The sequence below is a fragment of the Impatiens glandulifera genome, chromosome 1 (genome assembly GCF_907164915.1).
Source record: "Impatiens glandulifera chromosome 1, dImpGla2.1, whole genome shotgun sequence".
Lineage (NCBI taxonomy): Eukaryota > Viridiplantae > Streptophyta > Magnoliopsida > Ericales > Balsaminaceae > Impatiens > Impatiens glandulifera.
In genome coordinates this window covers 18,335,979-18,408,067 of record NC_061862.1, presented here as the reverse complement: position 1 = coordinate 18,408,067, position 72,089 = coordinate 18,335,979, and the positions used below count along the sequence as shown (strand labels likewise).

The 72,089-nt window shown below is 30.7% G+C and overlaps 6 protein-coding genes and 1 non-coding gene across 8 annotated transcripts in view; 5 read left to right on the top strand and 2 right to left on the bottom strand.

Annotated features, from left to right (window-relative positions):
- Nucleotides 1-25,005: 25,005 nt before the first annotated feature.
- On the top strand, nt 25,006-26,400 carry LOC124919670 (uncharacterized mitochondrial protein AtMg00810-like). Its single transcript, XM_047459979.1, has 2 exons — nt 25,006-25,227; nt 25,306-26,400. The coding sequence occupies exons 1-2, from the start codon at nt 25,006-25,008 to the stop codon at nt 26,398-26,400; spliced, it is 1,317 nt and encodes a 438-aa protein (XP_047315935.1).
- Nucleotides 26,401-32,146: 5,746 nt separating this feature from the next.
- LOC124920612 (probable glutathione S-transferase DHAR2, chloroplastic) lies at nt 32,147-33,763 on the top strand. Its single transcript, XM_047461133.1, has 6 exons — nt 32,147-32,459; nt 32,654-32,744; nt 32,808-32,951; nt 33,024-33,141; nt 33,206-33,346; nt 33,419-33,763. Exons 1-6 carry the CDS (start codon nt 32,222-32,224, stop codon nt 33,503-33,505), a joined length of 819 nt encoding a protein of 272 aa, XP_047317089.1. The 5' UTR covers nt 32,147-32,221; the 3' UTR covers nt 33,506-33,763.
- A 2,598-nt stretch (nt 33,764-36,361) lies between these two features.
- LOC124920570 (probable transcription factor At5g28040) lies at nt 36,362-37,564 on the top strand. The gene is made up of 2 exons (XM_047461077.1): nt 36,362-36,986; nt 37,072-37,564. Exons 1-2 carry the CDS (start codon nt 36,428-36,430, stop codon nt 37,443-37,445), a joined length of 933 nt encoding a protein of 310 aa, XP_047317033.1. The 5' UTR covers nt 36,362-36,427; the 3' UTR covers nt 37,446-37,564.
- A 7-nt stretch (nt 37,565-37,571) lies between these two features.
- On the bottom strand, nt 37,572-39,688 carry LOC124920569. The gene is made up of 4 exons (XM_047461076.1): nt 38,689-39,688; nt 38,550-38,608; nt 38,362-38,490; nt 37,572-38,286 (listed from the first exon to the last, which is right to left on the bottom strand). Exons 1-4 carry the CDS (start codon nt 39,385-39,387, stop codon nt 37,791-37,793), a joined length of 1,383 nt encoding a protein of 460 aa, XP_047317032.1. The 5' UTR covers nt 39,388-39,688; the 3' UTR covers nt 37,572-37,790.
- A 1,621-nt stretch (nt 39,689-41,309) lies between these two features.
- LOC124919660 (GDSL esterase/lipase At5g37690) lies at nt 41,310-42,819 on the top strand. Its single transcript, XM_047459968.1, has 6 exons — nt 41,310-41,556; nt 41,648-41,775; nt 41,851-41,977; nt 42,062-42,174; nt 42,265-42,514; nt 42,608-42,819. The coding sequence occupies exons 1-6, from the start codon at nt 41,310-41,312 to the stop codon at nt 42,817-42,819; spliced, it is 1,077 nt and encodes a 358-aa protein (XP_047315924.1).
- Nucleotides 42,820-47,617: 4,798 nt separating this feature from the next.
- TRNAH-GUG lies at nt 47,618-47,689 on the bottom strand. The gene has a single exon. It is a non-coding gene; the product is annotated as a tRNA-His (tRNA).
- Nucleotides 47,690-70,743: 23,054 nt separating this feature from the next.
- The window catches only part of LOC124921454, a 5,815-nt gene continuing 4,469 nt past the window's right edge, over nt 70,744-72,089 (top strand). The window contains exons 1-3 of one of the 2 annotated variants that reach the window (XM_047462120.1): nt 70,744-70,933; nt 71,020-71,053; nt 71,820-72,089. The exon at nt 71,820-72,089 is cut by the window's right edge and continues 63 nt beyond it. In XM_047462120.1, the coding sequence (XP_047318076.1) occupies nt 70,821-70,933; nt 71,020-71,053; nt 71,820-72,089 (417 nt within the window). In that variant the 5' untranslated portion in view covers nt 70,744-70,820. Of the gene's footprint in view, nt 70,934-71,019; nt 71,054-71,768 lie in introns of both variants that reach the window. The other variant, XM_047462118.1, reaches the window with a different exon arrangement.

Sequence of the window (72,089 nt, the reverse complement as noted above, 5' to 3'; positions counted from 1 at the left end):
AGAAGAAGAAATAACCTGGATAACCATGCCAGAAACCGGATCTCCAACAGTGTTGACAGAAATACATACTGCAAGATTAGAGACTGCAAAACCGCAAAGGAGACATGGGACACAGTTATTCAGATCTTTGAGGGAAATGAAAGAACCAAGGAAAACAAGGTAATGGTGGCTACTCAGAAGTTTGAGAGCATCAAGATGAAACCGGGAGAAACAATGAAAGAGTACAGTGACCGGTTCACTGGTGTTAGATGAGCTAGCAACTCTTGGCAAGAGGTATGACAACAAGGAAGTCATCATGAAAGCTTTAAGATCTCTTCCAAGTGCATGTGACATAAAGACAATGGTGATGAGGGAATCAAACTGCCTAAGCATGATGAAGCTGCATGATGTATTCGAAGATCTTAAGGCATATGAGTTCGAAATGAGATCTAGAACTGAAGAAAAAGTCTCGGCCTCAACCTCAACCAGAGCACTGATCACATCCACAGAACCGGTTGCTCCTGCACCTGCACCGATCAGAACCGCCGAACAGTTCACCGAGGATGCCATGACAATGCTTGCACAGAAGTTTGGGAGGTTCATGAAAAGAAGCCAACCGACAAACTACAACTATGGCGATAAATCCAATGTAAGGTGTTATAACTGTAACTGTTTGGGACATTTTAAGTGGGAATGTAGAAAACCGAGGAGAGATGACCGGAAACCGGATTACCAAAATAACCGAAACAACTATCAACAAACCGGTGAAGGAAGTGAGATTCAGAAAGCACTGATAGCCGATGATGGAGGAAGTCTATGGGCTCATAGTGACAGTGATGATGAACTCACATGCCTCATGGCAAATGAGGAACAGGTATTTGACTCTCCTTGTGAAGAATTTACTAAAGATGAGTTATACAATGCATTGAATGATATGGTAGAAGAGTATAAGAGCCTACTAGCTATGTTACCTAAGCAACTCAACCTTAGAACCGATCCAATAGTACCCATTCCGACAGAACCAGAGGTACCCATTATAACCAAACCAGAGGTCATAGAACCTGATGAAATCCCTACCTTAGAAACCGAGTTAGAACCTGAACCACCACTTAAGACCGAACAGTCTAGTGAACCAGCTAGAAAACTGACCGAAGAGGAAAATGCCCGACTCCAGTATAAGATGGCCGCATATAAGAGATCTAGTGATATGGTAAAGAAAATGTGTAGTCATTACAGACATACTTTTTGCATGTTCGGCTTAGGATACAAAAAGGATAGATCTAAAGACCAAAAACCCGTAGAGAAAGTAAGGTTTACAAGGAGTAACCTTCCTCTTATAAGATTCATTAAAAGCTCCTTAACCGCTGAAGAAGAGTTGACCGCATACTATACGGAAGAAAAACTAAACTACAATTATGTTGGTCCAACCGACTCTGAGAAGTGGCTTGACCCCGAGAAAAGGAAAGCTGACCTGCTCAAAAATAGGAAAGCCAATCCTCAACCGCATAGGTCAAACCACAAAGCACCCTCATTTAAGACTTTCGTAGAAAAACCGAGATATCAAAAACCGAGTGCCAAAAGGACGGTTAAGACCTTAGCAAAGAAAGCCGTCCAGTTTGTCAAAGTTTGGATGCCCAAAGGACTAACCGCATGTGGACCCAAGTGAATGTGGGTACCAAACAGTTGTAAATAAGAGATTAAACCATCTGAACATGAAAACCTTAAACTACATTCGCGGTAAAAAGCTAGTAGAAGGTATTCCTGACATAGTATTTAACAAAGATAAGGTTTGTTCAGCATGTCAAATGGGTAAACAGACTAAGTCAACTTTTAAGAGTAAAGGAAATATCCAATCTAGCCGATGCTTATATTTCCTTCACATGGACTTATTTGGACCGATTCAGGTCATTAGCCTAGGAGGTATGCTTTACACCATGGTAGTCATTGATGATTATTCTAGGTTTACATGGGTAATATTTCTACCATCTAAACGTGAAACCGCATCAAACTTGATCACACTTCTTAAACGTTTGCAAAATGAAAAATCAACTCGCATTAATAGCATTAGAAGTGATCGAGGTACCGAATTTACCAATAGCACTTTAACCGCATTTCTTGATGAATCCGGCATTAGACACGAGTTGTCCAGTGCTAGGACTCCTCAACAAAATGGCCTGGCCGAGAGAAAAAACCGGACTCTCAAGGAAGCCGCACGGTCCATGATAGCCGATTCAGGTATTGCTCAGAAATTCTGGGCTGAGGCTATTAACACTGCATGTTATACACAAAACTGGTCTTTGATTAACAAGTTTCATAACAAAACACCGTATGAGGTTTATTTTAACAGGGTTCCCAACCTTAAGTACCTTAAGATTTTCGGTTGTAAATGCTATATACATATAAATGGTAAAACCCCTCTCTACTTTTGATGCAAAAACCGATACTGGGATCATGTTAGGTTACTCAGCAGTGAGTAAGGCATATAGAGTGTACAACAATAGAACCTTAACCATGGAGGAAACACTTCACGTTGTTTTCGATGAATCGGTTGAAAGTAACACTGCATCATGCTTTGATCTACACAACAGATTGGAAAACCACAATATCCATTCTGATAGTGAGGATGAGACACCGGTCTTCAGGCGGTTTGTCCATGACCAAATGGGTAATATTGAAACCCAGCCGGATCAAGCTGTCCCACGACAGGAAGCTGACACCCCGGTTCAAATCGAGGAAGTCGGTCGGTCTGACAATCTGGTTCAGCCTACCGATATGTCTAGCCTTGATCAAGCAAACGGTAATTTGGTAAACATCCCTGAACCGAATTTCAAAAAGAACACTAAACATCCTCCTGAGAAAATTATAGGTGACCCTTCAGAACCTGTTCGAACTAGGCGTCAAATTCTGGAGGAATACTTTAATTCCGCTTTCATATCCCAGATTGAGCCGAAAAGAATAGATGAAGCATTGTCAGATCCGAATTGGATCTTGGGAATGCAAGAAGAGCTAAACCAGTTTGAGAGTAATAAAGTCTAGTACCTAGTCCCTAGACCTAAAGATCAACCGGTCATAGGAACAAGATGGGTATTTAGAAACAAACTCAATGAAGACGGTTTGGTCACGAGGAACAAAGCTAGATTAGTGGCATAAGGTTACAAACAGGAAGAAGGCATTGATTTTGAAGAATCTTTCGCCCTTGTAGCTAGGATTGAGGCTATTAGGATTTTTCTAGCCTTTGCTGCATTCAAAAACTTTAAGGTTTTTCAAATGGATGTTAAAAGTGCATTTTTGAATGGTGACCTACGTGAAGAGGTGTATGTTGAACAACCACCCGGTTTTAAAAGTGCTGAATTTCCAAACCATGTATACTGGCTAAATAAAGCTTTATACGGTCTAAAGCAAGCACCTAGAGCCTGGTATGACACACTAACCGCATTTCTGTTAAAACATGATTTCACCATCGGGTCGGTGGACAAAACGTTGTTTAAATTTGAAAAGAAGGAACATATCCTACTTGTTCAAATATATGTAGATGATATCATCTTCGGTTTAACCGATCCTAAGCTGTGTGATAAATTTTCAACCCTGATGACTAACAAGTTTGAAATGAGTATGATGGGAGAATTAAGTTTCTTCCTAGGTCTTCAGGTTAAACAACTCAAAGAAGGAACTTTCATTAGTCAACCCAAGTACACCAAGGAGCTTCTAAAGAAGTTTGGGATGGACACATGCTCCTCAGCGGCTACTCCAATGAGCTCATCGGTTAAATTGGACAAAGATGATGAGGGTCAATCGGTAGACCAGATCGCTTACCGGGGCATCATCGGTTCACTACTATACTTGACAGCGAGTAGACCGGACATTCTATTTGCAGTCGGTGTGTGTGGAAGATTCCAAGCAAATCCAAAACAATAACACTACACAGCCGCAAAAAGGATCTTGAAATACCTAAAGGGAACACCCGATGTCGGCCTGTGGTATCCAAAGGATTCGTCCTATAACCTAACGAGTTATTCAGATGCAGACTATGCAGGTTGTAAGATTGATAGAAAAAGTACCAGTGGAACATGTCAGTTCCTAGGTGACCGGCTTGTTTCATGGCATAGCAAGAAACAGACATCGGTGGCCACGTCAACCGCAGAGGCTGAATATCTGGCGGCCGGAAGTTGTTGTTCACAACTTCTTTGGATTCAACAACAACTGACGGACTTCGGTGTCATAGCCGAAGAGTCTCCAATCTTCTGTGACAATACAAGTGCCATAGCAATCACCTACAATCCGGTTCTCCACTCCAGAACCAAGCACATTGACATAAGGCACCACTTCATCCGGGAACATGTCATGCTGAAGCATATCCGGCTGGAATACGTACCAACTGATCAACAAGTAGCCGATATCTTCACTAAGCCTCTACAGGAAGTTAAGTTCTCTCAATTCAGGCTTACTCTCGGTTTAACCGATATTAGTCAGATCCTTCCTAAGGATGCTTAAAGGGAAACCGGTTCGGACAGACAAAACCGGTAGTTCCTCCTAAACTGTTGGACTTCAAAATTTCTTGGTATCTGTGGAAGAACCGCCTGGTTTATCAGACAGAGTAAACCGACCGGTTACTTGGTGAATGCACCAAATAACCGCATCGGGACGAACAACTGATAACCGACCGGTTCGGAAATAGGTTATCTTAGATTATTTGAAATTCAAACAAAAGTGGAATAACTATCAGTGTTTACAGATATCTGTTCTGAAACATTGCCTTTTCAAAGTAAAATGGTCGCACCTAAAAAGACGTGAAGATCTGATATCTTTCATGGTCCAGGTCAATGACCAACACCCTAGGCTGCAAAAATGCATATTTCATGCAATACTCTTTATCCTGCAGTTAATGGATATCATCACATATAATACCTAGATAATAGGATACTCCCCCAACTAGTATTTAAGTGAAGCAAATATTAACCAAAACACTCACAAGACAAAAGCTCATTCTCACACTAAGACAAAATGTCTCAGTTTCCTAACATCTTTCAAGTCGACTTCCAATCTGCCTTAAGCACTGAACACTATGATGTGTACAAAGTGATCAAATCTCTTGAAGACACTGGTCTTCGGTACTTCCTAGATGACAAGCAGACAACTGTTTAACCAACAGTTACCACATTGAGTAAAAGACAAACCTAGCAGGTTTGTCTTACACACCGGAAGAACAGACTGTCAAGTCTGCAAAGTTGACTACCAGGTCTGATAAGATGACCGCCAGGTCTGAATCACTAAACCTCTGCTCAGCCAATCAGATTCAAGGAAGTGAAATATGACCGTTGGCATATTTCACCTATAAAAGGAGCAGTTGAAGAAGAGTAAATACGGGACACAACACGAGACAAGTGAGATAAAGTGAGACACAAGTGAGCATTTAATTTGCAAGTGATAAGATTGTGTTCTATCTTTAGAGAAAGCCTAAGTGCTAAAGTTGAAGTGTGTATTTTACAATTTCGGTGTAAATTGTAAGAGTGTTATCGAGCAAGAAATAAGTCTCGATCGGATTGTACTTGTATTCCTTAGTGAATATCCTTCTCGCGGTTTTGAGAGGAAGGGATGACGTAGGAGTTTTATCTCCGAACATCCATAAAATCTGTCTTGTTATTTACTTTCTGCCGGCTCTATTTTCTAACCGACCTGTACTAACTTACCTACACCGCTCTAACCTACTTAACTCTATCCAAACCGAATCACCAGGTTACAAAAACCGACCCATCAATTTTCAAACCTTCATCATCCGAAACCGGTTCTGCCCATCACACAAGTGTGCTGCTTCAACCTGAAACAAACCTCTTCTGCGCTTGAACCTAGTTCAAGAGTTTGTGACAGTTTGTGTAGTATTGAAACCCCGATGTTAATCTCTAACCGGATTAATCACCACCCTTTGAGTGAAACGCGCTAACCGGCCCAACCCCGGTCCTCCAGCCGCGACCTAGATCCTAACAAGTAACATATAGCATATAATAATAAATTATTAGTCCAAGCTCAATAAGTCAGACACCAAACAATATTATAACATCTACTATTTTAAAAAATATTTTAAAAAACACAATTATATTATATTAAAAAATATATTTAACATTACACTAAGAGTTAATCAACAATTGAGACTAAGAATGTTTATATATTCTATCATTATTTTTAATTCAAATGTATGTTATGACCTATAATTATAATACAAAACTTATAGTTGTTAGTTTAAAATTGTTGGACAAAAGCAAAATTGTAAAGAATTCGATTTTTTGTTGATATTTGGTTTGATTTAAACATTTTAGTTGGATTTACTTACCCACTTAATTAAAATAATATTGATAATAAGTATGCAAATATATATATTTTATTAGTTTAGACTAAGATACATAAATGTCTAAGATCTTATTCAATTGAAATCAAAAAATAAATTATAAAATAACACTTATCATATGAATATTAACTCATTTTTTAAATATGTTAAATAAACTATGAAATATATGTATTAATTATGTAATAAATATTAAATATTTTAAATTGATAAAGAAACTAAGAATTTTGAGTTGAGGCAGCAACTTATATGTATATAAATAAAATTTATATGTTTTTATTATTATTATCAAGATGTTAGACCTCGATTAATTATTATTCTTATTTATCTACTATGACCAGACCTAAATATTTAAGACAGACCCCATAAAAGAAAACATAGGTATCAAAGCCTGTTTAAATTTTATTACCATATATTTTTTTAATTTTTGTTTTCTATTCAACTTAAATAATTATCCACAAAATTATGTCCCAACTCACAAACTCCAAATGTAACCGGGCCAAGTCTTGAGCTGGTGTATTTGGGCTTTGCATAACTTAGAGTCCCTCTCTCTAGGTTAGTGATTAACAAATCAGTCAAAATCGCGAGTTAACTCGTAAACTCGAACTCGAGTCGACTTAGCAAAAACGAGTCAAAAGTCTAAGAAACTCGTTTAGAAACAAAATCATAGTGAAGTCGCGATTTAACTCGTTGAAATCGATAAACTCGACAAAATCACTGCAATCAGACGATTTTACCCTACGTACGCACAATGAGGTTATTATGTCGTTCATATTTAGGAAACCCTACTCCGAATATGTTACGATCAATGAAATCGTTCGTATTTAGGAAACCCTACTTAGGTTTTGTATACTATTTCCACGAAAGCCTAGTATGATGTAGGAAAAAGTTATTTTTGTAAATAACAAAACATCTATTTTGAATATGCAGGCAACAAACAACGAAATTGCCCAAATCACTGTAGTTAAAGAATAGATTTTGTGCCCCCAATCAATTATCTAATGAAGATAATGTACTATTTTTTATACTGACCATGTCTATATTGTCTATATTATGTAAGTTTTGAATGTAATGACCACGTTCTTCTAAGAAATAATACTATTGTTTTGACACAGTTGTTGATGGTGAAATTTGCTCGCACTTGTGGTGCAAGGGTGTCTATGAGGTGGAGATATGATGTTACTCATGTTATAGCTTACACTGATGTTAATGGTGCATACAGCCTAACTCTCAAAGTGTTCAAAACAATATTGAACGGGAGATGGGTCCTTATAATTGATTGTGAGTCTCTCTTAACACGATTGCTTTATTTTATTTTCACATATAGAAAACTAAATAAAATTTGTTTTTGTATAGGGATAAAATCATCAATGAAAGAAAAAAATTATGTTGATGAGGAACCGTATGAGGTTAGGCAAAATAATCATGGAGCCCAAGGTGGTCCTAGAGCTGACAGACTTCAGTATTTGAACAATGTAAGTTTGATCTGATTCATTCTCTGTGTACCTTCATTATATGAGTTGAAAATTGAAATTGCTGTGTTTTTCTTTTCAGTTGACGAAACTATTCAAGAGTTACACTTTTATTTTGTAGGGGAATCCATCCCAACTTACAAACGGGATCTTATATGGTTGGTAGTTGTTGGAGGAAGTAACACTTTTATTTACACCGTGAATAAAATGTGAAACAATCTTCACTATCATGCGCTATACATGTTTTAAACTGATAATAAAATGTGAAGCAATCTTCACTATGAAGCGCTACATAGTCAAATTAGAGTGTTAATATTTGTGAAGCAGTCTTCACTATCAAGCTCTATAAATGTTTTTAAACTGTTAATATTTGTGAAGCAATCTTCCATATCAAGCTCTTTACTTGTATATATACTATGAAGCAATCTTCACTGTGAAACACTTTACATTAATATTAATTTTTAATTATGTTATTAATTTAATTATAATAAAAAATAATTTCCGTTAAGTCACTTCACCACTCACCTCACCTTAGTTATCTTCATCATTTCACTTCCATGCCTATGCTAGTTGCTGCTTTTGTACGATTTTATTTCTATCTCTCTATATTTAACATAAATAAGTTCCGGTGAAGCAGAATTTGACTTATCTTTGCCGGAAAAATCATATTTCACGATAACCAGTTGCAGTAAATAGTAATCCATTATTTTCTTCAAGATTCGGGGTGACAATGGTACGTTCTTCAAATTTTATGTTTTATTTTCTTCAAGTTCTGTTATTTTTTGTTTATTTTTTGACTACTTGACTAAAATTGTTGATAATATGTTAATAGTCAAGAAGGAATGAACATCAAAGATAATGATGATTTGAGGTATACTTTGTGTTTGTCTCTTTAATACTATAAGTTGTTTCTATTTATAGTGTAGTGAAGCGTTCTTCACTTCTATTGATTTGCGTTGTCAATACTAGTGAAATATTAATCAATAATAACATGACTTGTATCCTTCATTTCCTTCATTTTATAAGCATCTTTATCTTTTTTTAATTATGTGTAGATAAATAATTTTTTTTAATGATCTATAATTGACCAGTGAATTTGCGAGTTGTCAGCGTCAATTAAATTTCGATCAAAACAGTCAACCGTTGAGGACATTTCAGCATAATTTATTCAACATCTAGGTAGGGAATTTGAGTATGAAGAAGATGCCTATGAATTTTATTTAGCATACGCTAAAATAATATGATTTGGTATAAGGCGTAGTTCAAAACATTATGATAAATCTGGTTTATTACTCAATATAGTTTTTTTTTAGTGCACAAGGTCAAAGGGGAAAAGACAAACGGAATGTTTATATCAAACACAGCCGTTCTGGAACAAGGTTCGATTGTGATGCAAAATTGAAGATGAAAATGGCAGCAAATGGAAAGCTTCAAGTGGTAACTTTTCTGAGTGAACATTCTCATCCTTTAGCAAGTCCAAAGAAAAGTCACTTCTATAGAAGTCAAATGAATATTTTTGCATCTGCAAATTTACAAATTGAGATGACATCTCATGTGAGAATCGCTCCAAAGGCATCACATGCTCTTATGGCGAAACAATTCAGTGGTAAGGACAATTTATGTTTTCTTCCTGATGATTACAAAAATTATTTGCGATCGAAAAGAACCCGAGACTGTAAATTTGGGGATACAGGGAGTGTATTAGAGTATTTGCAGAGAAAACAATCTGATGATCCAGGTTTTTATAATGTTTTTCAATTTGACGTGGACGATTTAATAACGAATATTTTTTTTTGTGTGATTCCAATATGCGATCCGATTTTTCATATTTCGGAGACGTCATTAATTTCGACACGACCTACAAGAAGAATAAAGAAGTTCGTCCGGTTATGCTTTTTTTATGTGATTCCAATACTAATCCAAAGTAGATTACAGTGTTGTGATCGAGGCATCGGTTCTGTTTATTAAAAATCTGTTTACAGTCTTTCATGAATTTGTTATCTGTCTTATAGAACTTTGTATACTGGTTAAAACTTGGCTAGCTACTTCGATTAGGATTAGATTAGGCTAGGATGAAATTAGGATCCTCTTCATCATCAAATTACAGTTTCGCTTATCCTTGATAAAAATGACAAACGAGATCCTTTCTTGATTTGGTTGCTGGCTGGATGTGTATTTGATAGGCTTTGGTTTAGGTTTGTTTAGGATTGGATTAGCATAGGGTTTCATTTCATTCTTGAATCAAAGAAGTATGTTTGGCTGAAATCCTAAAACCTGCATTCGCCGAAAGAACAGAAGTGTTGGCTGCACTTTTCATTTGTTCTGCAGTAGGTTCTTCCGCTGTAGAAGATTAGACGCGACTCCAAGGTGCAGGTGAGCTCCGGGTGTTTAGGTAGAATATCGCGGCAGGCTATATTGCAATCTGGAAGAAGGAGCAGATCCAGCAGCAGGTCGAATCATCTTACAGTTCAACGAAGGGGTCCCGATCCCCTTTCTCTTGATGGTGAGATTCTTCCTAACTGAAGTCGCGAGTTGCAGCAGGAGGAAGGCGGAGCATCTACAAGCCGAACAGATCAGCGGAAGGTCATCATCGAACGATCATAGATCTCAGACGCGAAAACCGTCGGAAATCGCCCTGGCCGGAGGAGTCGCTGGAGACGGCGGAGAGCCGGCCGGACTCTTTTATATTTTGTTATGTTTCATTTCCTCCAACTTCTTCAAATTCTTTAAAGAGGCCCTCGGACCTTTTTCAATTTTTAAATAATTATTTTATATTTTAATTTTGAATTAAATATTTAATTCGAAATTTAAATAGACCTTAAACTTTTCTTTTCTTTTAATTGAGTCACCTCTCTTTTCCAAATTTTCTCAAAGTTTCCCCAAAATTTAAAATTATTATTTTTCTTCAAAATTAAAATTTTTTAAAACCCGTTTGATAAATAACTTGAATTTTATAAGTTCAAAAATCATGAAACTAAAAAAAATAACTTCTTAAAAATATTTTCAAAACCCATACAAATTTTATAATTTTTAGGATCAGTTTGGAAAAATGTCTATTTTTGCAATGTTATATTCGGAGTTCTATAACTCTAAAAATTCCAAACTCGATTATTTTAATCTTCTAAAAATATTTTTTATCATGTAAAATTTCGGGATTTTAGGAATCATTTTTGAAAATGACTCATTTTAATGTCTTGTACTTGAAGTTTTCTCAACTCCAAGAATTTCAAAAAGGAAACACTTAAGACTTTGAATTAGTTCATTCTATTCTCATCTTCTTTCAAATAAATAAACTTATAATCCTTAAATCGAATCTTTATCCTCGTCATTTACCCTTGTTTGTTCTCCCTCGGGAATCGTGATTCTTCTCTTCATTGGGAATGGTGCCCTATGTTTCATTGCTTTATCCTAGTCAAGTACTTTGTGAATAGGATTAGCCCATTTTGTAAAATGATTAAAAATTTCTCACAAAAATAAGAGAGTTCTAAACTCATAACGAAAACGTAATAATCTTTTAAACATCATATGGCCAATTACTTAAGAGTATAGATCGTTTGTAAAGATAGACGTATGGAACATAATGTTGTGAGTCATTTCTCAATACGTAACCAAACACTGAACCCATAAAACCAAACTCTAATTTTCTTTCCTTTAGTTTCTTTGAGAAAAAAATTAAAGTAACGACTTTAAAGTCAATTAAATTGATACATCTACTCGATTTAAAACATGATTTATAAATTGTTATTTTACCATTATATTTATATAAATTATTATTTTAATCTTTATTTTATAAGTAATTTGTATTATTAATTATATTGAAATTAATAAATATATATATATATATATAAAATTATAATATAAATGTAGTTTTAAAATAAATAATAATATTATATGATTTTCATTTTTTTATATATAATTTTTTATATTTTAACTTATATAAATAATTATTTTATATATATTAACTAAAATTTATGTATTATTATAAATATTGTATCTTAGAAAATATTATTTGTATAAAATAAAATATTAATAATAATTATTTTAATAAAATTATATTTGAAATTAGAATATTATAATTATGAATTAGTTTTTTTATAAATTTTTATTAAAGAAAATATTAATTTATTATAAATATTTATATATTAAAAATATTTTAGATAACCTCCTTTATAATTTGTTATAAAGGAGATGTATCTGACCTACGTTATACATTTTTGTCCAAAACAAAACCTTAATAAATATATATATTAATTTTTTATTAATATAAATCAATGTAAATCATAATTATAATAAATTATATAAGTATACATAACATACATATATTATAATAATATATATTTTACATTTTAATAATTATTATTATAAATTATAATTATTATTAATTAATCATTTAATATACTTATTAATTATATTATTACATATTTTATTAACTAAATATTTCTTTTATTATTATTTTAATTAATTATTTTTAAAAGTAATTAATATTTATAAAGAGATATTCTAACGTTATATTCTTTTTGAGATCTATATATATCTAATAACGCTTAATTTAAAATATTTGAGGTGTATTACACGCTCTTTCCAAAATCATTCACAAATCAGGTAATTTCTCTTTCCTAATTTATTTATTTTAATTAGTTTCTCTCTCGTAATATATATATATATATATAAATTTCTTTCCTAATATGTATATATATTTCAATATTTTTTTTCTCTCTTTACCATATAGATATTTATATTATTTTTTTTCACACTAATAATATAAAATATTTTTTTATTATATTAATAAACATTTATTTATATTTATATATAATAACGTTTAATATGATTTATTAAATTAACAATAAAAATTCACTATAATTCTCTTTCTCTATTTTTCTTAATTAAATTATATTAATATTAATTCAAAATTTTCATTAAATATCAATTATAAAAACCTCCAAAAAAACGTATAATAAAATATTAATTATAAAAACTTGCAATTTAACCAATTAAATCAGACTTTTCATTTTCTTCTCCACCCAAATATTTTTCTACTTATAAATAATTTTACATCAACAAAGTTCAACTTCAACAAGAATATTCAACTCAGAGTCCCCATGGATTGTTGAGCACGATTGAATCCTTCGATTCTGGCCAATTACATTGGAAAATGCGTAAAATTTCAGATAACAACGATAAAGGTTGCATCTTTGAAAGGGGAGAAGGTTTGGTGATGGCGTCAATTCTAGAGGCGATCCTAAATAAATTTTGTATAAGAAACTTTTTTTCGGTTTATTATTTTGATTCTTTGTTTAGTGAAAATATATATATATATATATATATTAATTAGATTGTACTTTTTAAATTTTTTAATTCAAATAAATTGTTTTTTTATTATCTATTTTTAATGTACTCTCATCATAAAATTACAAATTATTTTACCATATAAAATTACAATTTTCTTTCATAAATATTAATCATATATATAATAATAATATATATATATCTTTTCTCACCTAATCTATATATATCTAATAACGCTTAATTTAAAATGTTGGAGGTGTAACACACGCTCTCTCCACCATCATTAACAAATAAGGTAATTTCTCTTTCCTAATAATTATTTATCTTAATTATTTTCTCTTTCCAAATAATTATATATATATATATATATATAAATTTCTTTCCTAATATATATATATATATATATATATATTTCCCTTAATTTATTTATTGAGTATTTTTTACTCTCTCTTACCATATAAATATTTATATTTTTTTCGCATTAATAATATAAAATATTTTTTTATCAATAATTTTATATTAAAATATATAATATTACATAACATATTTATTTTTATATTTAATAATAACAATATATATATAATAATGTTTAAAGTCAACATGCACCACATTAATCCATCGTCATTAGATATATAATCCACATTATCAAATATTTTATCTCTCTTCTCTCCTTCTCTTTATTTCATAATTTCTCTCTTTGCTAATAATTATTTATCTTAATTATTTTCTCTCTCTTAATATATATATATATATATATATATATAAAAGTTTCTTTTTTAATATATATATATTTTTCTCCCTTAATTTAATTATTAAATATTTTTTACTCTCTCTTATTAAATAAATATTTATATTTTTTTCACTAATAATATAAAATATTTTTTTTATCAATAATGTTATATTAAAATATATAATATTATATAACATATTTATTTTTATATTTAATAATAACAATCTATATATATATATATATATAATAATCTATAAAGTCAAGCACCACATTAATCCATATATAATCTATATCATTAAATATTTTCTCTCTCCTCTCTCCTTCCTCTTCATTTCTTAATTAAATTTTGTTTTTCTATTATTATATATATTATATATAATATATATTTCATTATCATATATTATCTAAAACATTATCTATATTAATATTAATTCAAAATATAAAAAAAAAATGGTTATAAATGAATCTTAACTTCATAATTTTTATATTTATTTTATTTATATATAAATATAAACAACTTTTTTTATATTTTTATAAATGCACCTACCTTCATAATTTTATATTTATTGGTTACCTTTTATATATATATATATATATATATATATATATATATATATATATATATATATATATATATATATTATATTAGTTTTCATCATTAATTTTATATAAATACATTTTATTTTTTATCATACATTTTTTCACTCATCATATATATAATAATATAAATAATTTTTATGTTAATATAAAAATTAACTAATTGGTAATAAATATTAAATACAAAATATATATGCATACACAAAATAATAAAATTATTTCAACAATCATAAGTGGTCTAGCGGTTTAAGTGTTCATATTTCATGCGAAAGATCAGGGTTCGAATCCCAGAACATGCAAAATTTTAAATGTTTAAGGTCACGAGATGGAGGTTGGGTGGTCAGTGGTTTGTCGAGTATGATATCATAATTAGTGGTTGGTATGACGAGCATTTAAAATTGTGAGGTCACGAAATGGAGGTCGGGTGGTGGGTGGTTTTTCGAGTGTGAGGTCGGAATTAGTGGTTGGTTTGGCAAGCATTTGAAAGTGTAAGGTCACGAGATGGAGGTCGGGTGGTGAGTGGTTTGTCGAGTGTGAGGTTGGAATTAATGGTTGGTTTGAAGAGAATTTGAAAGTGTGAGGTCACGAGATAGAAGTCGGGTGGTGGGTGGTTTTTCGAGTGTGATGTCGGAATTAGTGGTTGGGTTGGCGAGCATTTGAAAGTGTGAGGTCACAAGATGAAGGTCGGGTGGTGGGTGGTTTGTCGAGTGTGAAGTCGGAATTATTTGGTGGTGGGTGGTTTGTCGAGTGTGATGTCGGAATTAGTGGTTGGGTTGGCGAGCATTTGAAAGTGTGAGGTCACAAGATGAATGTCGGGTGGTGGATGGTTTGTCGAGTGTGAAGTCGGAATTATTGGGTGGTGGGTGGTTTTTTGAGTGTGATGTCGGAATTAGTGGTTGGGTGACGAGCATTTGAAAGTGTGAGGTCACAAGATGAAGGTCGGGTGGTGGGTGGTTTGTCGAGTGTGAAACAGAATTATTGGGTGGTGGGTGGTTTGTCGAGTGTGAAGTCGGAATTATTTGGTGGTGGGTGGTTTGTCAAGTGTGATGTCGGAATTAGTGGTTGGGTTGGCGAGCATTTGAAAGTGTGAGGTCATAAGATGAAGGTCGGGTGGTGGATGGTTTGTCGAGTGTGAAGTCGGAATTATTGGGTGGTGGGTGGTTTGTCGAGTGTGAAGTCGAAATTATTGGGTGGTGGGTGGTTTGTCGAGTATGATGTCGGAATTAGTGGTTGGGTTGACGAGTATTTGAAAGTGTGAGGTCACAAGATGAAGGTCGGGTGGTGGGTGGTTTGTCGAGTGTGAAGTCATAATTATTGGTTGGTTTGACGAGCATTTAAAAGTGTGAGATCACGAGATGGAGGTCGGGTGGTGGTTAACTAATTGTTAATAAATATTAAATACAAAATATATATGCATACACAAAATAATAAAATTATTTCAACAATCTTAAGTAATCTAGCGGTTTAAGTATTCACATTTCATGTGGAAGACCAACTTTCGAATCCCAAAATATGCAAATTTATATTTTCAACGATGTATTCTTGACTATAATATATGGTGGCGCAACTTTTAAACAAATGATAAACATCTGAAAGTGTGAGGTCAGAATTAGTGGTTGGTTTGGGCATCTGAAAGTGTGAGGTCGGAATTAGTGGTTGGTTTGGTGAGCATTTGAAAGTTTGAGGTCACGAGATGGAGGTCGGGTGGTGGGTTGTTTGTCGAATGTGAGGTAGGAATTAAAGGTTGGTGTGATGAGCATTTGAATGTGTGAGGTCACGAGATGGAGGTCGGGTGGTGGGTAGTTTGTCGAGTGTGAGGTTGAAATTAATGGTTGATTTGACGAGTATTAGAAAGTGTGAGGTCACAAGATGATGGTCAATTGAGGGGTTAAGTGAGTGTCGAACGGATAAATATAAGTTAATCTTAAGTTTAAAATGAAACTTAATTTTATCTAAAATATTTATAAATAAATAACATTTTATATATATTCTCATCCGTGCAAATGCACGGGATTCATGCTAGTTTATATATAAAACAATAAAGGATTAAGAATTTTTAAAATAAAAACGAATGGGCCATGAAAATTAAGCCCAAAAAGTTATTTAAATTGGGTTGTTGGATGTGGGTAGATGATGAGGTCTTTTAGGTTTATGTTTAGTAATAAAAAGGATGACTCTCCTAGGTTTGTAAACTCGTAAATTAAAATTAAATTGTAAAATTGTAAAATTTTAATCTAAAAATATATTAATTATTAAATTATTTATATAAAAAAATTAATTTTAAAAAATTAATAAGAAAATAAGAACATATAATAATATTATATGTTTATATTAATACAATATAAAATTCACTAATTAACTTATTCTCAAATATATATGAAGTAGATCTATGGTGTGAAATATTTGAATGGTTCTTTGAAGTAGATCTATGTAGGGAGAAGATCAAAGTATACTTTGGTAGCTTTATTTTTAGGGGTTTCCTTTATTCTTCATTTCAAGTTTGTTTAAAGGATTATTTCTCATCCCATTTCGACTGACTGAGAGCACTCTTGTTAATTTTTTTTATATTTCACATCATTTTATTAAATTTAAGTTTGATGAAATATTTTATAAACTTGCAGATTTAATTTTATATAATTAATTTTTTAGTATTTTTTTAATATTAGGATTAACATTACTATTTATTAAAAAAAAATGTTTGTTGAACATTTTGTTTTTATTTCTATTAGATTAAGAGGCGTACTAGAAGGGAATTAAGGGTATTAGCAAGTAAATAAAAGTCTAGGGTTTAAAAAACCCAATTTTATTATATTTCATATCCATTTTATTAATGAAATATTTTATAAACTTGCAGATTTAATTTATATATTATTTTTTTCCGTATTTTTTTATACTTCGAATAGTGATTCTATTTATTAAAAAAAATGTTTGTGGAACATTTTGTTTTTGTTTCTATTAGATTAAGAGGCAGAATAGAAGAGAATTAAGGGTCTTAGCAGCTAGATAAAGAATTTTAGCTTTATCTTTGGGCCTTACAAGCCCAATTCATGAACAATTATAAGGTTTGAAAAGCCCAATTTTCTTTTAGGTAATGAATATACTAGAATTGCAAAATTTACTTTTCGATCAACTTGATCAAATGAAGAATCCACACCTCAGGAAATGAAGTCTTTGAATAAAAAGCTAGATCCACGTTTAGGAAATGAAAGAATCCACGCATTAGGAAATGGAGGATCCTTCTCTAGGACGTCTTCAATGGAAGTGATATAAGTTTTACAAAAATCTACTAAAACAAACTGTCATCGCCATATACATTAACATGGTCTCCTTCCTTTTTAGGACGCACCTTAGTCTAGCACTGTTTCTATCTTGAACCATTTCCAAAATATTACTAAGTCATTGATAAAATGATCGGCATCGCACCTAAACCACCATTTTGTCAGTCGTACTGTTTGTCTTAGTATAAGGGCGTGTTCTCTTTGAAACCAGGTATTTCCTAATCAAACGATATTTTAGTATCGAAACAAATTAAAATACAAATTTATGACACCACGAATTTTACACTAATCTTGAAATCAATGTGGATTATGTTGGTCTAAGAAAAGTTTGTGTGCTTCATAGTATTACAAGTTTCTTAATATGTTAAATGTCCGGCTTCAAACGAAAAATGTATGTAGTAGATCCAAACACAATAGGCAAACTAAAATATATAATTTCTTTTTAGATGTCTTTAATATATATATATCATTTTTTCTTAGATGTCATTAATATGATTTTAGCGTCGTTTTCGTCTTGCCTCTAGTGTTTGGATCTACTACGTACATTTTTCGCTTGAGGTCGAATATTTTTTTGAGTGACAGATTAAGAGGCTTGTGATGATAATGAAGTACACAAGTTTTTTTTACCAACATAATCCTTGATTTCAAGATTAGTATAAGAGGTGTCATACGTTTGTATTTTAATTTGAATTTTGATACTAAAATTTTGTTTGATTAGGAGATACCTGGTTTCACGGAAGATCATGCCGTTATATTGAGACAGTACGGCTGACAAGATTGTGGTCTAGGTGCAATGTTGGAATACGATTATCAGCTCCAATCATTTTATCAATGACTTAGTAATATTCAGAAAATGGTTCAAGATGAGAACATCGTCCTAAAAAATGAAGTAAACTATGCTGTCCTAAAAAGGAAGTAAACTATGCTGACCTAAAAAGGAAGTAAACTATGCTGATAAATATTTTTAGGACAAGTAAACTATGTTGATAAATATTTTTAGGACAAAGTAAACTATGCTGATAAATATTTTTAGGACGACTGTCTTTTTAGTAGATTTTTGATTGACTGAGCTTGTGTATGCTCTTCTTTTACATGTTACTTTGATTTGGGTGTATGCTCTTCTTTTACATATTATTACAAGGATCTTATTGTACTCTAAAGATTTTTTTAATAAAAAATATATTTGATAATTATATTAGATTTGTTATATTTTTTTAACAAATCCAACTAATAAAAAATATATGTAATTTGATTGATAACTAAAATTTTCTTTTTTAATAATTATATTTGATTTATTAACTTTAATTTATTTAAATTTTATTTAGTTTTTAGAAAAATCTAAATATAATTATAAATTCCATATAATAAATATATCTTCAAACTAACTATTTAAATTTTTCTCAACTAACAATTTAGTTTTATATTTGGGTGTATAAACTAAAAGACTTACACATAAAATTTATTTATATTATTAAGGCAAAAATTAATTAAAATTTATAAAGATTAATTAAATATATTTAATTAAAGAGTTAACAATAAGATATCAACGATATTAATTAAAATATTTAAAAATTAATAATAATTTTAACAAAAATAAATTGTTATTCATAATATATTGTTTCCATCTTATTATTGACAAACATCAATTGTTAATTTGGACATTTCTCTCTAATTAATTCGTCATTATTGATCACATTATATACTCTTTTATGCATTTTATTTAAATTGAATCACCATTCTCTTAATTCCTCAAATTTGTATTCATTTCATCTAAAATATAACAATACGCATCAACTAAGACACAAAACATAATCTATTATCATACTTTTTGAACATTTATTGTTTAGTCAACATTTTTATATTTAGAAAAACTCAGTGATGATGTGTTATTATAATTTTTTTTAATTATAAACAAATTTTTAGTTTAATTAAATATAAATCTTTTATTTTTTTTCTCTAACAATTTTTTACTTCCCTTAGAAACACTATTAAAATTTCTGTCTTATCTTTACTTTATTTATTTAAAATTAAATAACTAATTGATTATATTAAAATATACAATATTATTGATATAGAGTATATTATGGAGGTATGTTTTGTTCAAATATTTAAATATATAATAATATATGTGTATGCATCCCATTTTTATACCTTAGATATTTAATAAAAAAATCCAGTCTAATACAATATTATTATTTGTTTATTTGACCGGGAAAACAAAAAAAATATAATTTTCTTTGAAAAACCGGCTTAGAAAAGCTTAAAAATGATGATTCAAAGGACTAATTTTAAAAAACTCAAATTCTAAGTCCCCTTATACCTTTAGATTAATCGGCACGAGAAATCGTGAATTTTGAGTGTAATATTGCCGTTGGAGAAAACGTACCGAATGGTCATTTCAAATCCCGGTTATGAGTCAAACTGTTGTCTTTTATAACGACTAGATTTTCGTAACCCGTGACACGTTCATGTTGTGCGTTTTGAAAACCTCGAATTTTGAATATAATATTGTTGTTTGAAAATATGTGCATAAGGTGCTCAAAAGAGGAGAAATCAAAGGAACGAGACAAACTGACAAGTCAACTCGCCAACTGGTGAGTCAACCCGAGTCAAAGAAGGGTCAAATACAAGTCAAATGGATCTGGGAAGTGTTTGATCCGCATTTTGAAGGTTTTAAAGTTGAAAAATGGAATTGGATTAGGGATTATTTGAAAAGTGTTTATTTGAAAAAGAAGAATTTGCACATTTGGAGCCCTTTCAAGCTACCAATGAACTCAAAACTTCATAAATTCATTCTGGCTTCAATGCCCTTGTGGAATTCAATGATCTTGGATGTTTTGAAAATTGAAATGAGTCCTCTTGATGATTGTTCAGCCTGATTTCCCAATGAAGCCTCAAGTTAGGAGAAATGTCGATATGAATGAAGAATGTTCTTATGGAGATCAACCTGGACACCCATTCACTTAAAAATTCATAACTTGAGTTGTAATGGATGGTTTTGGGTGATTCAACTTGGGTTGGAAAGCTTATTCACATACCGTTCGAATGGAACCATCCCCGAACCTTGGCTCAACGATTAAGGCACTCGTCCGATCGACACAAGAGGGTCAACACCCCAAGTCTGAATCCCAGAAGCTAAATGGAGGTATGTTGCACTTCTAAAAATCATATCATTTGAACCGTCTGACCATTTTGAGTGTATGATCTTCCATTGGAAAGCTATTTGAGTTAGTTTTCCAATGATACCAAATAGGCCTCCCAGTTCGTCATACAACTCATCCCAGGTTGCTCGTAGTGAAACTGGTGCGTATAACGACATGTTCCTGTGCAGCCGTTCTCCTGATCAGGACAAACCTTGTTATAAATTTCTTAAACCACAAAAATTGTGTGCAGGACTCACACATTTCCAATGCCTACTACCTCATAATGAGAGGTGTCATGAGTTCAAAGATACGAACAAATGAAGTGAATTTAGGGAATTTAATGTTATTTAGTATCCCCTCCCTTTTGTCGTTAAGGCATTTTAACCAGACGAGTGGAACTTGACAGACTCAAACATAGGGCCTTAGAGAGGTTAGGAATCTAGAGGTATTCACCCTTTTGCCGCTAGGAATTATAAGGAATTTAAAATTGACTCCTCTTAATATGGACCCATAAATCAAATGAATTAATTTAAAAAAATTTAAATTTATTTCGAATAAAGAGTAATCTTTGCATTTCAACAAGAGGACAAGTTGAACAATGAATTGTTTTATTTGAAAATATAAGTTTTAGAACATCATCTCCATGATCTTATAATTGTTTATACCTAAACATGAATCAACAACAGAATTAGATGAATACGTAGTAACATAATCGTCAGTACTACTATTTATAACTGGGTTGTCTTCAATTAAGTACAAATTCTCATTTATTTATTTTTCAAGTGCACCTTGAAACTATTTTTAAGGTCCTGCAATTGAGAATGAGAAATAACAATTTATTTTGTTTTCTTTAGCCAATTTAGAAACTGCAACAAAACAATATTTAAAAGAATGCGTATATAACACATCTTTAATTTTAAAATCATTAAAAATTTCTACGTTTCTATTTCAGTTATGTTCCTACTTCCATCAACAATATACATAATCTTAGGTTTAATGGTTTCATGTAGGAAAAAAAATTGTTATTACTTATTACAAATATGACAAGATGCTTCAGAATTTACAAGTCGTTTATCTGTTAAGTTAATATGATCATTCATGCTAAGGATATAGTCAAATGAATTTAGTACAAAAAATTCAAAAGACTTACTTGTAAAAGAAATTGATGCACTTCCTTTGTTCTTGACTTCTCTCATGTTCTTGAGGAATTGTTTGTACATTTTATACCATGGACATTTCTTGGAAGTCGTCACGATCTGCAGTAGCATGAGTGTTGAAATTAATGTTTTTAATTAAAATAAATATTTTTAATTAATTATGGTATTAATTAGGATAATATTGGGAGGTTATAAGTTACAATATTTAATTCTAAGATAACGAAAAGATTTTTATTTTTATTATATATTTACCTTGTAATGGGATGATTGGTAAATCACAACAAAATAATAATATTTTCATTTCCTTGTATAACCTTCGTTCCTTATTTTTCTCTTCAACCCAACAAAGTGGTATCAGAGCTTCAAGATCGATCCATGGCGATGCTAGGAGATTCTTGGCCGATACGAGGAGCGCAACTCATTTTCGACGGAGAAGATTATGATTATTGGAGTGTTATGATGAAGACACTCCTAGTCTCACAAGATCTGTGGGATTTGGTGGAGAACGGACACATTGAAGATCAAGATGCCGCAGGATCATCAGATCGTTCATCCGATAAAAAGTTGAAGGAGAACAAAAAGAAAGATGCGAAGGCCTTATTTATTATTCAACAAAGTATTTCTCGTAAGCTTTTTTCGAGAATAATAGGGGTTAATACATCGAAGGAAGCGTGGGATATATTGCAAAAGGAATTTGAAGGGAGCGATAAAATGAAGACAGTGAAGCTCCTGACTCTCAAACGAGAGTTTCAAAATTTAAGGATGAAGGAGAAAGAAACTCTACAAGAGTACTTCTCAAGGGTGATCGAAGTTGTAAATCAAATCAAGTGTCTTGGCGATGACTTGACCAACAAAACGGTTTGTGAGAAGATCTTGATAAGTCTTTCTTCAAAGTATGACAATATGGTGGCCATTATTGAAGAAATGAAAGACCTCTCGTCACTCAGTATTCACGATTTGATGGGTTCTCTTGAGATGCATGAACAACGGATGAAGCGACATACCGAAGCTTCCATCGAAAGTGCCTTTCAATCAAAAGTGAGTGTAAAAGAAGATTCTACTGAAAGCTCGAGTAAACGTCAATATTCTCGTGGCGGTGGAAGTTATGGAAGAGGTCGAGGGCGTGGCCGAGGGGGAGGTAGAAACTTCCATGATAACAAATTTTGTCATCATTGTAAAAGATCGGGTCACGTTGAAGAAGACTGTTATCATAAAGGTAAACCTCAATGTTTTAATTGCAAGAGATTTGGTCATATGCAAAAGGATTGTCGAGATCAAAGAAGAGAGCAGGCCAATTATACCGAGGAGAAAAGGAATTGTGAAAGTGATGGAAGCACATTTTTTGCATGTCAAACGGCTATTGGAAAAAATGATAACGAGTGGTATGTTGATAGTGGGTGCAGCAATCACATGACCAGAGATGAGTCAATTTTTTGCAAAATTGACAAGAGTGACACAACTCGGATCACAATGGGTAATGGTGCTGTGGTGAAATCAAATGGAAGAGGTACGATCGCAGTAGATTCAAAGAAAGGTAAATTGCTAATCCATGATGTGTTGTTTGTTCCGGATTTAGCTCAAAATTTGCTGAGTGTTGGGCAGCTTATGCAAAATAATCATGCATTGTACTTCGATGATGATTATTGTAAAATTTTTGACAAGAAAAATAATAGAGAGTTGATTGCAGTTGTTAAGATGGAGAGGAATCGAAATTTTCCTCTTAATCTTAAACCTGCAAGTTGTGCATCGATGAAGACCGATGTTGAAGATATGTCATGGTTGTGGCATAAACGGCTTGGGCATGTGAACTTTGAGAGCTTGAAATTGCTAAGCAGAAAAACTATGGTGTATGGGTTGCCAAATATTGATGACAAGCATGATGTTTGCGAGGCATGTGCTCTTGGTAAAATCCATCGAGAGACGTTTCCGAAAGAAAAAGCCTGGAGAGCAAAATCATTGTTGGAGCTCGTTCACACTGATATCTGTGGTCCGATGTCCAAAAACTCTCACGGAGGTAACAAATATTTTATCACTTTTATCGACGATTTTACAAGAATGTGTTGGGTCTATTTTTTGAGGCAAAAATCAGAAGCACTTTCTGTTTTCAAGAAGTTTCAAAGAATGGCTGAGAGACAAAGTGGTAAGGTGATTAAAAGATTAAGAAGTGATAGAGGAGGAGAATACAACTCGAAGGAGTTCAAGAAATATTGTGAAGATATTGGTCTTGAAAGACAATTGACGACGAGTTATACGCCAGAGCAAAATGGCGTTGCTGAGAGGAAGAATCGAACAATTGTCGAGATGGCGAGAACCATGATGAATGCAAAGGGGTTACCATTGACTTTTTGGGCCGAAGCAACCTATACAGCAGTTTATTTGTTGAATCGTTGTCCGACAAAGGCGGTTGAAAACAAGACACCATTCGAGGCATGGTCCGGGGGTAGAAAGTCGTCAGTCAATCACTTGAAAGTGTTCGGATCCATTTGCTATGCTCATATCCCGATGCAAATGAGAAATAAACTTGAAGATAAAGGTGAAAAATGTATATTCGTTGGCTATAGCACCAAGTCGAAGGGATATCGACTTTTTAGCTTGAAGAAAAATAAGGTGATTGAAAGTCGGGATGTGATCTTTAATGAAAAAGAACAATGGGATTGGAAAGAGAAAGGTGTTGAGGATGTACAGATGCCGGTTTTTGAAGAAGATCGGAGGGAGTCATCTAGACAAGTCAATGAAAGTGGTTATGAAGAAAGTGAGCATCAACAATCTCCGACAACACAACCCGGGGCGAGTTCATCCATTCCGATCCTTACTCCGGTAAAAATGAGAAATTTGAACGACATATATGCTCGATGTAATTTCTGTGTTGTAGAACCTGAAAGTTTTGAACAAGCTATTCAAGAGGAGATTTGGGTGAAAGCAATGGAAGAAGAAATCAACATGATCGAAAAAATGAAACTTGGGAGTTAGTAGAGAAGCCGAAAGAAAAAGATGTGATTGGGTTGAAGTGGATTTACAAGACGAAAATGAGTCCTGATGGTTCGGTTAAAAAATGCAAGGCAAGATTGGTGGCAAAAGGGTATTCTCAACAACCTGGAGTCGACTATCATGAGACATTTGCACCGGTTGCGAGACACGAAACGATAAGGATGTTGATTGCATTAGCCGCTCACAAAGGATGGAAGCTTTACCAACTTGATGTGAAATCTGCATTCTTGAATGGAGTATTGAAAGAAGAGGTGTATGTGGTATAACCACAAGGCTTCAATGTTGAAGGAGAAGAAGAAAAAGTATACAAGTTGAAGAAAGCTTTGTACGGATTGAAGCAAGCACCTCGTGCTTGGTATGGAAATATCGATGAGTATTTCTCTAAAGGAGGATTTTTTAGGAGTCCTAGCGAGCCGACACTCTACATCAAGCATGGTGAATCCGGTATGCTCATAGTCTCTCTTTATGTTGATGACTTGATTTTTACTGGAAATGATGAAAACATGATTAATGAATTCAAAACTGATATGATGAAGAAATATGAGATGAATGATTTAGGTTTGTTACATTATTTCTTGGGTATTGAGATTGATCAAAATGATGGAGGTGTATTTATTTGTCAAAATAAGTATGCCCAAAGCATTCATTCAAAATTTAAAATGGAGAATTGTAATCCCGTGATGACTCCATTGATAGTAAATGAGAAGTTGGTGAAAGATGATGGTAGTGGTGATGCTGATGCGGTACAATATAGAAGTCTGGTTGGGAGTTTGTTGTACCTTACGATTACAAGACCCGATATCATGTATGCTACGGGTTTATTATCTCGGTTTATGCACCGACCAAGCAAAATTCATCTTGGAGTTGCAAAGAGAGTGTTGCGATACATTAAAGGGACTATGGAGTATGGTCTCATGTTTGAAAAAAATGATAGTGAAGATATTGAGTTGTTTGGGTTCTGTGATAGCGATTGGGCTGGAAGCATGGATGACATGAAGAGTACATCCGGGTATTGTTATTCACTAGGTTCAGGTATTTTTTCATGGGCCTCGAAAAAGCAAGAGAGAGTTGCACATTCCTCCGCCGAAGCGGAATACGTATCGGCAAACGAAGCAACCAAACAAGTGGTTTGGCTAAGGAAGATTTTAGAAGACATGGGGGAGAAACAAGATATGGCTACAGTTCTCTTTTGCGATAGCAAATCGGCAATTGCTATGTCGAAAAATGCGGTATTTCATAGTCGAACAAAACACATCAACCTTAAACATCACTACATTCGTGAAGCAGTGGATGATGAAGAAGTAATGATCAAGCACGTAAAGACTGAAGATCAACTTGCAGATATCTTCACTAAAGCACTTCCTTTAAACAAATTCGTCTACTTACGAGATTTGTTAGGCATGACCAACAAAAACATTAAGGGGGAGTGTTGAAATTAATGTTTTTAATTAAAATAAATATTTTTAATTAATTATGGTATTAATTAGGATAATATTGGGAGGTTATAAGTTATAATATTTAATTCTAAGATAACGAAAAGATTTTAATTTTTATTATATATTTACCTTGTAATGGGATGATTGGTGAATCACAACAAAATAATAATATTTTCATTTCCTTTTGTAACCTTCGTTCCATATTTTTCTCTTCAACCCAACAATGAGCAGCAACATAGTTCTTATTCTTTTTAACATTTTCTTTTGGTTGTTTTTACCACTCATGATAGAGTACAATCTTGAAGCATCCTTGCTTCATATGGCCTTTTTCTCCACAGTATGTGAATGCCCATGTTTTACCTTTAAAATCTTTTGTATATTTTTCAGTTTTTTCCTTGAGAACCATTGCAGATTCTTGAAATGGTCTTTTCTGTCTAGACTTCTTTTTCACATTCCGAAGCATTGTGAATAACTTTTCCTCATCAAGTCAATGATCTTTCATAAGAATTTGGTCCTTAATGTACTCCGACCTCTCATTGAGATCCATTAAAAACTGCAATAACTTCAACTCTTCATTCTTGAAACATTTCAGCTTCAAGAAAACATTCATCACAGTCATACTTAAGTTCTTAAGTCCCATCATTTCATCCCACAACAATCTGACCTTAAATTAATATTTCTCTAAATCCAGATCATCTTGTTGGTCGAAACTAATATCCTTCTAAAGGTTGTATCTCCTCGGTCGTATTTCCTTCACAACGATACTTATTCTCAAGCCACAAGTATGTTGGTTTTCTTTGACTGGAATCTCCTTCCAATCATTGCTTCAATGGTGTAGCATCTACAATCGTCCACTATTCATCATCATCAATATTATTTGCTTAAATAGTTAGAATATTGTTTTTAAAAAAATTAATTATATATTTTTTATTATTACTATTTAAATTAAATTTATAAAAATAATAATTTAAATAGTAATATTAAATTATTGCAATATTTTAACTTATTTTAATATTATCTATTTAACTTAATTTCTTCTTTGGTGCTTGCTGTCTTTTAAGTTAATTTGTTTTGTAGGTTGGTAGGTAATATATGAAAATAATCTGACACATTTTAGATGGCAATATATAATGTATTTTATTTGGTTAAGTATAATATAATATAATATATGAAAAAAATAATTATAGTTGTCAGTACAGCTAAACCGGAACCCAAGGAATGTCATCCGACGAAAACTATATATTGTAAGACGAACCATTATCTACCCACAGTCGACAAAGAGTCTCGGATTCCTGATTGATCGAGCAACCATATAGCCGATTTCAGCAGACCATGGTGAACATAACCTCCGTCGAACATCTGCATACCAAGGCGATTGTCTAATAGAAGCTTATAATCGCTCTCTTTAATCAAATTGAGGCCGCGAATGTCTATTACGATCTCTTCGTGCTTGTGGTCAGCGTAGATGATATATGGCGGCGCTTTTCCTTCAGTTTGCTCGTATGTAACACACTTGACTATATATATAAACTCTTATTGACAAAAACAAATAGATGTATAAAAAATTTAAAAATAGTAATAAAATAGGGAGTAAAATAATGAATTAAAAGTAAGTATTAAATATATATATATATATATATATATATATATATATATATATATATATATATATATTTAAATGAATTGGTAATAGTATTTAGGTAACCTAATGTACTTGTGACGCGAGAATAAAAAAAAAAAACATTTACAAAGTTAAAATAAACGATACTCATTTCTTCGTGGTCGTCATCATCTTCATCGTTTTTATTATTCTGTTCGTCGTCAACATCTATGGTCTAAACATGAGAATGCTTCAATGGTTAGAACAACTTAGTGATTGTCTTCATCCTCTCATTCATCGTTGTTTTCATTATTCATAAAAAAAAATGATAACAAATTAGAAGACATTCATTTAACATTTTTCATCAACACCGACCTCTTACTCTATTTTTTTAGTTAACCAAATATATATACATTCTTAACTAATAGACTTCTCATATTATTAATTTTGTTACCTCACTTCTGCACTTAATCATCTCAACAGTACCAACATACTTCACCATTACTTTTGACAAATCAACCATTTAATCATATTATCAACATTTTTACCCTCATTTCTTCGGTAAACCAACAAATTCATTCATATGTTTAACAACCAATATTTTTTGTTCTCCAATGAACATCTCAGTACTAATCTCGTGACCTCATTTCGAGTATTTTGTACCTCAACCATCTCATATCATTATTGTGATCCTCTTTACACTCACTTCAGCAAACCAAACACCAATCCAATAAACATTTCATCTTATGACATCACTTTCACACTTCGGTCAACTAACTATTTTAGTCACACATTTAACCACCAATATTCTTTTTCACAATAGAAAACTCTCATTACTAATATTATGACCTCACACACTTTCATACGTATCTTATCCCTCGCCAAACCAACCACCAAAATCCAAATTGACCTTTCAATCTCGTGACCTCACACTTTAGACGCTTCTTATCCCTCGACAAAGCAACCATCAATCTCAATCGATCTCTAATATTGTGACCTTACACTTCTGTCAATCAACATCTCATTCACATATATTTTTAACCACCAATCACATTTGATCTTTAATCTCGTGATCTTATGATCCTTTGTTACCGATCTTTTATCTGTTAGCAAATCAACCACCAATCTCAATCTTACTAGCTTCTTATCCTTTGACAAATCAGTCACTAATTCATCGACCTCTCATCTCATGACCTCATACTTTTACATGCTTCTAATCCCTCTACAAACCAACTACCAACTACCAATCACAATTGAGTTTTAATCTCGTGACCTTACAATCCTTTGTTATCGACATTTTATCCATCGACAAATAACCACCAATTCCAATGGACCTCTCATCTTGACCTCATTACTTTCACACGCCTTGTATCTCTCGTCAAACCACCCAACAATCCCAATAAACTTCTTCATCTCGTGACATCACACTTTTACATGTCTCTTATCTCTTAGCAAACCAATCACTAATTGACAAATCACACTTTCACACGCCTCTTTTATCTCTCGACAAACCAACCACCGACTTGAATCGACTTCTTATCCCTTGACAAACTAACCACTAAATCCAATGTTACTGACCTCTTATTCATCAGTAAACTAATTACCAATCCTGATTGACCTCTTACCTCTTAAACTCACACTTACATGCCTCTAATCCCTTAATAAACCAATAATCAATTCCAATCGAACTCTTATCTCGTAAATTTATGATCCTTTGTTACCGACCTCTTTATCCCTTAGCAACCAAACAACAATCCTAATGTTTCCAGTCTATTATCCCTCGACAAACCAACCATTAATCGCAACCGACCTTTAATCTCGTCACCACATTATCATTTGTTACCGCTCTCTTATTCCTTGTCAAACCACATCCCAATCATATTATCACAAGTCCATTATCCATCGGAAAATAGATGTTACCAGACTTTTATCCCTCAACAAACCAACCATCAATTTCAATCACACTTTTACACATCTCTTATCACTCAGTAAACTAACCACCAATTTTAATTATATTTTCACACGCCTCTTATCACTCAACAGACCAACCACCAATCTCAATCACATTTTTACACTTCTTTTATCTCTCGGTAAACTAACCACCAAACTTAATCACACTTTCACACGTCTCTTATCTCTTAACAAACCAGCCACCAATCTCAATCAACTTCTAATCTCGTGAACTCGTGATTCTTTGTTACTAACATATTATCCTTCGATAAAACGCATCTCAATCATAACACGTCTATTATCCCTAGACAAACCAATTACCAATCCCAATCGTTCTCTTATCTCGTACCCTCACACTTACATGTCTCTGATCCCTCAGAAAACCAATAACCAATCCCAATCGACCTCTAATCTTGTAACTTTACGATCCTTTATTACCGAGCTCTTTATCCATTGACAAACTAACCACCAATCTTAATGTTACCAACTTATTATCCCTTAGAAAACCAATTGTCAATCTTAATCGACCTTTAATCAAGTCACCTCATGATCCTATGTTACCTCATCTCTTGGCAAACCACATCTTAATCATACTTTCACAAGTCTCTTATCACTCGGTAAACCGATGCTACCAACCTCTTATCCCTCAGCAAACCAACCATCAATCTCAATCACACTTTTACACGCCTCTTATTTCTCGGTAAACTAAACACCAATCACAATCATATTACACGCTTCTTATTCCTCAACAAATCAACCACCAATTTCAATCACATTTTCACACGTCTCTTATCCCTTAGAAAATTAACTACCAATCTTAATCACACTTTTGCATGTCTCTTATTTCTCAACAAACCAACCATTAATCTCAATCGTCCTCTAATCTCTTGACCTCATAATCTTTTGTTACCCGCCTCTTATTCCTCGATAGACCACATCTTTATCACACTTTCAAACGCCTCTTATCCATAGGAAAACAAATCTCAAACGACCTCTTATCTCGTAACCTCACACTTTCACATTTACACGTCTCCGATCCCTCAACAAACCAACAACCAATCCCAATCGACCTCTAATCTTGTGACTCTACGATCATTTGTTACTAACATCTTTATCCCTTGACAAATTAACCACCAATCCTAATGTTACCAGCTTATTATCCCTTGGTAAGCCAATTATCAATCTCAATCGACCTTTAATCTTGTCACCTCATGATCATTTGTTATTGGTTTTATCTATTGGCAAACCACATCTTAATCATACTTTAACAATCCTTTTATCCCTTAGCAAATCGATGTTACTAGCCTCTTATTTCTCGTTAAACCAATCATTAATCTTAATCACACTTTTATACGTCTCTTATCTATTGGTAAACTAACCACTAATCTCAATCATATTTTCACACGTTTTTTATCCCTCGACAAACCAACCACTAATCTCAATCACATTTTCACACGTCTCTTATCTTTCGGCAAACCAACCATCAATCTTAATTACACTTTCACACATCTCTTATTTTTCAATAAACCAACTACCAATCTCAATCAACTTCTAATCTCGTGACCTCAAGATCTTTGTTACCGAACGCTTATCTCTCGGCAAACCACATCTCAATCACACTTTCACACTTTTCTTATCACTAGGCAAACCAACCAACAATCTCAATCGATATTTAATTTTGTGACCTCACACTTTGGTTAATCAAATATTTGATTCTAATTTTTTAACCACTCTCATTTGTTACCGGCCTCTTATATCTCGACTAAACCACATCACAATCACACTTGGTTAAAAAGTTGTATTTATTTTTTTTGTTAAGTTGTAAATTCGAAATATACCTATAACATTTTTCATTTTATTTTTAATCGTTTGAAGTTTATTCGGTAATCCAACGATTCGACTTCAAGTATTCATTTACTCTTTTATATATATATATATATATATATATATATATATATATATATAATATATATATCTAAATTAACTAAAGATGGATAAACCAAGAAAATTAGTTAATTATTATTATTATAAAATTTATTCCTAAAATATATATTTTTTAAAATAGAGAAATATTTATGTAATTTTTTTTGTTACAGGTTCAATTAAACTGTTTGATTATATGAGATTTTTTTTTTTTTATCAAAAAATCAAGAGAAAAAAATGAAAAATCATATTATTGAGGGGGCAAGGAGGTTTGTTTGTGTGGCTGTTGTACCTCACGATCTTGCCCGTTCGCCTCTCTCTAGTAGTGTGTTTGAGAGTTCAGGAATGTCGACCGCCGGAATATATTCGCCGGCTTCGATTCTCTCGGCATCCGTCAAACACCTTGCGTGCTCTACGCATTATGCTCGCATTTCCCCTATCTCCACATACCGCTTGAACCGCTCGAGCCACCTTCAATTCCGGACAAAACTTTCCTCCATTTCGTCCTCTGCTGCGGCACTCTCCGATCCTTTCGAAGTCTGCGTCAAGGCTTCTCTCACCACCCCCAATAAGCTCGGCGACTGTAAGTCCTTTTAATCTTCTGTGGGGACGAAACTGCTCCCAAGTTAAACCTAATTTAGATATGCAACAATTTGAATTGTCGACAAAATATGCAATTGAAGATTGTATGAAAACCATATTTGAAAATAATGTTTCTTTTAAGTTAGTCTCTGTTCTTCTTTCATGGAAGGATGAGTTGATGAATGATTTGTTCAGGTCCATTTACCCAGAGAGTTCTTCTTACATTGGAGGAAAAACATCTGCCTTATGATATGAAGTTGGTTGATCTAACAAATAAGCCAGAATGGTAATAACAATCTACATTTTATTTATATTGTTATGAACATGAACTAAACAATCTGTATTATAGGTTCTTAAAAATCAGTCCAGAAGGAAAAGTTCCAGTTCTAAAGCTGGAGGAGAAATGGATAGCAGACTCAGATGTAATCACACAAACCCTAGAAGATAAATACCCTATTCCACCATTGGCAACCCCTCCAGAAAAAGCTACAGTGTAAGCCCCCCTCAATTATGATCATGAAATCTATCATATAGATTGACTGTAAAAATGAATTTTCTTGTATAGTGGATCAAAGATCTTCTCAACATTCATTGGTTTCCTTAAAAGCAAAGATCCAAATGATGGAACAGAGCAGGCATTACTGGACGAGCTGGCTGCATTTGATGCTTACATAAAAGATAATGTGAGCTTCAAATTGTATTTCTTATTATACATACATACATGCACTTCAATTTGTATTTCTGCAGGGCCCTTTTATTAACGGTAAAAGTGTCTCGGCTTCGGATTTGTCGCTTGGACCTAAGCTTCACCATTTGGAGGTTGTATTAGGATATTACAAGAACTGGTCAGTTCCAGACACTCTCCCACATGTCAAGTCATATATGAAGGTATAATATTATGCACACTTTTACTATGTTTGATGGTTTATCTGACAACTATACGATTACGATTATATGTAGACTATATTCTCCTTGGATTCGTTCATTAAAACGCGGGCTTTGACAGAGGATATCATTGAAGGCTGGCGATCTAAAGTGTCGGGTTAACTAAATTAGAGTCTTAGATTAGAAGGCAACTTGAAGGGGTGGAATATTTGAGTCTATGTTTACTAAGCTTGATGGTTTATTTAAGCCAATGAAAAGAGTCTGTAGATGGAATAAAATGTTGTCATATTAGTAATTGTTTGCTTTTGTGCTTTAATAAAGTCATTTACAGATTAACCAAGTGTTAAGTTTTGGAGGGCTAATCAGTTCACTTTTTAATTACTTTAGGGTTAATATGATCTTTCCTAAATTTGTTTAATCCCTTTAAACACATATGACCTTTCCATCATATCATTGATTTATTGAGAGGGCTATTTAAATTTGAATCATTTGTTTCTACCCTACTTAAAAAACACACAATGTAAAAGGTAAACAATATATATTTTAAAATAAGAAGAAGAATGGATGTAATAATATGTTAAATCTTTCTTATTTGAACTTTGAAATATATGAATATAGTGTGAAAATTTTGCTATGGGAAAAGGGTCCTTTTGCTTATTATGATTGATGTCTTTTGTTTCTCATATGATATTTGCTTTATGAAGTTGTATTTTTAACTTTTATAAAATTGTGCAATTTGTTATAATAAATATAAAAAATATTTGTATGTGTTATCTTGCTATAATATTTATTTTAATTAATAGCCATTTGTTTTTCAGATTACAATCCATAATAAAGAAAAAGTTGATTTATGGAAAAAAAAAAATTGATGACATAATCAATATGGTTTTCATTTGTCAACCTAATATAAAGTAGTGTTTTTTTTATTATCACTTATTTGTTGAAGTGTAGGCGGGAATTTACTTAATTTTATTTAAAAAATATGGTTTTTTTAAGGTAAAATTTGAACTTATAACAAAATAATTATTTTAATTTTTTTTTATTATGAACCATTATCTTAAATACTTTTAGTAAATTTAAATATATATATATATATTTTTTATTTTTTTTGGTTAAAGACTGCCCTAATATGTGAGCTTTACTCTAGTAATTACTAATTACTATTAGCGATTGGATCATACTAGTTTTTTACCTTAAAAAAAATAAACAAATATTAGCTTTGAAAAAAAAAAATCCTTACACTTCTTTATAGGTTTACAAACAAACGGTTCTTAAGGAGCAAATTCAGTCCTCTTTCAAGATTCTCTCTTTCTCTCATCAAGATTCTATCAAAATCTCTCTTTCTCTCCTATAATCTATAAACCAATTAAGGGTTTGCATCAGATACCTTTTTCATTTAGAAATTATAAGAAATAAGCCAAGCATGTATCTGTTTTAAGGATCTTTCTGAAAAATGTACGTATAATAGGTAGTTTCATGATCAGGGCGATTTGGAAGAAGTGTTTCTTGTTTTGTTTGACATACATCTTTTTGCCTATGTAAGTGCAGTTTCTTTGTTTACTTGGGAGATTGAAGAAAGTTTCTGATTGCAAGCAATGGATGATTGGGGTAAAATACTTTCTGATTCTTGATCCCAACCCCTTTTAGGTTTTTAACTGAATGTTCATCTTACAGAGGAGGAACATGCTTCAAATCTCATTAGAAAAGAGGAATTAATAGGAAAGTGGGATGATGAAGATGTGGATGATAATGGTGTAAAAGAATCTTGGGAAGATGAGGATGAAGATGAGGATTCTGCTCCAGTAATGGTTTTTAATATTTGATAGCATTAATTACACTATTGTTTTCATCTATTTCTGAATTATATATATTATCAGGCATCTCCTGCTGAAAAGGTCCCGGATAAATCAACTGCCGAAAATGGGAAAGGTGGTGTTGAAGTAGAGAAGGAACCATCACTTGATTCTATGGCGGAAAAGCTTAGCCAACTAAGGTACAATTGTTAATTGTTATGCTAAAATCATGAATAGATCGAGGTGTTACATTTTCATTTCTTCCATTAATAAATTGCAGGCTTCTGGAGGAGAAGGAGAAAGCTGATCACGAGTCTATTGCTAAAGGAGATGATGATGAGAAAGAATCTTTGATAGTTTCATCCCAAATCTGAATATGTTTTAGTCAATACTATTGTATACTCTTGTTTGGTATTGGGTTTTTTAGGATTTTTTTTTTAGAAAAAAAGAGAGGTTATTTTTTGTTTTTAAGTTAGAATTTAGGTAGTTAGACAATATAGGTTCGTACTTACATTAAATTGGATTCGAACTATTAAAATAAAATTGTAGTAATATGGTGTGAGGAGGTTTTTACATTATACAATTAAACAAAATGCCCGTTATCTTATTTTTATTATTTTTATTGTATATTTATATTTTTTCTAATTAATTTGTCAAGTTTTAAAATAAAATGTTATTTAGAGACGTTTTAGGTATATATTTTTAAATTTAGTGTTGTTTTCAAGATTTATCGTTTTAAGTTGATAAAAAATGTGTAATCTCATAAAAGATTGAGAAAAATTGAATAGTATTTAAATTTGGAATTTATTTTTTAAATAATTTAGTAACCGCGTACCTTTGTGTACAAATTATTTATTTGAATATATTTGTGTTTTAAATTGCTGAAAACAGTTTTAATGACTTAAAATCGGTAAATTAATTAAAAAAAATTAAAAGAATAAAAAAAGTATTATTATTTTAAATGTGATAAATTAGTTAATAGAAAAGAATATGTTAGAATAAAAACTAAGGAGACGAGTATTCATTCATTTGTGAAAAAACATTAACTAAAATGTTAAAAAGTTCGAGCCCTCTCAAATAGCAATAAAATTTACTATACAAATGGATTATTTTGAACTAAAAATGTGAAGCAAAATCACATTCGTAACATTAGGGTTAATTTCGTTTAGTAATATAAGTTTTAAGGGATATTTGATAATTTGTTTCCATAAAGAAGGAACACTCGTAAATAGAATAGAAAGAGCCCGTAAGGCAAAACCATCAAAATTAGGTGTCGAACCTTGATCCAGCCATGGACTCCACCTTACCAGCACCAACGTCGAATCCTTCACCCTCCATTAAATCTTCATCCTCTTCTTACAAATTCAAGCTCCCGGTCAAACGCAAAAACGATGATCTCATCTCCTCAAACCCTAACCACCAAAACGCAGCAGACGACGAGGAGGACGATGATGAGGAAGAAGAAGATGGAGATGGTGCCTATGTAAGGATCGCTTCAGGCGATCGCAACAAAGCACCGTTCAAATTCCACCGGATATGGACTGAACCAGATGAGATTCGATTTCTTAATGGCCTCCTGGATTGTGCCTCTGATGGTCTTTCTTTCCCTAGGGATCTTCATATCTTCTATTCTAGATTCTCCGGCACAATGTCTAAACCATATTCAAAATCGCAGCTATCCGAGAAGCTTCGTCGCCTGCGGAAGAAATTCAGAGTGATCTCGTCGCGACTCGAGAGGGGACTTGATAAATCGCTTCTATCTCCGCACGATCGAGCGCTCTATGATCTCTCTAAGCAGCTTTGGGATCCGGGGTTTGGTTCAAGATCTCCGTTTGTTTGCGGAAACAACAGTAAGGGACTCTGTTTTTGTGTTTTGCTTTTTAAGGATTTTGGTTCACTAATAATGTTTCCAATTTTGATCTCCAACTCAAATAGGCTCCAACTCAAAGAAATCCAAAAACAACTTGATTGGGATAAAAGTTAGCTTCTCCCCATCTCTGCCCTCCATATCCACTACATCAATGCCCAACAATCAAGAACAACATGATGATGCTAAACTGAGGGAGGTGAATGTTGAATTCATGGGTAGTTTCGATGGAGGGGATTTGGGGATGATTGCGGCAAAGACAGTGATCAATGTGTTTGATCAAAGCTTGAAAGAGGTCAGAATGACCCTTGTTGGTTCATCATCTTCTTCTTCGAAAGAAGATGAATTTGAGAGAAGATGGAGAGAGCAAAGAGTGGCGGAGCTGGACGTTTGGGCTCGACGAATACGGTTAGTTCTTGAACAATCACTTGTGAAGCAATAGATAATGAATTTTGTGTAACAAACAATGCCATTGATGTATAGGAGTAAGCTCTAGTTCAAATGAATTTGGCTTATGGTAATGGAAATGAAACCCTCAAATAAAGATGTTTCATTTCCTTCCAAATCTTATGATTCCTTAGAATTTTCAAATAATCCCTTAATATTAAATACAAATGAATAATTTGGTCATTTAACCCAGATGAATAATACATCAAACAAGTATTTTTTGCACACAAAAATCGGTTTATTTTGAAAAAAATCCTACATCAAACAAGGGCTATTGCGAAAAAACAAAACAAATAAATATGAGAATTACTTACATACAACATGAGTATTGTGAATCACTCTAGCTACGTCCTCCTCCTTCTTCATGGTGTTGTTTTAATAGGAGTTTGCCTGAATCATTCCTCTTGAAAAGCTTCTCCACCACTTTATCCCAATTTGCTCTTGTCCCACCACCTGCTGTACTGCTGCTGCTTTCGGACAAATCTGCAGTGTTAATAATTCTATCATCATCTTCTTCCTCAATATCCATTCCTTCTTCTTCTTCATAGGAGGTGGTGGTGACTGCATGAGGCACGTTTAAGCTAACAGCTCTCTCCAAAGCATCTTTGTGTTCTTTTTCTATGGTCTGCAACCTCTCAATTCTTTGTGTTTTCGGAGGAGTCATCCTTGTTTTATCTTCCTCTTCTTCATGCTTCATTACTTGTAGAGCCTTCTCTGCTTCTCTCTCAATCCAAATAATTCCATGGTCTGATGTTGCATTGCAAGATAACACAATATGCTCAAACCTTCCATCAACAGGAATTGCTGTTCTTACTACTGGAGGAAACCTTCCACATCTGACAGACATATAAACAAACAATATGAGAAGAGAAGATCAAAATGCTTCCTTTTTTTTTACTTCTAAGACTTACTTGCAAAATTTCCTTTCAACAATATGATACATTCTACCAGGAGCATATAGTCGTCTAGGATCTCTAAGCTTTATGCCTTCTGGTATGAAGGTGTCTCTCAAGCAAATCGCTAACATTAAACAAGGCAAGCTGTCCAAATCATCAAGAGCAGATAAACGAAATGTAAGGAGGAAAAGAAATAAAGATACCAGAAGATGGATTTAAAGATATCTTCCAAAGGCGTTGCTGTTCTTGGCAAGAAATCATCCTGCAGTCAAAAGATCAATTATATAGAATCCAGCATTCTTCTCTGAAGCATTTTAACAAACGGGTGGGTAAGGTGCATACCTGCAACACCACAGAGTAAATCATGTCGGCATACTTGACGGCTAAGTTAAGTGACATACACCTAGCAGGCGCAAGAGCATAGCAACGCAGTTTGTTCCTCGGTATTCCAGCTAGCTGATCACGATGATTCGCCACGATTATAGTTGCCAGTGCAGCTACACCAGAGCCCAAAGAATGTCCGACGAAAACAATCTTGTAAGACGAACCATTATCCACCCACAGTCGACAAAGAGTATCAGATTCCTGATTGAGCAACCAGAGAGCCGATTTCAGCAGACCATGGTGAACGTAACCTCCGTCGAACATCTGCATACCAAGGCGATTGTCTAATAGAAGCTTATAATCGCTCTCCTTAATCAAATTGAGGCCGCGAATGGCTATTACGATCTCCTCGTGTTTGTGGTCAGCGTAGATGATATATGGCGGCGCTTTTCCTTCAGTTTGTTCGTATGTAACACGCTTGACTAACCAATCGGGGTTGAGTCTGTAGCCGCCGGCGGGAGGGAATTTAGGATTGTGAAGATCTTCTTCGTAGACGGCGAGGATTAAGCGGCAAAGGTGAGGAACGGGGAGAAATTCATCGAGTGTAGCTGTTGGCCAGGTGGCGCTATCGTAAGATCCAATGTATGTACAACGTTTCCAGGCCCAACGGCAACAGCCTATTGCAACAACGTACTCCATTCCACAAGCCACCGACATTGTAATCGGAGATCTAGGACGGCCGGACAGAGATGAGTTCGGCGGCGAGAGAACTGCAGTGCTGAGGAATTTGAACGGATTACATTATTAGAATTCTACAAGTGGTGGTTTGATAGAGAGATATGTGGATGATAGCTAAAGAAGATAAAAAGTGTATATTAAAGGTGATACTGATTCACGTGGTGGCTGGAGCTTGAAGACGAAGAACCGGTCACCGGAGAAAGTTACCGGAGAAAGAAAGACGGCCACCAAAAAGCCCTGCGGAGAGAGAAAGTTAGAGAGAGAGATCACATGGCGCGTATTGCTTACAATTTGTAGAATAAAGACAGACAGAAATAGACGTGGCTTTGATTACAACATCTTAATAAATTATCATTTATTTCAATCTTTCTTATTATTACTTTTTTTTTTTTTTCAAAATTTTGTTTTATGATTTATTTGCTTCAAAATATTTAAATATTTTTGTGAGACTTTTATTTATAACTTTCAACAACTTTGATCAAAATTTGTACTTAATTTTTTTTCTATGAATTTTTTTATTATATTTAAAATTTGACTCAATTGTTTTTTTTTTGTTTTGAATTGGGTTGGTTTTATAAGATTAGACTCTAATTTTGAATTTTGGTGTTAGTTATATTATTTTAATGTATTGTGATTATTTTTTTAATTAATTTGACACGTTTTTAAATGAAAAAATATTTATATATGTTTTAGACTTAAATTTTTAAAATTAAGTGTTGTTTTTGAGATTTATGTATTTTAATTTGTCGAAATTGGTTTGAGTGACTAAAAAAAATGTAATCTGACGAAAAATCTAAACAAATTTGAATAGGGATAAATTTTGTATTTATTTTTTTTAAAGAACTTTATAACGACATAACTTTGTGTACGATCTATCAATTTTTTTTGGACATTCAGTATTTTTTAAGATATACGTTTTCAAAACTGTCGAATTCGGTTTAAATACCTTAAAAATGTGTAATAGGTGGAATTATTTAAAAGAATTTGAAAAAATAGAGAATTGTTTTTTTTCTTACAAATTAATAAATTATTTAAATAAAATAAAATATTAGGTTTAAAAGTAAGAAATCAAACCTTCTTTTAAAAACTTTCTATTAGTAAAATTTTGATACTTTAGCTTTTACAACACAATTCAAATTTTAAAAAATGACTCAAATTCGAGTTACAAATAAACCTTTAAAATTTTAAGATAATAAAATAAAAATATTAAATTTAAATAAATCACATCAAACAGCTAACTACATAATAATGTTCATTACAATTAAAATAAAGGATAGGTCCTTATTTCACCGTTTACAACATGTTATAAATTTTATTCAATATAAAATTACAGTTGATTTTGAAATTTTAAAAATTTTGAACATATATTATATATATTATGTTATCCACCTTGGGGTCTTAGTTGGCTCCATAATTTGAATTATTTTATTCTTTTTGCTACAATAACTTCCATTATTAAATCATTCCTCTTTCCACCTTTCTTCCATCCACTTATTAATTTCTTCTTTTTTGTGCTAACTACTAAAGTTGTCCATTTTAACCAGAATATTTTATATTAGAAAACAAAATCAAAATAATTTACAAGTTTGACAAATTATATTTAAATTGTAAATATAAAATAATAATAATTGAATCAATTAAAAAATCTAAATAATTTATTTTTAACTTTTTCAAATAACCCAACATCATCAATCAAGATCTTAATTTCAAGATTTGTGGTTGCTAGATTAGAGTTGGCCAACGATTGTTAAGATTACAAACAACAACTGATGATCAACCCCTCAAATAAAGGACCATAATAATAAATTCTTCTAATTTGGTGCGGAAATTAACACCTAAGTTGTTGGCATTTCCTTTATAAGTTCTTCATCAATATCTCATCTCTTTTAATTATCATTCCAATGGAGGCTGCAACATTTCTTGGCATTGTAGTAGCTGCAATTTCCGTATTAATGGCGATTGTTGACGCCAACAACAACGATAGTCATTTGGTCACGTTCGTGTTTGGTGACTCATTGGCGGAAGTTGGAAACAACAATTATTTACAGTCATTGGCAAAGGCCAATCATCCATTTTATGGTATCGATTTCCCTGGCGGCAAAGCCACCGGAAGGTTCACCAATGGAAGGACTATTGGCGATATTATATGTAAGCACAAAATTTTGATTTAAAAATAACACCAAGAATGTCAAATCTTGTATTAACATATAGTTGTGGTTGTGGAATTTATGTTTATTAGCTGAAAAACTAGGTGTGACATCACCTCCACCATATTTATCATTGGTTCAAAATGATGATGCAATTCTTAAAGGGGTCAATTATGCATCTGGTGGTGCTGGAATCCTCAATGACACTGGTCTCTATTTTGTAAGTATTATTTAAAATTTTCTACTTTATAATAAAAAATATTAGTAATTAAAAGTATCTATCTTCATGAATTAGATCGAGAGGTTGTCTTTCAACGATCAAATAAGTTATTTCGAGAAGACAATGGACGCGATCAAGCTCAAGATTGGTGCTCAGCCTGCCGAAAGGCTTTGTAATGAAGCACTTTTCTTCGTTGGAATTGGTATACATATACTAGTTGATCCACAACAATGGTTAATCCTATTGGTCCTAGTACTCAACGCTCGTTTGGTGTTTTTTTTTATAGGTAGCAACGACTACGTTAACAACTTCTTGCAACCCTTTTTAGTCGATGGGCAGCAGTATACCCACGACGAGTTTTTAGGACTATTGGTGTCAACATTTGAGCAACAAATAGTGGTTTAATTTGTCACCACCACCCCTTATACTAGTTATTTATTTAAATTAAATTATTTGTAATGTGTATTTTTGATTGTTTGTTAAATTTAGAGACTATACCAAGTAGGTGCAAGGAAAATGGTGATACATGGACTTGGTCCATTAGGATGCATTCCTTCACAAATTGTTAAGTCAAAAAGAGGGCAATGTCTAAACCAAGTCAACATATGGGTGCAGCAGTTCAATTCCCGTGTTGGATCGCTAGTTAAGACGTTGAGCCGACACCTTAATTCATCTGAAATTGTGTTTGCGGACACTTACAATGACGTTCTTGATCTTATAGTAGATCCAATTAAGTTTGGTAAGATTTACCAAACCAAGATTTTGATAATGCAATCAATCATAGTCTAGTGTCATATGTTTTCTTTCTACTTATTGGAAAATTTTAAAACAGGATTTAAGGTTTCAAACTCGTCGTGCTGCAATGTGGATACGAGCATTGGAGGGTTGTGTTTGGCGAGCTCGAAGGTGTGTGTTGATAGGAGGAACTATGTATTCTGGGATGCCTTCCATCCATGTGATGCAGCAAATGTAATTCTTGCAGAGAAACTTTTCTCTAGAATATTCCCTAATTCTTCTTCATCAGCTACTTCACCTTCACCTTAGTACTTTTAAAATTTCTAGAATGTTTAATTCAAAGTTATAAGAAAATCAACAACAATTTCATCATCATTTAGATTACTATGGTGTGTCATTGTAATACAAGTTACAATTATATATACAAATTACTTTAGTATGAATTTTAAACATAATATACATAAAATTGTTAAAATGGATTTTGAAAAATAATGAAAATAATCAAGAAATACACTAATTTATCGTGGTTTACCAAAAAAAAATGACTTTTACATTTACAATGTAGAGAAATTATTATTAGGTTGATTAAAAAATAAAAATACAAACATAATAGTTTAGAGTTATGACACAAGTTTATATAACACTCATCTTTATCTTAAGAGAAACATAATTAGGTTACCATAACGAAAGCTCAAAAAATCTCAATCTTAACTTTCATTCTTTGAATTCCCAAGATGCATTAGTCAATGCTGAAATATTTGTTAGTATTATTGTCTTCAAAATTACAAAAAATATATATAAATACGATGTTACAACCAAAGACGGACCCAGGATTTAGGGTTTAAGTGAGCTTTGAAAAATATTTGGGGTGAGCTTAAAAAACTAATAGAGAATTCTGAATAAAACGAGCGGATAAAGATAAATTGTATCATTTTTTTTAATAATTAGATAAACAAACAGTGAATTATATTGTTTCTTTTAAGAAATTGGCGGGTATTGTTAAATTTGAACCTTAAATATATATATATATATATATATATATATATATATATATATATATATATATATATTCTGGGTGGCTGAAGTCCCTACATAGATCTGTCCCTAGTTACAACAAAAATAACTACAATATACATAAAATGAAATCACCATAATACAATGTGCTTAACACATTTCCCTTAAAATAGTTTTACCGTCTCTTATTGTGCTGAAGCTTATCGCAGATAACTGTCTCCCCGAGTACAACGAATCTAATAGTGATCCAACACTAAAATCACTACGCAATAAACTAGACAAAGTATATGAATTGATCACCAAGTTTCAATAGAAATACGACGAGTCAAGAACTTGAAAAACACTCGGTTAAATACAAAACTCGAAGAACACTTGATTGAATGAAGAACTCGAAGAAACAAAGAAAATACTTTTAAGGTTCTAGAAAGATAATTAGATGAATGAGATAAGAGATATCTAAAGAGTTTCAACATAAGGGGATATATAGCTGGAAATTAAGTCAACACAATAAATTCATTTATCAATCAAACGACTGATAATTCATCCAACGACTGTCATTCCTAGACTCTTGACATTCAATCTTATCCATTGACATTCGATTTGATTTTACCCATTGACATTAAATTTCACCAAAAATTCACATTTGAATTTGATATTAATTTATATTTATTTAGATTAAATTATATTTAATTTATTTATCCAAATTCTCATTTCCATTTAATTAATGAAATTAATTTAAAATTTCAACAATATTTTATCTCCTCTCTCTCCCATCCAGATTTTCCATAAGGAAACTTAGAAACTTACGACATTAAGAAAATCCAAACAATGTTGAGACTTGTTATGATAAATCAGATTGGTGAACATATGAGAAGGACTGTAAACAATTTCTACTTTCCTCACCTTTTATTCTATTCCCACTCTTGAAGAAATGATCTCCCATGTTAATATGTTTGTCTGTTCATAATAAACATAATTTTTGATTAGACAAATAATACTGAGATTGTCACATAAGACATTTATCTGATCATAATGCAGATCCAAATCACTAGTTTTTTCAATTATATTTCTTTTTTTAGAGTTGATTTCCAACCTGAGAGCAAGGCAAGGAACGAGTCACTATATCTTTTTTTTCCTTTATGAAAAGAGGGGATGATAGGTGGTGTGGTATATACCTCCAAGAGTGATTATGTAACTCGTCATATATTTCCTCTTATCAATATCTTCACCATGTTAAAATAAAGAGAAAGATTGTATTGAATTGTTATATTTTAGTTACATGAGTTATGTCTATTATATAAATATTACATTGAACTTATAAAGAAATAATATAATATAATAACTATATTATCACAATTTATAATATTGTGATAATATATATTATATATATATATATATATATTATCTTATATTCTAACATACCTCCTCAAACTCAAAATGGAAAAGACTTGAATAACTTGAGGTTGAAAATGAGATATTGAAATGTTGATGATGTATTATTTAAGTTTTAGAAACTTGTGAGATCTATCCAGTTACATGATGATAGCGTGTTAACTGATAAACCAACAAAGATGCAGAATCCTATGGGCATTGAATGTTGTGGTAAAACAACAATCGAATGAACTCCAAAGTTACTCGTAAGTCTCGAGATTCATCCAGCGACGGGATGACAATGTGTTACATAAAAGAAAATCAACGAAGAAGGTAGAATCTCATTGGCATAAAATGTTGGAGGTTGAAACAACACATAAAAAGAAACTCATCTTAACGAAATAATGACAATGTGTTGACTAAATAACTAGTAAAGAAACATATACGATTGTAATAAACCAATAAAAATATGAGCATTGATTACTGGATTAAAACAACAACTGAAATCAAAACTTAGAGAATATAATTGCTGAAGAAAAAAAAATAAGAACATCAACATAATTATTTGAAAGAAAAAATATTAAATAATTAATAGAACTTTATTAGAGCCCTCCATCAATTACTAAAGTAACCATTGATGGAGGCAATGGAAAACTAAATTTTGTAGCTCTAGAACAAAACTTTGACTCTGATACCATGTTAAAACATAAAGAAATTGTATTAAATGATATAAATTTTAGTTACATAGGTTATGTCTATTATATAGACATTAAATTTAACTTATAAAAAAACTTATATTATAATATAATATAATAATGATATTAACAAAATTTATAATATTGTGATAACATTTTACATATATATTATCACATCTTCTAGCATAGTGACAATAAAAGGTGGATACTAATCCTAAGTTCTTGGGTTGGAGCCCGTCAGGCGACAATATAAAAACATGACATGAAAAAAAGTTATGTACCAATAAGATCTCTACACGAATTCACAGTTTTCTGAATCTAATCTCCGACATCGTCATGATAATGACATTGTGAACAATCTTTAACGACCTACTTTCGTTGTTCAAAATTTTCCGATTTCACTAGATAATCCACCAGAAAATTATAGGGATAGAGACCCATCTTCTAAGTCTCACATTAGTTGCCCCAATCCATGCATCAAAATATACACTAACAGTTTCCGACATAACTCATTGTATTCCGTCGGGCGGCAAACTCTGCGTCTAGTTAAATGGTTAAGTATGTTTGTGAGCTACATACTTATTCTGTTGTCCATTTTTTTTTATATTCTAACACACCATAATCAAAATTTGAATAACCAGTAACGAGGCAATTTGTATTACCTTCATTTATTAGACTAATATCAATCGTTCCTCACAAATACATGAATCTTCTTCCCTAGGTGAACCTAAACTTGATCACAACACTCACTGTCTATGCTAGATCTAATCTTGTGCAAACCATAACATACATCAAATTCTCTTTTATGCTCATAAAAACTCGAGACATATACTTCTTCTCCTCATTTGTTTGAGGAGCAAAAGAAGTAGTAAAATAAATATTAACACCACATGATGTATAGATAGATGTAACTAATGATTCTAAAGGTAACATTTATGTATTAAGAAAATTTTATTCTGACTTTTATCCTTAAGAATTTTCATTTCTAGAATTTTTCGAAGTGCTCCTAGATCTTTCATATCATCTCTCATTGCTGAAATTCATTTTATAACTTTAGAACGTGATACAATTTCTTTGTAATCATTCTTGATCTTCTACTATACTTTAATTAATTAGTTTCTAACGGTTGAGAAATTATTGGTTCAACATGATTTTTTTTTTCTTTTTGTAGAGATTTCTCTAACTCCACATATTTATCAATACTCCTACAAATCTCATGTTTTTCTCTTTTTATAAGGAAACCTCTAACTCCACATATATATATCAACTCCTACAAACCTCATAGTAGACTAGAATAATCGTTGAGATGGTCATTCTAAAGTATCAATTGTGTGGCTGCTGTGATTTGAGCCTAGGTCTCCACGGCCACAACGTGGAATTCTTACCACTAAACTACAACCACATTTATGTATACAGAAAACTTTATTCTGACTTCTACCCCTAAGAATTTTTGGAAGTACACATAAATCTTTCGTATCATCTCTCATTGCTGCAAACCATTTTTTAACTTCAGAACATTATACAAATTTTTGTAATCATTCTCGATCATCTCTACACTTTAATTAATTAGCTTCTAACTGTTGAGAATTTAATGGTTTAACATGATATTTTCCTCTTTTTGTAGAGATTTCTCTGACTCAACATATTTATCAATACTCTTACAAACCTCATATTTTTTTCTCTTTTTATAAAGAAACTTCTAACTCCACATATATATCAACTCCTACAAACCTCATAGTAGACTTGAATAACCGTTGAGATGGTCATTCTAAAGTATCAATTGTGTGGCTATTGGGATTCAAGCCCAAATCTCCACAGCCACAACGTGAAATTCTTACCACTAAACTACAACCACATTTATGTATTAAGAAAAAATTATTCTGACTTCTACTCCTAAGAATTTTCATTTATAGAATTTTTTTATATCAATTTATAGATACTCTTGTCTTAAATGCCTTATGTTTATCAATACTCCTACAAACCTCATAGTATACTAGAATTCTTAAAGAAAAAAAAAAAAACACATATGTGGCTGCTGGGATTCGAGCCCAGGTCTCCACGGCCACAACGTGGAATTCTTACCACTAAACTACAGCCACATTTTTGTTCATAAATTAAGGTTAAATAATTTATCTAACATGAAATCGTTGTTAGATAAATAACCATTGTTTCAAAATTATTTTGTTGGTGAGCGATTTTTTCAATATTCTTTACGTAACAAAATCGTTCACCAACAAATTGTTTATGAAACATATATTTTTTGTGCAAATTTAAGAAGGTATACATATAAGGAGCATGTAAATTAATTAAGTAATATTATTTAAAATTAAGGAAGATTATTGTTAAAGATAATGATGATGCCTTAATTCTGTTAGTACCTTTATCTAGATCATGTGATAATTTTGTGCAGACTTTTAATGTTGAGAGATAAAATAAGAATGTTTCTTCTATCCATAACAAGATTAAGTATTAACTAACTTCAAACATGCTGCGCCATATTTAAAGGGTCTCTTCTGTGTTGTCGTCTACTGACTGAGCAAATCAAATCAAAGTTATCTAAAATAATTAAAGTAAAATATTAAAAGAATTTGAAGAAATAAAGAAAATAAGATATTAACCTAGTTTGTTAGAATCTTAAAAAGAAGTTAATTAACTATTAAAGTAGATTCTCGATGATTAATGAATGTTCAATTCGTTTAATAAATAAATTTCTTCGGTCCCAACTTGTTCAATGAGGTTAACGAATAACCTCGCTTAATGCATTAACGAATAAATACAAATGAAGTCTTTATCAGTCCTATGTATATAAATGAATAATTACTCTATTTTAAATAATATATTTTTATTTATATAATATATCATGAATACATTTCATCTAATGACTATTTTTCAAACATATTAATAAATCATAATTTTCAAAGTTAATTGTTTAAAATGGTAAAAAATATGAATATTATTACAGTTTGCATAAAAGTTATAACTATATTAAGTTCTAAGTACATTTGAACTTAATATATATACAAAATGATATAATTACAAAAAAAAAGTCTAAAAATATAATTCAAATGAATTATTATTCATTTATCGATAAACAAATAATCTCGCTAAAAGTTTTTTTTTTGGTCCCAAAGTATTCATTTATGGAAGTAAGTATGTTTCAATTAAGAGAAAAATGACTGATAAAGTTTCTAGCATCTAATTTGTATTTTGTACAACTATAAATTCAAAAAATAAATGTATAGAGAAGTTCTTTTTGAGTTTATTCATAATTTCATAGTTTATTCTGGCCTCTCTCTAAACTGCCTCTTATTTTTTTCGATCATCTACAATCAAGATCATATTTTTTATTTGTTCATGGTATCAGAGCTATCTAGAGAAAAATCAAGATTCAACCGATCATAGGACTCAAAAATTGGATTCAGATGTCTTAAATTCTCAAAAGTCCAAACCCTAACACTAATGTGCTCCTAAACCCTTCATTTCATCTTTCATTGCTACAAACTTATTATGTAACTTCAGAACGTGATACAATTTCTTTGTAGGTGGATGGTTAAGACGTATACATTTTCTCATCAACAAATTATAGTACATAACTAACTATATCCTCATAACTGTATCTCTAAAGTAGTATAACTTCAATTATTCTCGATCTTCATCTACACTCAAATTAATTAGCTTCTAACAGTTGAGAATTTAACGGTTCAAAGTGATGTTTTTCTTCTTTTATAGAGGTTTTTCTAACCTCACATATTTATCAACACTCCTACAAACCTCATTTTTTTCCTCTTTTTGTAGAAAAATCTCTAACTCCACATAACACTCTACAAACCTCACGTTGAAGAGCTGAAATAACCGTTGAGATGATTATATTCTAAAAAAAACACATTCAACGATTATGTTGTGTATATTTTTTACCTTTTCATATCAATTTTTATATACTCTTATCTTAAATGTCTTAGGGAAAGAGAGCAAGTGTCTGGCGGCTAAGATTCGAGTCCAGGTCTCCACGGCCAGAAAGTGACATTTCTTACCAGTTACCACTAAACTACAATCACATTTGTAGACGTATACACTTCCACCTCAACAAATTATAGTACGTAACTAACTATATTCTCATAACTGTATCTCTAAGGTGGTATAACTTCAATGATTCTCGATCTTCAACTACACTCTAATTAATTAGCTTCTAACAGTTGATAATTTAATAATTCAACGTAATGTTTTTCCTCTTTTTGTAGAGATTTCTCTAACTTCACATATTTATCAACACTCCTACAGACCTTATGTTTTTCTTCTTTTTTTTTAAAAAAACCTCTAACTCCACATAACACTCCTACAAACTTCACAATAAATAGCTGAAATAATCGTTGAGAGGTTATTCTAAAAAAAAAAGAAAACACACTCAACAATTATGTTCTGTATTTTTTTTACTTTTTATAAAGGTTTCTTTAACTTCAAATATTTATCAACACTCCTACGGACCTCATATTTTTTCTCTTTGGTAGAAAAACCTCCAACTTCACATAACACTCCTAGAAACCTCACAGTGAAACACTGAAATAACCGTTGAGATGGTTATTTAAGAAAAAAACACTCAACAATTACGTTGTGTGTATTTTTTTTTACTTTTTTATATCAATTTATATATAAACTTGTCTTAAATGCCTTAGGGAAAAAATAAAGCAAGTGTATGACTGCTAGGATTCGAGCCCAGTCTCCACAGCACACAACGTGGAATTTATTTGTTACCACTACATTGCAGCCACCTTTATAGACTTATACACTTATTTCTAGAGAAATCATAGTACGTAACTAACTATATCCTCGTAACGGTATCTCTAAGGTGGTATAACTTAATTTATTATCGATCTTCAGCTACACTCTAATTAATTAGCTTCTAACGATTGAGAGTTTAACAGTTCAATGTGATGTTTTTCCTCTTTTTATAGAGGTTTCTCTAATTTCACATATTTATCAGCACTCCTACAGATCCTTATATTTTTCCTTTTTTTTGTAGAAAACATCTAACTCCACATAATACTCCTACAAACCTCACAGTGAAGAGCTAAAATAACCGCTAAGATTATCATTCTAAAAAAAGAAGAAAACACACACTCAACAATTATGTTGTGATTTTTTTTGTCTCACATGCACAACGTGGAATTTTTTCTTACCACTACACTACAACCACATTTGTAGACATATACACTTCCTCCTCAAGAAGTTATAGTACGTAACTAACTATATCCTCGTAATAGTATCTCTAAGGTGGTATAACTTCAATTCTTGATCTTCAATTACACTCTAATTAATTAGATTCTAACGATTGAGGATTTAACAGTTCAACTTGATGTTTTTCCTCTTTTTGTAGAGGTTTCTCTAACTTTACATATTTATCAACATTCCTACAGACCTCATGCTTTTCCTCTTTTTATTTTAGAAAACCTCTAACTCCACATAACACTCTTACAAACCTCACAATGAAGAGCTAAAATAACCGTTGAGATGGTCATTCTAAAAAAAACACACACTCAATAATTATGTTGTGTGTTTTTTACTTTTTATAATAGTTTATATATACTCTTGTCTTAAATGCCTTAGGGAAAAAAGAAAAAAAGTATTTGGCTGCTGGGATTCAAGAGCAGGTCTCCACGACCACAACGTAGAATTCTTACCACTAAACTACAGCCACATTTGTAGTCATATACACTTCCTCCTCACAAATTATAGTTCGTAACTAACTATATCTTCATAACTGTATCTCTAAGGTGATATAACTTCAATCATTCGAGATCTTTAGCTACACTCTAATTAATTAGCTTTTAACGGTTGAGAATTTAACGGTTCAACGTCATATTTTTTCCTCTTTTTGTAGAGGTTTCACTAACTTCACATATTTATCAACACTCCTATAAACCTCGTGTTTTTCCTGTTTTTGTAGAAACATCTAACTTTACATAAAACTCCTACAAACCTCACAATGGAGAGCTGAAATGACCGTTGAGATGGTTATTCTAAAAAAGAAGAAAACATACACTCAACAATTATGTTGTGTATTTGTTTACTTTTTTATATCAACTTATATCTACTTTCGAGTTGATTCATATGGACATATGGGGCCATGTAAAGAAAAATCTTTTATTGATTGCCCTTATATGCTTACAATTGTAAATGACTATAGTAGGTTTATTTGGACATACATGCTCAAAACTAAAAATCTTGTTTGCCAAATAACTTTTTATTTCTATGCTTTGGTCAAAACACAATTTGAACGACTCATTAAAACTATAAGAACTGACAATAGAAGTGAGTTCTTAAGTTTTGAATGTTATAAATTTTTCAAAAGAAATAGAATATTGTATAAAAAAAAAATTTGTCCTTACACCCCACAACAAAATGGGGTGGTAGAGCAAAAATACCAACACCTTCTTCAAATTGCCCGTTCTATTCTATTTCGAGCAAGTTTACCTTCATGTTTTTGGTCATTTTCAATCTTAATGTCAACACATATGGTTAATAGGACTCCTACACAAACTTTAAATTGGAAAACCCCATTTTTTAAAACTCCAACAATTAAGAGTTTTTGGATGTTTGTGCTATGCCAAAAACAACACTCCTCACAAAACTAAATTTGAACCAAGAGGAAAAAGTATATTTTCATTGGATTTTGTGAAGGACAAAAAGGATATATAATTTTTGACACTGCAACTTAAAATATTTTTGTCACAAGAGATATCATTTTTTATGAAAATATCTTTCCATATCAAAAGAAAAAAAATTACAGAAAAGATAAAACGATTCTATAAATATAGATCATTTTGATGAATCTGATGAAGAATCAGAAAATTCTTTTATACAACCAAGTGAAACAAATGTTTTACAAAATCAATAAAGAAAAAGTAATAGAGAAAAGAAGACCCCTGATTGGCATGATAATTATGTTGTTAATTCAAATACAAACCTTAAAAGTGAAACTTCTTAATTATACTCCAAATACTTTTCATATACAACTAAATGTATTAATAATGAACACTTAGATTTTTTAGGAACTATTTCCATAGTTAATGAACCACAATCTTACAAAGAAGCTGAAAAAATTAAACATTGACAGATTGCAATGAATGAGGAACTAACTGCTTTTAAAAAACAATAATACCTAGAATCTAGTTACACTTTCAAATGGGAAGAAACCAATTGGATGAAGATGGATTTACAATACGAATATAAACCCAAATGGAGCAATGACAAAGTGAAAAGCGAGACTAGTAGCAAAGGGATACAACCACGGAGATGGGATTGACTTCCACGATAGCTTCTCTCCAATTGCAAAAACAGTCACGGTAAGAATTTTACTAGTTTTCATAGGCTCTAACAGTTGGTTTTTACAGCAGTTTGACGTTAACAATGCTTTTCTCCACGGTGACCTAGATGAAGATGTGTACATGTATCTTCTAGAAGGGTTAATTGGAGCAAAAGAAAATCAGGTATGTCATCTTAATAAAACAAAGAGTTTTAAATAAAAAATGATTGAATTTGACTTTGTTCAGTCAATAAATGATAACTTAACTGTTTATTTATTTTTAAAACTAAAAAACCATTTATTGCCTTATGTAGATGATATAATCTTTGTTGGAAATTGTTTACAAACTATTTGATCATGTTAAACAATATCAAGATACAAAATTCACAATCAAAGATTCAGGTAACGCTAACGCTAAGTATTTCCTTGGTCTATAATTACAATGCACTTGTGCTGGTTTATTTGTAAATCAGCACAAGTATATACTAGTTGACATCTGGTGTAAATCAGTTAAAATTCTCATAAAAAGGGATAAAATTAAAAATATTAAATTTAAAATTAGAGAAGGAAGAGATTTTGAGATGTTACAGTTTTGAAACTCTGGAATGGGGATGGAGTTTGATAAATTTTATTGTTAGTTTATAAGTTTTGATTGATATTTATATTGATTTTATATTTATAATATTGATTTTATTTTTAAATTAATTTTATTTTTAATTATTTATTTAATTAAAAATATATTTTTATTTATTTAATAATTTATACTATTATCTCAATAATTTATTAGTATTTAAGAATGAGAGAGCACAATATTTTATCTTATATATTTTAATAAATATATTTATAAAGATAGTTAATTTGTATTGTTTTTAAATATATATATATATATAAATTAAAATATTTACATGTAAAAATTAACTTATTATATTTAAGTGAGTTATTAAAAAAACCAAATGTTTATAAAATTAAAAATATAATTCTTATTACTTATTTATTTTTCTGGAAATAAAATTAAAAATTACAATAATGCTGCCAGTTAAACATTATATATATATATATATATATATATATATATATATATATATATATATATTTATTAATTATATTTATAAATATATTCCTCAAAATATTTATATTTCTACTTTATATATTCATATAATTTTTATTAATTATATTCTTCAACCTATTTTATACTTAATATATGAAAATAATTAATTAAACTATTATTATTTAATATATTAAGTATTTATTAATTACATATTACAGTATTTTTTCAAAATAAAATATATTATAAATATAACTTTACATAATTAAAAAATAAAATTCTTAATTTAAAATTTAGTATAAAAAAAAACAACACAAAAAAGAAAACATGTACAACATAACACAAGCTTGGTTAATCAGAGTGCAAAAATCTCACAAAATTTCAATGCTACTACTACTCTATAATTACTTATTTAAATTTGTATTTATTTATTTAATAATTTATAGAGAGAGTACAATATCTTATCTTATATATTTTTAATAAACATATTCATAAAGAGAGTTAATTTTTATTATTTTCTAAATACAAATATATATATATATATATATATATATATATATATATATATAAATTAAAACATTTGCATGATTTACATGTAAAAATTAACTTATTATATTTAAGTGAGTTATTAAAAAAACTAAATATGTTTATAAAATTAGAAATCTAATTCTTATTACTTGTTTATTTTTGTATTAATAAAATTAAAAATTACAATAATGTGTGCTAGTTAAACATATCTATATCTATATATACATTTATTAATTGTATTTATGAATATATTACACAAAAATTTATATTTCTACTTTATATATTCATATATTTTTTAAAACATTTGCATGATTTACATGTAAAAATTAACTTATTATATTTAAGTGAGTTATTAAAAAAACTAAATTATTTATAAAATTAGAAATTTCATTTTATTACTTGTTTATTTTTGAGTTAATAAAATTAAAAATTAAAAATGGCACAATAATACGTGCCAGTTAAACATTATCTATGTATATATTTATTAATTATATTTATAAATATATTACTCAAAATGTTTATATTTCTATTTTATATATTCATATATTTTTTATTAATTATATTCTTCAGTTATACTTAATATATATATATATATATATATATATATATATATATATATATATATATATATATTATAATTATTAATCTTTATAAAAAATTCAAAATAAAATTATATCTAAAAATATTTAGTTAAACTATTATTATTTACAATATTAAGTATTTATTAATTACATATTATAGTAATTTTTCAAAATAAAATATATTATAGATATAATTTTATATAATTTAAAAATAAAATTCTTAATTTAAAATTTAGTAAAAAAAAAAACACACAAAAAAAACATGTAAAACATAATAAAAGCTTGGTCAATCAAGAGTAGGGGTGGCCAAAATATCCGATCCGAAAGATCCGATCCGTTGATCCGGCCGATCCGATCCGAAAAAATCCGTATCCGATGGATCGGATTCGGATATCGATCCGATCCGATATTTTTACCGGATTTCCGGATCGGATACGGATCGGGCAAAAAAGATTTCGGATATCCGAATCCGATCCGGTCATTTTTAAAATTTATTAAATAAATAAACTCAAACAAAAATATAATTAAATAAATACAAACCCAACCAAAAATCTCTCTCTTCCTATATTTTCCTTCATGTTTCTTTTTACAAACCCAAATAAAAATATTATTCTACAATTACAAACCAAACAAAAATCTATCTCTTCCTTTCTTTTCTTTACAAACCCAAACAAAAATACAAAATCTCCCTCTTTTTTATGTTTTCTCTCATTTTCCTTTACAAACCCAAACAAAAATATGTCTCCTTCATTTGTTTTCTTTCCATTTCCCTTTAGATATGTTCTCAAATCGTTATTATTCATAATTGAAATCCTTAATAGAACAATTTCAATTTTCTAGCATATAAAAAAAAAATTAAAATATGAAAAAAAATCGGATCAGCGGGTATCCGGCTAGCCGATCCGATCCGATCCGGTATTTTCGGATCGGATAGTGGTCGGATACCGGATCGGATACGGATCGCAATTTTTGAAAAAAATAAAAGCGGATATCCGATCCGAAATACCGGATCGTATCCGATCCGTAGGTTTGGCCACCCGTATGAGAGTGCAAAAATTCCACACAATTTCAATGTTCCTCCAAATCTAAAATTACTTATTTAAATTTGTATTTGTATTTATTTAATAATTTATACTATTATCAAAATAATTTATTAGTATTTAAGAATGAGCACAATATATTATCGTATATATTTTTATTAAAAATATTTATAAAGATAGTTAATTTGTATTGTTTTCTAAATACAAATATATATATATAAAAGATTTGCATGATTTACTTGTAAAAATTAACTTAATATATTTAAGTGAGTTATTAAAAAACTTAAATGTGTTTATAAAATTAGAAATATAATTATTATTATTAAGTTTATTCTTGTGTTAATAAAATTAAAAAATTACAATAATACGTGCCATTAAACATTATATATATATATATATAGGGGCGGAGCCAGGATAAAAAATTACCTGGGGCTGACTCCAACTTGCATCTTAGATTTAACTTTCTATATTCCGTTTTTTTTTCAATAAAATTTCCACGATTATTCAAAGATGAAAACTCGTCATGCCCTCTTAATGCACACGTTTGCAAAGTGAGCCACCGAATGTTTTCAATAGTTGTTGTAAGCCGTAATCTGTTATTTTGTTTTTCATCTGAATACTATGCATTCAGTACTTTGTCAATATGATAAGGATATTCATTAGATTATCAAGATATTCAACTGCCATATTATGTGGTGAAATATTACATCATATATGCATAACAAAAGAGCATATATCTCCATCATTAACTCGCTTTCAATATTTGAATTCATTTATTGTAAATGTAGGTTTTTGGGGTTGTTTATGTTTAAACAAGAAACATGGAAAACAAAAAGAAACATCTTTCAAAGGAGAGTATTCTAACCAAGTAAATTTCTTAAACCAATAACTTTGGAACCGTCGATTTTGATTTCCAAATTTGGTCGGCGGGTACTCATCCTTAATAGGTTGATATGACCCCATCTTATATAAGCTCGTCTAATTTCATCCATTTTATTAAAAGAATATTTCCATATCGGAATACGTAATGCTGGATCAAGTTTAAGAGAACTTACATCAACATCAATTCTAAGAGATTTGTTAGGTTTTTGAGTAGAGATATCAAATTCTTTATTTAAATACCGAATCAAACCAATGTAATTATTTTAACTTGTTTATTAATATTAATTTATATTTTCTTATAAATTTTTTAAATAGTTTAATTTATATTTATATATTAGAAAATATTGTTAGTATAAAATAAAATAATTTTTAGATAAAAAGAATATTTTAAAATTAAAGATGAGGCAGGGTTTGATCCCTTGACCTTAGGTTCAAAGTTTAGTCCTATAACCAACTGGGCTAAGAGTCATGTGTGGCTCCGCCCCTATATATATATATATATATATATATATATATATATATATATATATATATATATATATATATATATATATATATATATATATATATATATATATATATATATATATATATATATATATATATATATATATATATATATATATATATATATATATATATATTTATTAATTATATTTATAAATATATTACTCAAAGTGTTTATATTTCTTCTTTATATATTCATATATTTTTTTATTAATTATATTCTACAGTCTACTTTATACGTAATATAGTATATATATATATATTATAATTATTAATCTTTGTAAAAAGTTTAAAATAAAATTATATCTGAAAATATTTATTTAAACTATTATTTATTACTATATTAAGTATTTATTAATTACAGTAATTTTTCAAAATAAAATATATTATAAATATAATTTTGTATAATCAAAAAATAAAATTTTTAATTTAAAATTCATAAAAAAATAAACAACAAAAAAAAGAAAATAAGTACAATATAAGAAAAGCTTAGTTAAATTAGAGTGCAAAACTCCCACACTATTTCAATGCTATTACAACTCTATAATTATTTATTTAAATTTGTATTTATATTTATTTAATAATTTATACTATAATCAAAATAATTTGTTAATATTTAAGAATGAGAAAGCACAATATCTTATCTTATATATTTTTAATAAAAATATTTATAAAGATAGTTAATATTTATGAACAATGAAATGAGTTTTTAATATGAAACTTTTTACCAAATGTGAAATCTTTGAATGATAGGCCTGAAATAATCATGTAAAGTTAAACTTTATACATAGTAATTTACTATAACATGTGAAGCAATCTATGCAACCAGCGCTCTAAGTCTATTTATAATGTCAATTAAATGTGAAGCAATCTTCACTATCAAACGCTATACATGTTTTTCAACTTTCAATATTTGTGAAGCAATCTTTACTATCAAACTCTTAACTTTATATATACACTCGTGAAGCATTCTTCAATATGAAGCTTTACATTAATATTAATTTTTAATTATTTTATCCATTTAATTATATTAAAAATAATATCAACGTCACCTCATCACCTCACCTAACACTTATTTTCATCATTAATACTTTCATGCAGCCATTCTAACTTTGTACGATTTAATTTCTCTCTATATATAATTACAGTGAAGCAGAACTCGACATATCTTTGCCAGAATCATATTTCATGATTCATTGCAGCAATAATCCATTTTTTCCTTCATGAGAATTGAGGAGTGACAATGGTACGTTTTTCATAATTTATATCATCTTCTTGAGAAGTTCTGTTAATAACGTTTTTTTACTACTTGACTAGAAATGTTTTGATCTTGTTAATTTTCGGGAAGAAATCAACATCAACGATAATGATAATCATGATTTGAGGTATACAATGTGTTTGTTTCTTTATTACTATAAGCTATTTCTATTTATAGTGAAGTGAATCAGTCTTCACTTCTATTGCGTTGTAAATACTAGTGAAGTAACAACACAAGTCCTTCACTTCCTTCATTTCCTTCATTTTAAGCATCTTTATATTTTGTGTAAATTGATATTTATTTTGTCCATGTCCTATAATTGACCAACGAATTTGCGAGTTGTCGTCGTCAATTAAATTTTGATCAAAACAACAAACTGTTGGAGGACATTGCAGTCGACTTGATTCCACATTTAGGTAGGGAATTTGAGAGGGAAGAAGATGACCTATGAATTCTATTTAACATACGCTAAAATAATAGAATTTGGTATAAGGCACAGTTAAAAACATGATGAAAAAGATGGTTTATTACTAGATATAGTTTTTTTTAGTGTACAGGGTCAATGGGGAAAAGACAAATGGGATGTTTATGTGAAACGCAGCCGTTCAAAACGAGGTTCGGTTGTGAAGCGAAACTGAGGATAAAAAGGGCAGTAATTTTATTAAGTGAAGTGATAACTTTTATTAGTGAACATTGTCATCCTCTTGCAAGTTCAAAGAAAACTCACCTATATAGATGCCATAGGAATATTTCTACATCTGCAAGCTTATAAATTGATATGGCATCTGATGTGGGAATCGCTCTAAAGGCATCCCATGCTCTAATGGCCAAACAATTCGGTGGCAGGGATAATCTTGGTTTTCTTTCTGATAATTACAAAAATTACTTGCGATCGAAAAGAACCAAATACTGTAATTTTGGAGATACAAGGGGGTGTATTAGAGTATTTGCAGAAAAAGCAATCGGACGATCCATGTTTTTATAATGTTTTTCAACTTGATGTGAACGATTTAATAACGAATATTTTTTGGTGTGATTCCAATATGCGTTCTGATTTTTCATACTTCGGAGACGTTGTTAGTTTCGACGCGATCTACAAGAAGAATAAGGAAGGTCGTCCAATTGCGCTCTTTGTAGGTGTGAATCATCATAAACAATCTATTATTTTTGGTGCAGCTCTATTCTACGATGGAACTGTTATGACTTTTGAATGGTTGTTTGAGACTTTCACCACAGCTATGCGTGGGAAAAAATCGAAAACCATTCTTACAGATCAATATGCGGTCATGGATAAGGCCTTAGCATCTACATGGCCTAAAATAAATCATCGACTCTCTGTATTTGGCACATATTTCAAAATGCAACCATACATTTAAGCTCTGTGTTTTATAATTTCAGAGAATTTTCGAAGGATTTTTCTTCATGTATATATGATTTTGATAAAGAGGTAGAGATTCTTGAAGCCTATAATCAAATGTTGACAAACTATGGGCTAGAAAACAACGACTAGTTGAAGCGTATGTTTTGCATTAGGCAAAAGTAGGATTTAGTGTATGGACGATATATGTTTTGTGCTGATATGACTACAACACAGAGAAGTGAGAGCATGAATAGTGTGTTGAAAATGTATGTCTCCTACAAACACAAGTTCTTAGAATTTTTCAAACACTTCGAAAGACTAATTGACGACCGAAGATATGATGTGTTAAAGGATGATTTAAATCAATTACCAACAAACCAAGTTTGTCCTACCCAGTTATGATCTTAAAGGATGCATGCAATGTTTACACTCCAAATGTATTTAAGTGCTTTGAACAACAATGATTTATGTCGCATGATTGTGGTGTAGAAATGTTAGAGGATATTGACACACACAGAAAATATAAAGTAACCCCCCCAACAATAGGAGATACTCTAATACAATTATAGTTCATAAGGATGTTGATAATATCGAGTGTAGCCGCTGTAAATTTGAATTTGGAGGGATTTTGTGTGCTCATATTCTAATGATTTTCACGATGATTGACGTGTTAAAGATTCCTCCTGTGTTGATATTAAAGAGGTGGAAAATAACTGCAAAAGATGGATATTTTGGAACAGATGCACTGGTGGACAACAATAATGTTATCCAAGTGAGCTTCAAAATATAAGATACAGAGATTTTCATGGCTTGTCCATGCATTTATTTACAAAGGTAACAAAAAGAGATGACACATATAGGTATTTAAAAATAATTATGCTTGGCCAGTGTAAGTTTGTGGATAAAAAATTACAAGAGGATATAAATACGTAAACACCATCAGTTGTATCAGGTTCTGCTGAGGGTGCCCTGTTCGAGCAAAAGGAATGAAATCTAAGAAGAAAACAAAGTCTGGTAAGAGAAGGAAAGGTGGATTAGAAAAGAATTCAATAAAAAGAAAATCAACAAGAAAAACAAGCGACTCACCAATAAATTTGGTATGTCATTGCTCGCTTAACTACTTTAATAATAATTGTGTTATTACTCTTCATTTACTAACAACTCTTAAATTGTTATACCGTTCCAGCCATCAAATGCAATGCCAACAACAACTTCTCAATTCTCAACTCCACAACAATGTGACGAAAGTTTGAGCATGGACGCCGATACTCAATTCACCGTTCTTTTGTCATCTCAACTCTCAACTTTAAGTTTCATGTGAAAGCTAAAATATATTTGTATGTAAATTTGATTTAAAACCATTAACAAGGTAGAATATATGCATGGGGGTTGATGTAAAACAATGACCAAAGTAATGAAAACAAATTCATTTCTTCTTGTAAACCGGAAGTGAAACATTCATCTCTTCACTACGTTTTTCTATGTAAAACTATAAACACGGAAATGTAAAACCATAAACACAGATGTAAAACCATGAATACAGAAATGTAAAACAATATACACATTAATGTAAACTGTAAACTACATTTAAAAAAATAATAATTTCACAATTAGTATACATGTTCAAATAGATCTACTAATCCATTTCATTCAGTCCTCCATCACATTGATCCTTCGATTGTTTAGATCTTTCGATTGTTTAGATCTGACTCGATGATACCAAAAATATATAACATCCTCAAGATCTTTATTTGTTTGCGCACTATTATTTTAGCGCTGAAGCCACTTTTCCAATCCAAAATAAATTTTCATTATGAATTGGGGTATTTTCATGGAGAAAAGCGAAATTAATATTTTCGGGACATTTTGGGACATTTCCCCCAAAATTGCATTTTCTAGACGTCAAAATGTACATTTTCTAGAAAAAAACATTTGCACCATTAATCGGGTACTTTTCAGGTTCAACAGGGGCGATTTATTCAGGTTCAATGCTTCATCTAATGCGTTTTTCTCTTTATTAGATTCCTGAAGGATAAAACAGTTCGTTATCATAAAATAATGAACTGAACAATATTGTTAAAAAACTAAATCTAAAAAAACCATACCAGGCGCTGGGGTTTTAGTTCGGAGAAGATTTTCGTCGGAGGAGATTTTTGTCGAAGAAGTTTCAGAGAGAAATAAATGGCGTGTTTTGGGTTTTATTTTGTATTTATACCAATTTTTTTCTCTCTCCTACCCACGTAGGATTTATGGACTTGTTTTCGCTGCCTATTCGCTGAGTTTATCATTCCTCTCATATATATATATATATATATATATATATATATATATATATATATATATATATATATATATATATATATATATATATATATATATATATATATATATATATATATATATATATAAAATAGATCGTTTTCAAAGTAATCAAAAATTGAAAGGTAAAATATTTAAGAATTTATTATTGGGTTGGTGTTATCATATAGCTAAGAGATGATTTCTTAATCATTTTTAATAATTTTTTATATGGTACAATTTAAAAATTATAACCTCTCTTTGTAAATATATATATATATATATATATATATATATATATATATATATATATATTAATAAATTTATCACAAACAATCTATTATTTTTTGTGCAGTTCTATTATACGATGAAACTGTTATGACTTTTGAGTGGTTGTTTGAGACATTCACCACAGCTATGCGTGAGAAAAATTCGAAACCAATCTTACAGATTCAATACGCGACCATGACTAAGGTCTTAGCATCTACTTGGCCTGAAATAAATCATCGTCTCTGTATTTGGCACATATTTCAAAATGCAGTCATACATTTAAGCTCTCTGTATTTTATAATTTCAGAGAATTTTCAAAGGATTTTTCTTCATGTATATATGATTTTGATAACGAAGTAGAGTTTCTTGAAGCCTGTAATCAAATGTTGACAAACTATGGGCTAGAAAACAACGACTAGTTGAAGCGTATGTTTTGCATTAGGCAAAAGTGGGCTTTAGTGTATGGACGACATATGTTTTGTGCTGATAAGACTACAACACAAAGAAGTGAGAGCATGAACAATGTGTTGAAAAAGTATGTCTCCTACAAACACAAGTTCTTGGAATTTTTCAAACACTTTGAAAGACTAACGAACGAAGATATGATGTGTTAAATGATGATTTCAAATCAATTAACAGCAAACCAAGTTTGTCCTACACAGTTATGATCTTCAAGGATGCATGCAATGTTTACACTCCAGATGCATTTAAGTACTTTGAACAACAATGATTTATGTCGCATGATTGTGGTGTTGGAATGTTAGAGGATATTGACACACACATAAAATATAAAGTAACCCCCCCCCCCCCCACAATAGGAGATACTTTCATACAATTATAGTTCATAAGGATGCTGATAATATCGAGTATAGCTGCTGTAAATTTGAATTTGGAGGGATTTTGTGTTCTCATATTCTAAAGACTTTCACTATGATTGACGTGTTAAAGAATCCTCATGCGTTGATATTAAAGAGGTGGACAATAACAGCAAAAGATGGATATTTTGGAACAGATTCACTAGTGGACAACAATAATGTTGATCCTTGTGAGCTTCAAAATATAAGATACATAGATTTTATAGCTTGTCCATGCATTTATTTACAAAGGCAGCAAAAAGTGATGACACATATAGGTATTTAAAAGAAATTATGCTTAGCTAGTGTAAGTTTGTGGATAAAAAATTACAAGAGGATATAAATACGCAAACACCACCAGTTGTATCAGGTTCTGTTGAGGGTGCCCTGTTCGAGCAAAATGAATGAAATCTAAGAAGAAAATAAAGTCTGGTAAAAGAAGTAAGTTGGATTAGAAAAGAATTCAAGAAAAAGAAAATGAACAAGAAAAACAAGCGACTCACCAATAAATTCGGTATGTCATTGCTCGTTTAACTATTTTAATAATAATTGTGTTATTACTCTTCAATTACTAACAACTCTTAAATTGTTATACCGTTTCATCCATCAAATGCAATTCCAACAACAACAACTGCTCAATTCTCAACTCCACAAAAATGGGACGAATGTTTGAGCATGGACGTCGATACTTCATTCACTGTTATTTTGTCATCTCAACTCTCAACTTCCAGTTTCATGTGAAAGCTAAAATATATTTGTATGTAAGTTTGAGCATGGACGAATGTTTGAGAATGTATGCATGGATATTTATGTAAAACAATGACCAAAGTAATGAAAACCAATTCATTCCTTCTTTTAAACTGGAAGTGAAGCATTCATCTCTTCACTACGTTTTTCTATGTAAAACCATAAACACAGAAATGTAAAACCAGAAACACAGAAATGTAAAACCATGAACACAGAAATTTAAAACAATATACACATTAATGTACACTGTAAACTACATTTTTTTAATTCATTATTAATAGCAACACACATTATAGATCAAATACCTACAAATGTTTTAAATGAAAAAACTTGAAATGAAATGTTGTGTGACAAGAAACTAGATTATAATTGTAATTTAAAGTTTTTAGAATTTTATGTCATACAACTAACATTCTTTCAAATAAATCAAAGTTTTCAAACCGAACTAATAAATATATTTTTAATGAAAAAATTACATTAGGTAAGATATTGATCGTGGAAATGTTATGTTTCATTAGACATTATTTTTCATGAAAATATATATCTTTTTTCAAGAAAAAGATAACAAAATGATTTTTTAAACAAAAATAGAACACAAGACCTTTTTTTTATACAGAACTAGATGATCAAGAATCATATAACATGAAATTCTAAAAATTATGAACAAAATTTTCGAGATGGTAATGAGACACAAAATTAAAAGATCATTACACTCTTAATACATTTATTCAAACATATTGAAAATATTGTACCGTAATATATCGAAAATGTTAATTTTTTTGGTATACCGAAAAATGTAAGGTATGATACCGATACCGAAATTGATATGGTGAAGGTATGAGATTTTTAAAATTTTGGTATATCGTGATATACCGAAATAATATTTATAAATTAAAAAATATATATTATATACTACTTATAAGAAAACAAATAAATTTAATATTAATTTAATTATAGAATCATAATTTTTAAAAATTAAATCAAAATATAATTATATTTTAATATAATTCAATATATACCATCTTTAAACCTTCTATTTTACGAGATAAAAGACTAATTTTATTTCACTATATAGTGTTGATTTTTTTTCAAAATAGACTTAATAAAGTTTAATATGTTGTCAAGTGCATATCAAATACAAAACTTTAAAACCAAAACTTCTTATAACTCCTAAACAGTAAAAGTATATTTAATTAGGGAACACTATAAAAAAAATCTAAGAGAGTTGGTTGATTGAAGAATACAACTAATCGGGGTATTCAAGTACTTTCAAGTTGAGATTTCATCCGTTTTTAAAAGTACCAATGGGTTGAAAAAACACTTATTAAAAATGTGTAAGTTGAGTCCACTCTATGAAACAAATAAATGTGATAAAAGTCAAACTATATTGACGAACGAGACATGTTTTAACAAGAAAATGTGTGAAATAAAATTGACCGATTATGTGATTATCGATGAAGTGTCATTTAAAATTGTCGAAGGAAAGGGGTTTGTGAGCTTATTACATGAAGCACAATCGAGGTTCAAAATTCCTAGTTTGAAAAAGTTGCAGGTATGGTTTTTGATTTATTCTTAGTTGAGAAAGTTAATATTCAAAGTGTGATTAATGACCAAAGGGTAAGTATCACAACTAATACTTGGACGTCCATTCAAAACATAAATTGCATGATAATTACTGCTCATTTTCTAGATAGTGATTGGATATTACACAAAAGAATAATAAACTTCACAAAAATAACTAATCATGTTGGAGAAGAAATTGACAAGATGATTGAAATTTGTTTGAGATAGTGGGGAATAGAAAAAGTTTTTCAATTGTAATTGACAATGCCTTACTCTAATGATACTTCAATTTATTATTTTAAAAGAATAATGAAAAGTGAAAATACATTATTGTTTGAAGTAAAATACTTACACTTAAGATGTGCATGTACTAAATTTAACTGTTAAGAATGGCTTGAAGGAGCTTAATACTTCAATCAAAGCTACAAGTAATACTATTATTTTTATTCATTATTCTCTATCTAGATTGAACAAATTTAGGGAGTTTGCTATGCTAGATAAGTTTACTAGTACGTCAACGATACTTATAACTGTTAAAACAAGATGGAATGCAACTTATAAAATGCTTGAAGTTGCTTTGAAATACAGAAGGGTGTTTGAAATGATGGAAGAAGAATGGTTGCCCTTTATGAATTATTTTCGTTCAAAAGATGAAAAAGGTAAGGAGAGAATGAGTCCTCGAACTAATGTTGATTGGGAAAATGCAAAAGGCTTTTGTACATTTTCTCAAAAAGTTTTATGATGCGACTTTAGAACTAAGTGCATTAAAAAGTCTAATTGCACTACAAGTTGAGATTGAAAGAAAATGAGATGATGATTCTGATCCAATTCTTAAAAAGATAGAATGTATAATGAAGTTAAAGTTTGATAAATATTGAGGGAATTGGGATATTATCAACCCTATATTTTTCATTGCCAAAAAATTGGTAAGTGGTACAAATGTTCAAAAGTTTGTTGATAAGGTCAAACAAGAGTTGGTAACTTTGTGGACAGAATATAAAAGGATACATGACAATTCAAATATTGAGAGTCAAAGTATGCAAATAGAGTGTGATGGTAGTGATAGTAATGTTGGTGGTTGTGGTCTTTATGATGAATTGTTCAATGATGTGGAAGCACAAAATGAAGAAGAACAACATCAAGAGACATACAATGAGGTGGATAAATACATTGCCAATGAGATTGAAAAAAGATCCAACCAAACTTTCAATCTCTTAGAGTTGTAGAAAGGAAGTGAAACTAGATACCCAACCCTTTAAATTATTGTCAATGATATTTTTGCAATTCCATCCAATTTTTGGCCCGGCCGGCCCAACACGTCCACAACCCATTTTTGGCCCGGCCCGGCGAGTTTTGACGGCCACGGGTCAGCACGATAACATATCATGGGTTGGGCTGGGTTTCATTTTTTAACCAATATGCTCGGCCCAGTCCGACCCGCTAATATCCCATGGCACGGCCCGACCCACAACCCGACACGACACATTAGTAAATATAAAGACAAAAAATGGTAACAAAAAACAATAACATTTATAGAAAAAGACAAAAAAACAGTAACAAAAAAACGATCACATTTGACTCTATAAATTGAATATTTCTCTTCATTTTCAAATCAACTAATTAATGCAACCAAAATTTTTAAATTTGATGCTGAAATTGCTAAATATGAACTAACTAGGTTGATTATAACAAATGAATATCCATTTTCCATGAATCAAAATTTTTTCTTTTAAAGGATTTGTTCGATGCAGAGATTAATGAACAATATCAATGTTGTACGCGAGAAACTGAAGGCACATCTAATACTGATTCTGGCGAAGGTGTAGGAGAAAACTGATTATAGAACATTTCAGAACTACGTGAGGGTCTGATTTTTACAAATTTGAGATATGCAAATTTGTAAGATACGTAGGCAACATGAAAGGGTGCGACCCCATATTTTTTAAAATTATTTTTTTAGAAGGCTAATAAAGTTGTTATATGGTCCGGTCCAACCCGTTAGCACAGCACAACACGTCTCAATACGGAAAAACACAACACGGCTCAACAAGACATGAGCCAACAGGTCAGGCTGGGCCGAGATATTTTACTGTTAGGCACAGCACGACCACAATTAACATGAGGCACAGCACGGTACAACACATATCACTGTTTGGCACGACATGCTAGACCGAGCCAGCCCGATGCCAACCTCTATCTATCCTCAATTGCTATTAGTGAGTATGTTTTTAGTTTGGATAAAATTATAGTAGATCATTTAAGAACAAATTGAGTCCTAAAATAGAAGACATTTGTGTGCAAATTAACTAAAAGGAGAAAAATTCAATTTATGGAGCAATAAAAAGAATTGTTTAAGGTGGTGGTCATTACAATGAATTGTTAGATGAAAAAGTAAAAATTAAGAGATATTCATTAAATTGGATAAATAACATACCATTAAAAAAAATTATTGCCAAGAATGTTTTGCAATTTCATCGTAAAGTTGACAAACTTGAATTTTCAAGAAATTAAAAAAATTAAAAATGGTGATTTTTTTATTAATTAAATTTAAATTAACTAATATTTATTATCATTATTATATAATTTGTGTTATTAATTTTAATTGAATATCATAATGTTTTCATTTTAACATAACTTGAAAATTATATTTATTTAATTTAAATATTAATATTTGTTAGTTTATATTAATATTTAAATTAAATAAAATATTTGTTAGTTTATATTAATATTTAGTTTATATTAATATTTGAATAAAAAAAATTATTATATAATAAAATTTTTAAATTTTTAGTTTTGAGTAACTTTTATTTAATAAACTTATTAAATTATTTTTTTATTATTTAATTTAGCATATTTTTTAGGTTTAAAGATATAATACCAATATTGTTCCGAATTCAATAAATTATTAAAACATTTAAGATACATCCCAAACAAATACCTTCAAACAAATGTTCAAAATGAAATAAAAGGTAATCCAAACAAAATAAATTTATAAGTTGACAATGAAATGGTTATTCATCCACTTTTTCAAATTTAAAGATAATATTAATCAAACTCTTTAAACAAGATAATATTGAAGCACTGAATAGTACCATCAGATAAGTTACATTAATTAAATGTGAATTTATTGTTGAAAATAAAAGCGTTAAAACTTAAATCTAATTCAAATTGAAAGTTTCATTTTTCTAACTGATAAATTAATTAATATTTATTAAAATAAATTATTTTATTTAGATTGAAATTCACTTTTACCAAATCAAAGTAATACTTAAATTTTGTAATGAAAAATTTTCTATGTTTAAATTTTAATCATATATGTATAATCTCTTACCGAACATAAATTTTATTGATTTACTATATCAGCATATTTCAAGCGTGAACATGCTATTTATGACTAAAACAAAAATAAACATAAATTTTATTGATTTACTATATCAGCATATTTCAAGCGTGAACATGCTATTTATGACTAAAACAAAAATAAATAGCATATTGTGTTACTTTTTTGATTATATTTTTATACAAAATTATTTTAAATTTTCTATCTGTAATATATAATTAAAATTAATATACAATAAATAAGTTGGATAAAAAATTTAATTATTTGATAATATCATTTAAGAGAAAATATGATAAATATATTAATAAAATAGAGTTAAAACCCAAAATAAATGTTCAACTAAAATTTACCTAAATTTACAATCTAATTTTCTTAAAAAATATGATAAATATTTTATTAAGGCCTTGTTCTCTTTGAATTATTTAAAAAATCCATACAAAATCCATTTTCCAATCAATCACTTCTCAAACATCACATCACTCATATCATTAACCAAAATACAAAAATACCCTATATTTTAAATTATTATTTTATATTTTATTTATAAATATCAATAACTCTTTTTACCAAAAATAATCATCACATATCATCTAAATTTTCTCTCTCTTGGTTTTTTAAAAAACCCAGAACCGAACAAGGCCTAAAGCACTCATTTCATAAATAATAAAAAATTATTATAAAAAAATTGTATAAAATATCCAGTATAATAAATTAATAACATATATAAAATAAAAGTGCTCTCAGTTGAAAGGCCAGTCTTCCACATGAGAGCATCATAATGGGATGAGAAATAATCCTTTAAAAATTTGAAATGAAGAATAAAGCAAAACCCTAAAAATAAAGCTGCCAAGTATACTTTCATCTTCTCTCCACATAGATCTAGTTCAAAGAACCAATCAAATAGTAAGAAGAATCGTCAAGCACCGTCAACAACAATATAGGAAGGATCAAGCTTTATTGTTCATTCAAATAAATAAAGGACTACTGACCAAAGAACCAAAACTAAACTCTCTTCAGTGTGGTTAAAGCAAAATCAATCATCATCGAGCATAAAACATAGATCATCAAAATATGTGAAACCTACGAGAAAAAGAACGAATTCGAAAGAATACAGAAATTCGCTTGTCCATAGGTAGCTTATTTGAAAAATAATTCATATATGCATCTTTACGTATTTCTTCTATTATGAGATTAACAGAAGAAATGATTCTGATAGATGCATCTAAGAAGATTAAACGAAAATAAAACAGTTTCAGATCTAAAGGAAGAAGATGAGGCAAGAGTGAAGCGGTTTCAGATCTATGAGATAAGGATGCAGATAAAAGGGTTTATATAGTATGAAAAATTCTAGGGTTTGTTTGACATTTTCTTTGGGCCTTACGAAATAATCAAAGCCCAATTTACTTTTATTTATTTATTTTATTTTAGATAATGATATATGTGCCCTAAATCAAATCCATTGCGAAATTAATCCTTATTTCCCGCCATTCATTTCTTGAATTCACAAAACCCTATCGTAATTTACGTTCTGTTCTTATTGATTTCTTTTGGGGCTTTCTTATTTGCTTTTATATGTATTTGTACCGAATACCGATTATAATGACTGTATTTGTGGTCATAATCAGGAACTAATGTGATATTGCTGAAATTCAAAGCAATGGCTGATAAATCTGCGCGTATCAAAATGAAGAATGTGTGTCGTAGTGATAAAGAAAAGGTTGAGATAAAGTCAGAGATCAATGAAGAGCGTCGACAGTTACTGTTACCAAGGTGATATTCGCATTAATGATTTTGCAGTGCACTATTGAGTTTCATTTTGAGAAGAGTCTGAATTGTTAATATTTTCTTACTTGAAGGAAATCTTTGGAATTGAAGAAACAGATGGGTCAGGTAATTTATATTTCTTTAGCTTAAAGAGAGATGAAGTTCTATTGTTTGAAGTTCATTATATATGCTGTCTGTTTGCTTTATTTGGTTTTAATTGATCTGAGATCATCTTTCTTATGAGTTCTTGATCTTGACTTGTTGTTTGATTCACTTTTGTATGAGTTCTGATCTTTGAGAAAATGTTATATATGTTGGGTGAGATTGATTGATTGATTTCCTTGATTCTTGATGACTGTTAAATTGACTTGACTTCTTGATTTAGCAATTAGGTTATTTAGGAAAGTTAAAATGGTATTCGTTGAAACAACTTTTAGAAACAAATCACACAATTTTTTCAAATCATAATTCACAATTCAAAAGTGTATTTGCAGGACACTTCTCACTAGATAATATTGCACAGACTATAAAGAACAGAATTGATTCAATGGCATTGAAGTACTCATCCAAATAGAGAATGAAACTATATAATTATTGAATATGACATTCTATAACAATGTATTCTGGACTAGCATAAAAGTTACTATCAACAACACGGAGATTGCCTTTAATGAACTTAACCCTAAACGACAATCTTCAATGAACTCGGTCATAAATGACACTACACAATTTAAGTCATCTTCTTGACTTCTTGAATATGATTTAATAAATGCAGTAAACTTTAGGGGAATTCAAAAAAATGCATGAAACTTTTATCTAACATTGTTTGTTCTACCAACAGGAGTTGCCTATTGGAATTGTTGATCAATCAAAGGATGTGCTAAATTTGCAGATAAAGCCTGAACCTATGGACTATAGTTGTGTACATAGTTTAGGCCACATTTTAAAAGCTTCTGAGTCTAGTAGAATTACTGACTGTATTAATCGTTTAGATGGGAGACAAATAAAGAATGAAATGTCAACATCTTTCGAACTATGTGGAGATGAAATTGACCATATGCTACAGCAAGATCGCATGAAATTACTGGCATCAAAAGAGAGTTCTGATTTGGAGGAGCATTCAAAATATTATGATTTCGCCCAAGAAATTGAACCAGCTGCA

What these genes read in the sequence shown, in the direction of transcription:
- LOC124919660 (XM_047459968.1), top strand. Translation starts at nt 41,310, where the DNA reads ATGGAGGCTGCAACATTTCTTGGCATTGTAGTAGCTGCAATTTCCGTA. An exon ending in GACTATTGGCGATATTATAT is followed by an intron (nt 41,557 to 41,647) that starts GTAAGCACAAAA and finishes TATGTTTATTAG; the next exon opens with CTGAAAAACTAGGTGTGACA. An exon ending in CATTTGAGCAACAAATAGTG is followed by an intron (nt 42,175 to 42,264) that starts GTTTAATTTGTC and finishes TGTTAAATTTAG; the next exon opens with AGACTATACCAAGTAGGTGC.
- LOC124920570 (XM_047461077.1), top strand. Translation starts at nt 36,428, where the DNA reads ATGGACTCCACCTTACCAGCACCAACGTCGAATCCTTCACCCTCCATT. An exon ending in GTTTGTTTGCGGAAACAACA is followed by an intron (nt 36,987 to 37,071) that starts GTAAGGGACTCT and finishes CAACTCAAATAG; the next exon opens with GCTCCAACTCAAAGAAATCC.
- LOC124919670 (XM_047459979.1), top strand. Translation starts at nt 25,006, where the DNA reads ATGAGTCCTGATGGTTCGGTTAAAAAATGCAAGGCAAGATTGGTGGCA. An exon ending in TGAAAGAAGAGGTGTATGTG is followed by an intron (nt 25,228 to 25,305) that starts GTATAACCACAA and finishes TACGGATTGAAG; the next exon opens with CAAGCACCTCGTGCTTGGTA.
- LOC124920612 (XM_047461133.1), top strand. Translation starts at nt 32,222, where the DNA reads ATGTCGACCGCCGGAATATATTCGCCGGCTTCGATTCTCTCGGCATCC. An exon ending in CCTCCAGAAAAAGCTACAGT is followed by an intron (nt 32,952 to 33,023) that starts GTAAGCCCCCCT and finishes TTTCTTGTATAG; the next exon opens with TGGATCAAAGATCTTCTCAA. An exon ending in ATGTCAAGTCATATATGAAG is followed by an intron (nt 33,347 to 33,418) that starts GTATAATATTAT and finishes GATTATATGTAG; the next exon opens with ACTATATTCTCCTTGGATTC.
- LOC124920569 (XM_047461076.1), bottom strand. Translation starts at nt 39,387, where the DNA reads ATGTCGGTGGCTTGTGGAATGGAGTACGTTGTTGCAATAGGCTGTTGC. An exon ending in TTTACTCTGTGGTGTTGCAG is followed by an intron (nt 38,609 to 38,688) that starts GTATGCACCTTA and finishes TTTTGACTGCAG; the next exon opens with GATGATTTCTTGCCAAGAAC. An exon ending in GTTGAAAGGAAATTTTGCAA is followed by an intron (nt 38,287 to 38,361) that starts GTAAGTCTTAGA and finishes TATGTCTGTCAG; the next exon opens with ATGTGGAAGGTTTCCTCCAG.